The 72,089-nt window shown below is 37.6% G+C and overlaps 2 protein-coding genes and 1 pseudogene across 2 annotated transcripts; 1 reads left to right on the top strand and 2 right to left on the bottom strand.

Annotated features, from left to right (window-relative positions):
* Window positions 1-2,443: 2,443 nt before the first annotated feature.
* On the top strand, window positions 2,444-3,128 carry LOC121996699 (double-strand break repair protein mus-23-like). The gene has a single exon (XM_042550762.1). The coding sequence runs from the start codon at window positions 2,469-2,471 to the stop codon at window positions 3,126-3,128; it is 660 nt and encodes a 219-aa protein (XP_042406696.1). The 5' UTR covers window positions 2,444-2,468.
* Window positions 3,129-19,050: 15,922 nt separating this feature from the next.
* On the bottom strand, window positions 19,051-42,292 carry LOC121996694. The gene is made up of 3 exons (XM_042550749.1): window positions 42,059-42,292; window positions 19,625-20,106; window positions 19,051-19,430 (listed from the first exon to the last, which is right to left on the bottom strand). The coding sequence occupies exons 1-3, from the start codon at window positions 42,290-42,292 to the stop codon at window positions 19,301-19,303; spliced, it is 846 nt and encodes a 281-aa protein (XP_042406683.1). The 3' UTR covers window positions 19,051-19,300.
* Window positions 42,293-49,215: 6,923 nt separating this feature from the next.
* Window positions 49,216-51,527, bottom strand: LOC121996689 (annotated as a pseudogene).
* Between the last annotated feature and the right edge of the window lie 20,562 nt (window positions 51,528-72,089).

The following is a 72,089-nucleotide window of genomic DNA, read 5'->3' as shown; positions in this document are numbered from 1 at the left end:
GACGAGGCGATCACCGGCACTCTTTCACCACGGAAGTCGATCGCCGTAGTCGCCGGCGCTTGCGACATTCCCGGTGATGGAGAAAAACCCGGCGCGACTTTGCCACGAAGCTGTCGCCGGCGTCCCTCTGCCGCGACGCGGTCGCCGCACCCGGGATGCCATAGCCGGCGCCGAAACAGTCGCGGGACCGCGCTTTGCTTCAGAAAAATCGTGAATCGCGATTACCCGGTTCCTTCTTGGCTCTGACATACGAAACAAAAAACTTAGTGTGCTCTTGGAGAAGAAATAGGAGAATATCGTTGCGTTGAAGAACTTGCCGTCGACGAGAAGCAATCACGAAAATCGAACCGTCTCTCAAGTTTCACAAACCAAATCCCAAATGTCCTTCGCACACTCCTCTGATTTCCTTGGACACGAACCTTTATGAATGCAATTTTATTTAGTTTTATTTCTTTAATCAATTTTATTTATTATTTTTTTATCAAAATTTTTAATTTTTTTTATTTTATATAATTTTTAAATTACTCCCTTCCTTTAAATTACATTCTTAACTTGACACTTAAATTACCCGCATCCAACTATTAAAAAAAAAATTAATAAAAAAATAAAATTTTAAAAAATCAATTGAAAAAATATAAGTATTATGAAAAAAATAATTAATTAATTTAATTAAAAAATAAAAACTAAATAAAATTTATATAAAATTGAAAAATAAAGTATTGATAAAAAATAATAAATTAAATTAATTAAAAAATAAAATTTAATAAAATTTAAAATATAATTGTATGAGAGTTATTTTTAAATAAAATTAATTAAAAAATTAAAATTAAATGAGAATTAAATGAAATAAAAAAAAATAAAAAAACAAAAAAAAACAAAAAGGAGGTTATCTGCGTCTTTTGGCAGGGAGAGAGAGGGAGGTGTAGGGGTGTACAGTAATAGCGCATACTTAGAGGAAGAAAAAACAAGACGTCCTTTCATCTTCTTAACATGTACAATCACTACACACGTCCAACACTATCAGTGTTGTGCGGTCATCTCAGGCAAGAATTGATCCTTGTTGGACCCTAATAGCTGAAGGAGGACGAAGAGGAACAAGAGGGCTCGGTTTCTGCCTCATCTTGTGTTGCTGGAGCTAGAGTCGTCTGCCACAGAAGCTTGTCCTTGCGTGAACACTGTTTTCACTCTCATGTCGGAAGTCACCAGAGCCAGAGGCACGTTTAAAGCTTCTTCGCCTCAATCTGTTCGTGCTAAGTTTCACCTATGTTGACTTTGAAAGAATAGTAAAATTGTTCTAGGTTCTGTGATCCTGCCCCAGTTTACGTTATGGGAAGGGTACCTTTTGTTGGATGAACTCTAAAAAAATTATTTTTGTTTGTAATCACTACCAAAACTTCTATTGAAGCTGTATCATCATTGCTAAATGTTCATTTACGAGAGACTCTAACTCTAATTAATTTAAGCCAAATAGATTTCACCTCAACACTCACCCAAGATCTTCTTTTAATTTTTAAAGTATTGTGAATAATTAGAACTCAAATCCTTTGAAATTCTCTTTTGATTAATTCATTAATTTCTACGCGAAAATTCCCCTAAATACTTTAGTGCCATATTTTGCATTCGATTCTCATTCTTGATACTAGTCATCGCACACGCATTGTAGCATTGTATATGTAATGTAATACATACATGCATATAAATTAATATTAAACTTAAAATTAATGTAATTTAATTTTAAATTTCATCAAAATTAATTATTACATATTACTGATTTTTAATAAAATAGTAATATTTAACTTTCTGAACATATACCCAAAGTCAATAAATATATTACTAATTTATTAAATTTCCCCATTTATTGTTTTTTTGGCATATACTATCTCTTGTTTAAAAAATGTTTCCTAAACTATCATTTTGTATACAATTTATTCGGAATCCATATATATTATCATTTCAAAAAGAAGAACTAAACTGAAAAGCAAAAAATATATATAAATTGGTAAGAATAAACTAGATCGGAAAACAGATGGTAAGTAGTAAGTACTAAACAGTCAGTGAGAGAAAAGGAAACAGAGAAATCTCCAAGAGCAAATATCGAGATTGGCCAAAAAACCAAATAATAGCTAACTTAATAACTTACCAGAAATAATTTTATACGATCAATGCCAACGGAGAAAATTGAATGAATTCCTATTTCATAACTATAAAAAAAATATAATAAATTGAATTCAAAGTTGATTAAATTATAAAACTATGGGAATTAGTCCCCTCAAAATAATTCCCGATTCGCTGCATGCGCCTCCCACCTTGACCACAATTAAGCCCTCTGTAGCTGGCACTGCCACCGTTACCATCTCTCGATACGGGAGCCTCTCTGTTTATCGGCCCTATAAATTGGTCAGCTAAACTTGGCCAGCTCCAGCCAGGGCATAACGTACCTGGCGCAGCTCTAATTGGTGACTGTCCTCATGCTTTCTTCTTTCCTCTTTAGGACCAAGAACACAGCCACCGTTTCTCCTGCCATGCCCATCCCTGCTCCTCCTCCTCCTCCTCCGGCGCTCCGACCGCCGCTCGGCCTCAAGACCATCGCCGACGCCAGTCTCGACAGTCCCCGCAAGGCCAACTGCGTCAAGCGCTCGTTTTTCACCGCCGCCGCCCCCCGCAACGCGGAGTGCAAGGAAACAGAGGAGGAGGAAGAAGAAAAGGAGGACAGGAAGGAAGCAGATCAAGAGGAGGAGGAAGAAGAAGAAGAAGAGGATGACAGCGTGTGCTGGGCGAGGTACGGGCGGGATAGCCGGCGTTTCCCCCCTCCGATGTTGTTGTCGAGGGTGCTGAAGAGGGTCTACGAGGCCGGCGGAAGGCTCGTGATCCGGGAGGTCAGGGTGGACCACCAGCAGCACTTACGGGCGCGGCGACGGAACGGCCGGCTCACGCTCCAGCTCGTGGAGTTGGTCGGGGTTCACCGAGGCGGTGGGGAGGTAGAAAAATGTGAGAAAGTGGGATCGGGGATGTCGGCGCCGGCGACGATGTCTTGCTCAGAGTCTGTTTTTGGTAAAGAGGTAGCGTTTGAGGAGGGACGCCGGTTGCAGTTGCCTGTGAGTAGAATGAGAATGGTGGTGCAAAATTAATCAATTAGAAGAGTGAAAAAAGTTTTGCAGGCCTCCAAAGTCCATCTTTTTTTTGTTAAAAATGAAAATAATAATAATAATAATAATAATTGGATAACTTCGTCGATCTATTAGCTACTAGGAATCATTTATTATCCAAACTTCTAAACAAAATTCAAGTTAGAGCTGATTGAACCTACAGTATGAGTTGACACACTCGCATACATTTGTATCGGATCGAAATTGAGATAATTTTTATAACAAGTTCAATGACACTATAGACATAGGTTTAGTGTTTTTGAATTATAAATGCAATAGGCCACAAAGATTGTCTGGTCTGATTGAATTGCTTAGCTTGGTCATTTAGTCTAACATGACTAAACCATTTAGATCTACTCAATTGGCTAGACTCGACCACCTAACCTGACTATATATAGAAAATTTAGCAACCAAATTTTGGTCGCTAATAGTTGTTTTTCTTGTAGTTGCCAGACGGCTTGATATCCTGCTCAAATTGACTCACGAATGATCTTGATTGACCCACTCACTTGGTCAGCCCGGATTGATCATCCAGTTTTACTGGCACAGTTTGATAATAGGACTTGATCAGGACAAGTTCAATACTCCAAATTAAGGATAGATTTTGCCATGAAAAACTTTAAAAAAAAAAACCATTTTTTTATCGATCGTCCATGCACTTAGTTTAATTTTCCAGTCTCACTTAATTATAATTTTTTTTTACCCATTATGCTTAGCATATGGGCCGGCAAAGATGAATACATTTGCAAGCAGCTGCAATGCTATAGACATTAGAGCTCCCTTTGCTATATACAACTGACGAAAGCAAAGTATATAATACATCTTGCTACGGTGTCCAGATTATACAGCTAATTAAGGCGTGTTTGTTAGTTTGTCTTTATCAGTCGTCGTCTAGCAGGGTCAAGCAATTAATGCAGTCGAAATATATTAATTAACTTGCAGGAGACGTCGTAATTGGCCTCTTGTATTGCTGCGTCTCAACTACAGTCTACATGTAGAGTGGGAGAAAGCAACAGCCATCAGGTGACTAGTGATCAACTAATTGATCAACTGCAAGTCACTGTTAATTAAGAATGTAAAGTCACTATTAATTTCAAGTGTTGCTCGATGCATAGAAAATATTGATTAAGATTTATGCTACAGATGATCAAGATAAAAAAGAGAACTCTTTGAAAGAGATACTAGATCTTATCATAACTCATGATGGTGCTTGTGAGGCGGTTGGCTCTCATTAATTGTGGGCTCTCGTGCCCGTGTCTCTTGCTTCTCCACATGCAATGTTCTTTCTTTTGAGAAACGAGCTATCGTCAGTTCGGCGCCTCTGGTGCACTGGGTTCGTGTGATGTAATCTCTGAACTTTGGTTTATCTCGCTATACATATAAATTGGGTGATCTTTGATGGTCACTCGACATCCTTCAAACAAATATTGAGGATTAATTTCTTCCTTTGGATTGCACAATTTTCAGAAGTCTGCGCATCCAATAACTTTCCTACACATGGTTCGAACAGGAATGTCGCTCATGCAGTGTGGTCAGCAGTCCATGTTGTAGGCCAGATGGCAGAACATTAATTATTATCGACAGAAATTTCAAAATTTTTAAAAAGTTTCAGATAAAATGTCGATGGAGATTGCTTGCAAGGGTACCAATTCAGTTTTTGTCACTGTCAAAACTTAACCATCAAATTATTCTTCCGATAATTGTTGGATTCATATCATTCTAGCTAACACCTTGCGAGATAAAAGATTATATCCAACTCATTTATATTTATATTGTGGTAATTTAGAATGTCATAAATAAATATATTTCTGCCTGTAATTAACTTAAAAAAAATAGACATGAGAAATATAAATACGGAAGTTTTGAGCTTCAGTGGTGGGTACAAGTCATTTAGAAGAAGTAATTTTGTACTTTTGGTTACGTTGATATTAAATGTTATATGCATCAGACAAAGATAAAAAAAAAAACAAGGCATTCATTAAGCACAATCTCAATTTGGACAAAGGCCATGATGATGTGCAGGGGTAAGCACGTATTCATTGATGGTAAAAAGGTAAATATACTTACTTCTAGTGCTCCTGTCAATTCATCTCAGGTCAACACGGATGAGATAAATCACGAGCGGCTACTAGCCTTTGGAATAGTGGCTAGCGCATAAGGGAGGTATTTACCTTGACTTTGTCGAGATTCGAATCCCAGACCTCATTTATGGCAACACCTCATGTGCTAGTCACTAGACCCATCCGAGGGGACGGTAAGCACGTATTCATGCACCAAGGTTAAAAACCCAACCGTAGCAAATGATAATTTAATGTTTATCTAAGTGTCCTGATAGTCTGTCTCTAGATTATATGAAAGGAGATAAATCATGAGATCAATTTATAGCTGACCTTTAAGTAACTAGGAAGTGAGTGGAATTTTTCTCATAAGACATACATCCACTGGAAATTAGTCATTGTTTCATTATAGCAATTTGCCGCATTAGAAACATTATGATTGTTGGATTAGATTGTAGATTGTTATTGTATAACCAAGGTAAATGTCTTCCTCATGCGTCAATCACTATTCCAAAGGCTAATAGCCACTCGTGATTAATTTACCTTTTTCGTGTTGTCCCTGAAACTGGTTGGTTGGAAGGAGGGGGGGCTAAGGATGAGCGTAGTCGCCTTTACCATTATGCAGATTGTTAATTGTACTTTCAGATTTACCCTGATGACCGATGTCTGAATCACTTCCAGGAGCCTCGATCGTGCACTCAGTCACCCAAGACTATCGGCCAAGGACGAGCGTGCACGCTATCAAGTCTCTACATAGATATATGATGTTGATGCACAGTGGAGACCCACTCCTATTGTCACGTCGATCGCCCCCTCAATCATGCAATGCGTCACACACGGAGACGATGTGCAATATAACAATCCTCTATATATTTATATTGTAACATTATAGTAAAATTGATTACATTCACCTCAAATGCCCTTCACAATTCGTATCTAAATTACATGAAAAAAATAAATTATAGGATTAATTTATAACCAATCATCAAATAATTCGAAAGTGAAGAAAAAAAAAATCCACCCTAGACAGGTATATATCAATATGATAAGATACAATAAGATCAGGTCCGATATCCATAAAAAAATTATATATGTATATAATTTGCCAACTAATCAGGTCCCACTGCTAGCACTATCACCTGTTGTACCAGATTTTGTTGCTCACTGGGTGGTAGTTCCTGACTTCGCTTTTCATATCTTTTTGTTTTTCCATAGTTTTTTATTTCACCATACAATTGTTTTATAATATATACACTTTATTTTTTTCTACAAACTAGTGTTTTTTAAAAATGACTTATCTCTTGTATAGATATCTTTTTATTTTTTCATTGTTACTTCGGCTTCATTTAATATTTCTTTTTCTACAGATAATTTATTTTTTAAAAAAATAACTTAGCTCTAGGTGATTATCTTTCATATAGATATCATTGGTACGTTCTGTGGAATTGTGATGTAGGTATAATTTAATCTCATATGATAAATTACAGGTCAATAGATAATAGATTCGGTGAAATATGTCATCTCAGCAGTCACATATAATTGTCTCACATTATTAAGAAAAAGTAAGTCAGGAAATCAAAATTCATCATCATATGGAAGAATAATTCCTTGATTTTTATCAGGATTTGATCCTTAATTTTATAAATCTATCATGTAACAATTAACTTAGCTATGACTTGAAGACTGTTGTGCGTCGACATAAGGTTATGTGTAATGTAATAATGGTTAACTCTTATCTAAATAAGTTATATATATCATATTGGTTTAGCTAGTTTATGTTAAAATTTTCAAAAGAGCTAGAGGGGAGTTTGGTTACCCCTGTTTCCATTTTGATTTTTTGAAAAATGTGTATTTTTTTTAAAAAAATAGAAAATGATTTTTAGATATTCACTTTTTTTTTCAGAAAATGTTATCTTTTATTTAGAAAATAGATGTGGAAAATATAAACTACATATTATTTTTCAGAAAACGTGTATTTTTTTTTTAAAAAAAAATGAACATGAAAAATATGTAAATCAAAGACTCCCTAAACTTTTTAGTATGATGTCTTAATTGTCTCACAATGTCATCTGAGTCAAATTTTTAGAAAGCCTAATGTATCTTGAGATAAGTAAGTCATCATCAATCTTGCCTTTCATATTCGTTGGTTACCAAGGACGATAATAAAAAGAAGAAAAAAAGGAAGGGGGAAGATAACATGACCTCGTAGACTTTTCTCTTAAGTCTCCTCCTTTGTGTTTACCTTCCTTTTCGTGCCTTCTTAAGCTTGTATGATTCCTTCCTTCGCGATTCGACATGGTAGGACGCGTAAATGTTAGGCCATATTGCATAAGTTTTCCTTAGCTTGCGTACATATGTGATATGTGAATTTGCAATCAAACAAATTGCTTTTGAGGCCACAAAATTTTAATGCCAATAAGCTTTTGTGTAAATTACCTGATATGCATCATGACACTTACTTCGAAATTAATCTAAAAAATAATAGACCGCTAAATGCGCACCTAAAACATAAAAGTGAACGTGACACAGAAGTCACCTGATGAAAAATCTAATGACAGCGCATCTAATTCATCAAATAATTAACTTTTAAGATTATTCTTAATAATCTTAATTATTCATTTAAAATTATCAATAAAAATCCTATTTAATTTAGATAATCATCAATTCCCGAATAATAATTCATATATGATATATTAATAAAAGGCAATTCGGATCCTCAGTCTCCAAATTTTTCTGTCCACGTATCCCCTATCGATCGGACGGACCAGATTACATCTCAAGGTATCATGGCATCCTTAAGATGTGTGCAGTATCCTTGTGATGTGCAAGACATCTTTGAGATGTAATCTGGTCCGTTCGATCGACAAGGGGACAGAGAAATTGAAGACAGAAGATCCGAACTCAATAAAAGGGGCATACAATCTAAAATAAAAAAATCTCAAAAAAAAAAAAGATTTTTTTTATTCCGAGTTAATGAAATATTTTTATCAAAAATATCCTTAAAACGAAAAACGTAAAACAAAATAAAAAAATATAAAAAGAAAAAAGAATAATGTAAAAAAAACACATTAAAAAAGGGAAAATTTAAAAAAAAATTATAAAAAAACAAAAAAAGAGAAAAATGTAAAAATAAATAAAATTAATAATAATAATAATAATAATACATATGGTTGACTTTGTAACAACTTAGAGTAATACAGTAAAATATTAAAATAGATTATTTATTAACTTTCAAATAAATAAATTTTTATTATATTATCTAAGTTGAATCAAACAACATTAGATTATATTTTATTTCTCATAACTTTAATTATATAATTACCTAATAATCACATAACTAAGATTATCCATAATAACGGGAATCAAACACATCCTAAAATTTAGGAACCACTCAAAATATTAAAATCATTTTACTCTAAATGTGCTTTTTTTTGTTGTCTTCACATTAAAAATATAAATATATACTCTCTTCTCTATTATTAACAAAACTCATATTAGTTTTTTTTTAAACACTATCAAATCCTATATATTTATTTACTATTTTTTTTCATTTAATAGTCTTAGGGCACTTTAGAATACTACAGGGGGATATGATTAGCTCTAAATATTTCATTGATAATTTGTTATAACAGAAAACTCAAATAATATTAGCACCTTTGATTTTACCTGATATCCATCTTCTTGAGATAACTGATCCAAGGGTTCACTCTCCTCACTCACAGTATGCTATAAAAACCTTCTTCTAGAAATTGAAAAATGCTCGTATAAGTAAATATGCGAAATACAATAAGAACAAAAAAATAAATACAACAATGAATAATATTTTCTCTTGATCTCTTGTTGTTATGGATTGCTTCTTGATACTTGGAAAGTACAGCAACACTTGCCTCTAAGAAACTTCAAGAACTGGCGATGAAGAGCAGAGAAGAAAAAGTGCAATTTGAATCTCTGTTAACGCCTTTATATCCCACTAGTTAGGGCTCCCAATCGATTGGCCTTACCCCCAATCGATTGCCAGATCAGAACCAAGCAGGTCTAGCCATCTAAATCTCGCAATGACTCTTTTCTTCTTCTCCCAATCGATTACCTAATCGATTAATCAATTACATGATCGATTCAGAAGCCCATTGTTTGTTACGAATATTTCCCAATCGATTAGGCACTTTTCCAGTTGATTCAGCACTCTCACGAGGATGTTATTGTGCTTCGCGAAAAAATCTTCTTAATCGATCAATTGATCAACCAAGCATGCTCTCAATCGATTACCTAATCGATTAAGCAACCTACTGTTTCGCAAAGAAAATCTCCCAATCAATCACCTGTTCGATTGGTGTAGCCCTTGATCGATTGCCCAATTGATCCAAAGTCTTTCTATTTCACGAAGAAAGGCTCCCAATCGATCACCTGATTGATTGACTTTGGCCCAATCAATTGCATAACCATAACTTGCTTGACTCAAGTCTAGGGTTCCTTTGCCCAACCTCCAGTCAACTATGACCTGTTAGGACTTTTTCACCAAGTGTCCGGTCAACCTTGTGTTCCACTTAGACTTTCTCTTGTGTCAACTTCTCTTTGAACTTCCGATCACCAAGTGTGATCCTCCTTGATCCACTTAGATTTTCCTCTTGTCTAACCACAATTAGGATTTTTCTCTTGCCAACATGTGATCGATCCTCTTTGATCCACTTGGACTTTCTTTTGCCTAACCTCAGCTAGGCCTTTCTTTTGTCAACGTGTATTCCTCCCTGACCCACTTAGATTTTGCTTTGCTGACGTTCGGTCTTCCTTGACCAATTTAAACTTTTTTTTTTGTCTAACCACAGTTAGGACTTTTCTTTGCCAATATGTGGTCCTCCTTGACCTACTTGGACTTTTCTTTACCTAATTGCAGTTAGGACTTTACCTTGCCTAACCTTTAGTTAGGACTTTATCCTTGCCTAACCCTTGAGTTAGGACTTTGCCTTGCCTAACCTTCAATTAAGACTTTCCTAATTAAGTATGGTCCTCCATGACCAACTTGACTTTCCTCTCACACATCGTCAAGTATTCGGTCAATCTTGACCTACTTAACCTTTTCTTCATATATTGTCCAAAATTTAAACTCAAGTTCGAACCCACTCAATCTTAGTCAAATTAGTCAACCTTGACCTGAGGACGATTGTACCAATAACCACCCAACAAATATATCTATGACCCACCTACATTATTAATTTTGAGAGACGAACAATTTTGAAATTTGACTACTGTTTTTAAAATAAAATTTCAAACCTCACATTCAGTTCAAGCTTTTTTGTTCATATTTTTAATTTTACAAACCTCATGTTCAGGTCCTTATTTAGAAAACCTCAAATAAGTTGTGGTACCCTATAGCTAACGCCTTTCAGTGGGATTTGAGTCAAGCTTGCACATTGGGAGTTTTCAAATGTATGTAAATTGATAGCATGATTGGGTTTCACCTGTGATCTTATTTGAGATTATCAACCAACGAGCCATCGGTGAGTTGGCATGAACCTTGATTTTGTCGTCATTTGCCTTGACACGATCAAGACTTGTAGAGAGAGACCCGATAGAGTCTAGAGAGAGAACACTAGAAAGGAAGGTTAGAATGACGGCCGAAGGGTTTCTAACATAGTTACTCCGATATTCAAGTAAATCCCTAATAAGAGAGGACGAAGAAGAAGATGAGCAGTATGTTAGTGCGGGAAGCATCCGACGATCGAACTCAAGTTTTGATAATGCCAAAGGGATTCAAAGTTAAGTTTAATTGTTATCTAACGTTTTGAATGAGCTTAAAAAAAAGTCCTAAGTGTACTTAGGCAAAAATCTTAGCTGCGGTTAGGCAGGTGGAAAACCCTAGGGGGTGGTAAAAGTCCTAGGGGGGGTAACCCTAGGTGGAAAGTCCTGGTGTCGTGAACCAGGTGGAAGACTAGACGGGTCGGGAAGCGGAAGTCCAGCAGAAAGTCCGGAAGCTTCGAACGCTGAGCAAAAGTCCAGTCGATCTGGAGGATCACACTAGCAACAGGTAAATCTCCTTTGTGGAGTACGTGAAGACGCGTTCTCTGTAGAGGGAACAGTAAGCGTCGAGTCGACCTAAGATTTCCGGTTGGAAATCCGAAGTCAGACCCAGGCAATCAGATGACTGTCGATATCATTTATCATATTTCTGTGCTAACTTTATTTTGCAGGGTTTTGTGTTTGGGACTAACACATTTTGCAGGAACAAAGGAGCACATTTAACCTCGGATGAATAGTGTCCGAGGCGCCTCCATGGAGCTTGGAGGCGCCTCGGGTGCTAGCCGAAGCCAGCTGTCCAGAGGCGCTGGAGGCGCCTCGGAGGAAGCTGAAGGCGCTTTGGGCCAGGCGTTGGAGGCGCCTTGGAGCAGCTTGGAGGCGCATTTAATGGGATAAGGTGCGACCAGATCAGAGGTGATCCACACGTGCGACTCGGCGGCCTGGAGGGACCTCGGACAGGCTTGGAGGCGCCTCCATGACTGTTTATAAGGAGGGTTCGAGCAACACTGAATTCAATCATCTTTCAAGCGACCCTTCTGCTACGAGCTGCTAAAGCAAAGTTCCAACAAAGCTACGACTTGACGCCGACGACCCGAAACTTTACTTTCTCCAATTCTGTTGTCGGTATAACTTTAATATTTCAATTTGTAATCTATATTTGTAATCTATTTGCGCGAAATAGTGAATTGCCCACAGTAATCGCTCAACGAGCGATGACCTTGGAGTATGAGTCGCCCAAGGCTCCGAACCAAGTAAATCTTGGTATCTTTTGTGTATTGTTCTTCTTCCACTGCTACTTCTCGATTGTTTTACGATTACGAAACGAGTGAAAGCCACGAGCGCTATTCACCCCCCTCTAGCGCTTCTCGATCCAACAATTGGTATTAGAGTGGGGTTATTTTGAATTGGTACAACTACCGTTCGAGCATTTTTTTCGTCGCTTTCTCGTTCTTATAGGGTAAAAAAAATTATTCACGCCTTTCGTTTTTTCCCTCCTAAATTATTTTCAAAAAATTTATTCTCATCTCTTCACCATTTATTAGTATTTATAAAATATCGAATTTGGCAAAAATTAAAATAATATTTTTTTTAATAATATTTCATTATTATTTTATTATTTTTTTTTCGAAATTCGTGAATTCCTATTTTTATCCTTCTCTCGCACTACTAATCCAGGATTAAGTCCTGGGACAAGTTTTTTTATTTATTTGTGTGCTAGATCTTAAATGGCATTCCAAGAAGGGTTTTGCACCGTCCGCCCGCCACTCTTTTCTGGTGAGGACTTTGGATATTGGAAGAACCGGATGGAATACCATCTTAAGACTCAAGTCAAGATGTGGATCATTATCTAGACCGGTCTTGAGCTTCCACGCGACGACACCGGAGAACTCGTCTCATGCATCAACTGGGATGCTAGCATAAAGAAGAAGGTGGAAGCAGATGCCAAAGCAATTACCTACATGCTACAAGACGACCTAACCAATGAAGAACTGAACCGCATCGTCCCCTTCGCAAGTGCAAAAGAGTTGTGGCAAAAGCTGATTGAGCTACATGAGGATAACTCCAATGCGAAAGTAAGTAAGCACAATTTAATAGATGAATCATTTGAACAGACTAATACTACTCTCACCGAGGAAGGTGTTGTGTTAGTTGCAGGTACAATCAAGACTAAGGAAGCTAGAAAGAAGAAGGTGTTGCAGGCGACGTGGGATGAGTCCTCCTCCGAAGATTCCGATGAAGAGCTTGAACAAACAAGCTTCCTAGCTTTACCGATACAAGCAAATATTGTCGAAACCGAGACCGAGTCTGAATTCGAGATCGAGAGTGAGTCAAACACCGAGTCCGAGTGAAGCCACAGATCCGCATCCGTTTCCGAAGGACCAAAACCCACTGTAAGCTTTGTAATTTCTGGTATTAATATAGATAATCTAGAAAATTTACAAAACCTAGTACCTTCCTTGCTAAAGAAATTGGCTAAGTCCAATATCCGGGTCAAGTTGCTCCAAAAGGAGGTAATAGCCCTTAAGGAAGCGACTGACTCGAGTTCTTTAATTGAGCCAGTTCAAATTGGAAGTTCAACTCAAGTCCAACAACTTGAGGAAGAAAATTTCAATTTGAAAACTCAAATTAAAGAACTCAAGGACACGTTGGAACGGTTCACCTTGGGTTCCAAGAATCTGGATATGATTCTTGGAAAACAACGAGTCATTTATAACAAATCCGGACTTGGATTTAAGACCAAAACAAAGTATAAATCATATCTGTCGTTAGTAAATAGAAATAATAAAAACATAATTCAAGCATGGGTCCCCAAGTCAAACTTGGTTAATCAAGTTAGACTTGGACAATATTTGGTCCCCAAGGATAAGATCCATTACCTTGATAGACTATTTCGAGGCTATGATCGAGGGGGAGCCAATAGAAAGACCATCTTTACCAATAGATAGAACTGATTGATGCTTGTTTATTTATTTTCCTGGCAATATACATGCTTAGACTAGGATAGCTTAAGGATCTAGGCATAATTTACACTTGCTAGTTAAATCTAGGATTTTCAAAAAGAAAATTAAATATATATTTCTTTGAGCGATTCTGTCTAGAAAGGGGTGGATGATCCCATACCCAAGAAGGCCTAGAGCCTCGCCCTGGCCTGAGAATCAATCATGGAAAGACATATTTAATTGACTAATTGGAAAACCTAAGTTTAACTTAAATATAAATTAATCCTTAGAAATAACCTAAATTAAAGATAATCATTTCACAAAATTACTTAAGATTACTTGATTGATAATTTAGAATCGGGAGGGATGGATCTAGGTTCAAATAAGTTCGAATTGTTCAAAATTTGAACAAATCAACCCAATCAACCATTATCTTAAAAATTATTTTAAAAATCATTTGAAAAATCTTTTAAAAATTATTTGAAAAATCTTTTAAAAATTATTTGAAAAATCATTTTAAAAATCAATTTCAAAATTATTTGAAAAATCCTTTAAAAAATCTATTAAAAAATTATTTGACAAATTCTTTAAAAATTCTATTTCAAAATTATTTGAAAAATCTTTTAAAACTTAATTTCAAAATTATTTGAAAAATCCTTGAAAAATTATTTTACAAATCTTTTAAATATCAATTTCAAAATTATCTTTAAAATCTTTTAAAAATCAATTTCAAAAAATCTTTTAAAACTTAATTTCAAATTTATTTGAAAAATCCTTGAAAAATTATTTTAAAATCTTTGAAAATCAATTTCAAAATTATTTGAAAAATCTTTTAAAAAACATTTTAAAAATCTTTGAAAATCAATTTCAAAATTATTTGAAAAATTCTTTAAAAAATCAATTTCAAAATTATTTGAAAAATTCTTTAAAAAATCTATTTCAAAATTATTTGAAAAATCCTAGAAAATTTATTTTGAAAATCTTTTAAAAATTAATTTCAAAATAATTTTAAAAATCGATTTCAAAATTATTTAAAAATCCTTAAAAAATCAATTTCAAAATTATTTGAAAAATTCTTTAAAAACTCTATTTCAAAATTATTTGAAAAATCGTTTAAAAAATCTATTTCAAAATTATTTGAAAACCCCTTTAAAAATCTATTTCAAAATTATTTGAAAAATCCTTTAAAAAATCAATTTCAAAATTATTTGAAAAATTCTTTAAAAAATCTAATTCAAAACTATTTGAAAAATCCTTTAAAAAATCTATTTCAAAATTATTTGAAAAATCCTTGAAAAATTATTTTGAAAATCTTTTAAAAATCAATTTCAAATTTTTTTTAAAAATCTTTTAAAAATCTATTTCAAAATTATTTGAAAAATCCTTTAAAAAATCTATTTTAAAGTTATTTGAAAAATTCTTTAAAAAATTTATTTCAAAATTATTTGAAAAATCCTTTAAAAATCAATTTCAAAATTATTTGAAAAATTCTTTAAAAACTCTATTTCAAAATTATTTGAAAAATCCTTTAAAAAATCTATTTCAAAATTATTTGAAAACCCCTTTAAAAATCTATTTCAAAATTTTTTGAAAAATTCTTTAAAAAATCAATTTCAAAATTATTTGAAAAATCTTTTAAAAAATCTATTTCAAAATTATTTGAAAAATCCTTTGAAAATCAATTTCAAAATTATTTGAAAAAATCCGTTAAAAATCTATTTCAAAATTATTTGAAAAATCCTTTAAAAATCTATTTCAAAATTATTTAAAAAATCATTTAAAAATCTATTTCAAAATTATTTGAAAAATTCTTTAGAAAATCTATTTCAAAATTATTTGAAAAATTCTTTAAAAAATCTATTTCAAAATTATTTAAAAAATCTATTTCAAAATTATTTGAAAAATTCTTTAAAAAATATATTTCAAAATTAATTCAAAAATCTATTTCAAAATTATTAGAAAAATTATTTAAAAAATCTATTTCAAACTTATTTAAAAATCCCTTGAAAATTATTTCAAAAACTTATTTAAAAATCCTTTGAAAATTATTTCAAATACTTATTTAAAAATCCTTTGAAAATTATTTCAAAAACTTATTTAAAAATCTCTTGAAAATTATTTGAATAACTTATTTAAAAATCCCTTGAAAATTATTTCAAATACTTATTTAAAAATCCCTTGAAAATTATTTCAAAAACTTATTTAAAAATACTTTGAAAATTATTTCAAATACTTATTTAAAAATTCTTTGAAAATTATTTCATATACTTATTTAAAAATCCTTTGAAAATTATTTCAAAAACTCATTTAAAAATTTCACTTAAATCTTTCAAAATGCTTTGAAAAATCATTTGAAAAATATTTTAAAAGCATACTCATTTGAAAAATCCTTAAAAAAAATTGTGGTTCCATACTTATGGCGAATTTATTAACTTAGCTAAGATTTACAAGAAAACTTATTTTAAAACAGCTAAGTATTTATGTCTATACTCATTTTACTCTCTTATTTATTTTGATATATGGCAAAGGGGGAGAGTATAAAGAAATTCAAAAGAAATTAAAGAAAATTTAAAATAAAAAGAAATCATTTTAAGGGGGAGCTTCTATTAAGGGAGAGCTTTAATGTGCTTATCTTTATTGCATTTTTTTCTTAACTTTGAATTTCGGTTGCCATAATAAAAAAGGGAGAGATTGTTGGTGTGGGAAGCATCCGACGATCGAACTCAAGTTTTGATAATGGTAAAGGGATTCAAAGTTAAGTTTAATTGTTATCTAACGTTTTGAATGAGCTTATAGAAAAATCCTAAGTGTACTTAGGTAAAAGTCCTAGCTGCGGTTAGGCAGGTGGAAAACCCTAGGGGGTGGTAACCCTAAGTCATAGGGGGTGGTAACCCTATGCGGAAAGTCTTGGCGGGTCGAGAGCTTCAAGCAAAAGTCCTAGGGGGTAACCCTAGGTGGAAAGTCCTGGTGTCGCGAACCAGGTGGAAGACTGGACGGGCCGGGAAGCGGAAGTCGAGCAGAAAGTCCGGAAGCTTCGAACGCTGAGCAAAAGTCCAGTCGATCTGGAGGATCGCACTGGCAACAGGTAAATCTCTTTTGTGGAGTAGGTGAGGACGCATTCCCCGTAGAGGGAACAGTAGGCGTCGGGTCGACCTTGGGTTTCCGATTGGAAATTCGAAGTCAGACCCAGACAGTCCGATGACTGTCGATATCATTTATCATATTTCTGTGCTAACTTTGTTTTGCAGGGTTTTGTGTTTGGGACTAACATATTTTGCAGGAACAAAGGAGGACATTTAACCTCGGATGAACAATGTCTGAGGCGCCTCCATGGAGCTTGGAGGCGCCTCGGGTGCTAGCCGAAGCCAGCTGTCCAGAGGCGCTGGAGGCGCCTCGGAGGAAGCTGAAGGCGCCTTGGACCAGGCGTTGGAGGCGCCTTGGAGCAGCTTGGAGGCGCCTTCAATGGGATAAGGTGCGACCAGATCAGAGCTGATCCACGCGTGCGACTCGGTGGCCTAGAGGTGCCTCGGACAGGCTTGGAGGCGCCTCCATGACTGTTTATAAGGAGGGTTCGAGCAGCACTGAATTCAATCATCTTTCAAGCGACCCTTCTGCGAGTTGCTAACGCAAAGTTCCAACAAAGCTACGACTTGACGACGACGACCCAGAACTTTACTTTCTCCAATTCTGTTGTCGGTATAACTTTAATATTTCAGTTTGTAATCCATATTTGTAATCTATTTGTGCGAAATAGTGAATTGCCCACAGTAATCGCTCAACGAGCGAGGACCTTGAAGTAGGAGTCGCACAAGGCTCCGAACTAAGTAAATCTTGGTGTCTTTTGTGTATTGTTCTTCTTCCGCTGCTACTTCTCGATTGTTTTACGATTAGGAAACGAGTGAAAGTCACGAGCGCTATTCACCCCCCCCCCCTCTAGCGCTTCTCGATCCAACACAGTAGTTTAGGATTTTCTTTTTTTTTTAAGATGTGTGTGCGTGTACTTGTGCTTGCTAGAGCAAGCGACCTTTTATAGAGTGGCGGCTATGCCCTCATGTTCTCCATGTGTTCTAAGATTCTCGCCAGCATTTCCTATATTTCTTGAAATAAATAGCTACGTTAAACCTCTCTTCCTGACTAAATAGTCATGTTTTCCATATTTTCCGGGGGACAATGGTTATGTTATCTATATCTTATGTAAGCCACAATTTATCATCCGGAGTTGATGACGATTCGGAGTTAGGGAGGCTTGGAACTGAGATCGGGCATGGAGTCGGTGCGGCATAGAATCAGGAACAATGAGGAGTCGAGAATAAGCCGGGTAGTCATGGCCGAGGGCCGACGCAGAGTCGGGGCGGACAAGGAGCGTACCGGGGACGCCTTGGACCTTCTAGTAACTTTAACTACCACCTCAGTTATGTGACAAAAAATAGCAACTTGTATTCATTAACCTTCGATCAACTTCAACCACTCATTAACTTATTCCTTCGTCAATGGCCTACAAATCATCCATCAACGTAATATTAAATCGGTAGTGCATCTCAAGGATCTAATTTAGTAATCCAGATGCCATGATGATCTATGCAAAAGCTTTAAAAAATTTGAAACTCTAGATTTTATATAGCCACTTGCATGGTGCTTTGGAACCAACAAATACAATAAAAAGGGGATTCCCAGTCCCCTAACCCTCAGCACAAGCAATCTCAAAACAATTCACTAGTTTATTGAGAAAAATGGAACGGCTTCCTCACCCACGGCAAGCTGTGATGTGTAACGACGGGAAGAATGATCACTATGCCTGAGCTAAAAAAATTGTCAGTTGCCCAGCTTGATCACAAACAATTAGAAAAGATGATCATAACTAGACTACAGAGGCATAAGTTTCAATACAGTTTAACCTTTCACCTTACAAATCCAAATCTGTTCAGAGGATTCCAGCTAATGGCCAAATAGTTCGATCCACGGAAATATAATACATGCCACGCATGCCCCATGCCACGGAAGCTGACAATGATCCTACAATTAGATACTCATTCTTTCTAGTGATGTACATCATGGAAGATTAATAATTCCACTATGATGATGAAAGTTTAGAGCGATTAAAGTTTCCAAATTGAACTCTCCCTGATGCTGAGACATCCGAGTTTTGCCTTACAACTTGATTCTTGATTCAACCCACTTGTTTCAGGACTTGGGAATTTATATTGAAAGTTGTCATCATGTAAGCCTTCCATCACTACATATCATCACATGTAAGCCTTCCATCACTACATATCATCAATAGCACACACATTCCATAAGCCAATAAATTTGGAGAAATAACATGGCCACCTAATACCAATTATTGAGATCAAAGGCAGTTTTCATCAATATTGCAATGAAATAATGCACTCAAAGTATGAATACCATCTTATTATTCCATTCCAAAAGGGAAGCATTTTACAGGAAAGAGAGAGATCTAAAAGAAATCGTCGGAGACAATGTAATTTTCTGTTTATTCCATTCCAAGTCTTATAACTTCTTTTCTGATGGTTTTGTTGATGCTGGATAATATATAACCGCATGATATCCATTCGGTTGCTGGCCGTAGCATTTGTAGTCTTTTCCTGGGGCGCCTGAGAATTTTATAGACGACGGCGAAGATAGCTCAAGAAGCTGCCCGTGATCCACTAGCGCCACCTTTGGTAGCAGAGGAATTGGGGGAGTGCTTCTCTTTCAGTTCATCTAAGTTGATGCGCTGCTGACGGCATTCGAGGCTGCAAAACGCAATCTCACCCCTGCACAATGAAGTAAATAAAAGAATAAATGTAAGAAATATAAGATGATCAACCATAAAAGAGGAAGCTCACAAAAATGAAGTAGAATAACTAGATCTGACTATAAACCCTAAAAAGACGATCTTTGAAACAAAAATCGCGGAGAAACTTATAAAGATGGGATTCTTGAGTGCGGATGTGAAGAGAGGAAGTACCTATAAATGTAAGCATCTCGTCCTGGCCCGAGGCTTCGATTGCAGAGTCCGCAGGCCCTCAAGAAGGATGCCGCCCCAGGCAGTCCGGAGAAGTCCAAGGCGCCACCTAGTCGCCCGCGGGGCGAGGCCATGGATCCCGCATACATGGATGGCGATCTCTGCCCCACCTCCGCCGTACCCCACCGCAGATCAAAGAGTTGGCCTGAAATCGATCCATCCTGAACCAGCGGCTGGGGAGCCTCGACGTCGAAAAGGACGCCGTCAGAGAACTCCATCGAGCTAGCTGTCCGCTTCATCGGTGGACTAGAACGCTTCCCGAGCAACATCTCTATCTGTGGAAGTGAGGAAGGTGAGAAGAAGAGGCGGAGAAATGCTCGGACGTCGCCGAGGGAGACTGAGAGACAACAAGAGAAGGGAAGAACGAAGGTTTTGGAAACCCAGGAAGAGGCTAGAGAGGGTGATAACAAGAGAGGTGAATCAATCTGGACCGTTCAAAATGTTGTTACGTCCTCGAAAGAGCGTTAACATAAAAAAGCTGTCCTTATTTATATGTAAAATTTAATATCATTTAAATTTTACATGCAATTTCTATGTCCTAAAAATTTTATTTCCATTTTCTAATTAAATATAAAGGCTATTAATTTATCTAATTACTTCTTATATATTTTAAATATAAAAAAATCTAAAAATGAGTATAATTTTTTTAAAATTTAGTACATTAAATTATAAATTAATATATTTTATATCAAATTTAGTATGACTATTTTTCCATCTCAATTGAATAGAAAATATATTAAATTCTCTTTAAATAGTATTGTTCGATGAAAAATATATTAGATTCTCTTTAAATAGTACTCAATTGGATAAAAAATATTTAAATTGTGCTGAATTTATGAGGAATTATATTAAGCGGGAAAAAAATTCTTTCTCAATTTGATAGAAAACATAATGATTCTAATTTTAAATGCTGAATTTAAAAAAAATTATACATATTTTTAGACTTTTTATATTTAAAAATATGAGAGATAATTAGGTAACGATTTACATGAGGGAATTAAATAAACAAAATTTTACATACAAGAAATGGAAATAAATTTTTTTTATATGAGTACTGTATGTAAAGTTGAAGCTGGTTAGAGATTTTTCTCTATTTTTTTTATGATAAAAAATATCTCATTTAAAAAAAAACTCTAATTACAGCTATAATTAAAATTATTATACATAAAATACTATTATACAAAAAAATAAACTTAATTAAAATTATTTTAATATTGTTATAATAATTATAATCATAATTAATATAACGAAAAAAATACCTGCAACCCCTCTATTTTCTATCAAGTTACATTTTACCTCTGTATTTAAGCAAAATCAAATGTGAAAAATTTATAAAAGATAATTATGTCCTTATATTTTTGATATTTTTTATTAATATTAAAAAGAAAAAAATATATTGAATTATTATGAAAAATAATTACACTTACCTTCGGATAGGCTCTTTAATTATTAATTAGTTTGATTAATGATGTATATAGAGAGAAAAATATATATATACAAGGACAAAAAAATATAAATCTATCAAGTTACATTTTACCTCTGTATTTAATCAAAATCAAATGTGAAAAAATTTATAAAAGATAATTATGTCTTTATATTTTTGATATTTTTTATTAATACTAAGAAGAAAAAAATATATTGAATTGTTATGAAAAATAATTACACGTACCTTCGGATTGGCTCTTCAATTATTGATTAGTTTGATTAATGATATATATAGGGAGAAAAATATATATATACAAGGACAAAAAAAATATAAAAACATCCAGTGATGGTGCCCTTCATCACTTGCTTGGATCTATGTTGATGTCGGTTTGTCGGTATGTCTGTTCTCGTTGTCCTACAAAGTAAAGCTTGTTAGATAAGAGTTGACATTGTCGATGTTACCTTTTTGACGGTCAAATCAGTGATGAACTGAGATATGAGGTTCACGTGCATACATGAGAAAGCAAAAGAGTTTGAAGAAAACGAAAAAAATTTACATTCATATAAGAAAAGAAAACTATACTTTCACATATTTTCACGGAATCTTATATAATTATGAACAGAGAGGTGACATACACTTTATTAATTTTAATTAATAAATCAATAGTTATACATTTGTTGAAAATATCAATTAAGATATTGAATTATTTATAATTAATTCAGATATCAATAAAAAAAAAATGGACATAAATTATCAATGAATTTAATATAATTTTTTCCTCTTGATATTATAAAAAAATATCAAAAAGATAATGATATAATTATTTTTTATTTTTTTTCATATTTGACTTTAGTTGAGGGGATTAAATATTATTTTTAAAATATAAGAGGATAAAATGCTATTTGATAAAAAAATAGAGGAGGATTAAAAGTATAATTTATAAGCATTAGTTATAATTGTTATAAAGTAAGATAATCTGCCTAAAGTACTTGAAACGGTTAAGGTTGTTTTTTCTAAGAAAATAAAAAAGCAAAACTTACTTTAATATTACGGGCATTTGTGTTCTCGTTATGTTGGGTATAAATCGGTTTCATATACAGTAGAGAGGATAGTGACATAGAACATTTTTTTTTCAATATTACAAGTCGATTAACTTATAAATTATGTGAACCAATGAATAAGTGGGACCGACAAAGAGGTGGATCCCATTTGGAAGCCTGCATCTGTGCGGCATATAATTGGTGACATAGAAGAAGGTGATGTGGCCTATGATGTTTAGACGTCTCCATCCCGGGCTCGTTCACCGTGGTTCAGCATTTTTCGTTCATCAAAAAAACAAACATGAAGAGAGTCGACCGGCCTCCTAAATGAGACAGCCTAACATAGGATAAAACTTCACAATTTGAACCTGACATTTATTGTAATAATTCCTCATCCGAATACCAACTCGGGCTCTTTTATAAGATTCGATATTATCTAATTCAATATTTATTATCTATCCAAAAAAATATTAGAGCTACCAAACGACCTCTTAGATGAGAGGATCTAGTATAAAGTTAAACCTCACAATTTGAACCTGAAATTTGCTGTAGCAATTCTTCATCGGTACCGTGCGGCCACTAAAAGAGAGATAAATTGTCTGAAATTATAGATGCACCATTCTCGAAACTTTGGCTTTAATTAAAAATATCAGTTAGAAAAATAAAATTAAATTGTATAAAATGAAATGAGGTTATCATATTTATTTGGTTTATAATCGGAAAGGTTGCTATCTAAGACAAATGAAGTGCACTAACATAACTTCTTTTTTTTTAGCAAACTCTTAGAAGTGGAGAAGCCTCGAACAGCGATTTACAGCTCAGAATAATGAAAACAGAAAGAAATGATTCGAATACAAGTGTTGTTTTAAATTCCGAGTACTAGAGCTCCTTTTATGGGCTTACTGGTAGAAGTGACCATTTGATGACGTGGTGCGATCTAGGTGTCCCCAGATGGTCGCCTAGCTGACCGTCTCAATCTACTTCGCAATAGTAAAGAGATAAGTATTTATCCACTCTCGGGCGCATGGACCATCTCCAGACGTCTGGACCGCTGTTGGCGTGGACCCAAAGTTGATTCATTGCGAAATGATGCCTATTGGGCACCAAAGTGGTTCGAGCATCCAGATCAATAAGCTACGAGCTAACCGTCCAACGCCTTCTCCAGTCCTTTGCTTCTTTTCCGATCGTTTGAGTGATCCTCCGATTTTCTAGAGTTAGAGCTTACCGAATCCAACTCCGACCTTTTCTTCTTGAGAGGTCTTCCGCTCCGGTTTCTCATCGCTCGGAAACATCGCACGTGCCCTTCTTGCTTCATTGGTGTATTTTTCCGTAACTTCTCATTTATCGGATGCACTGAGTTCGTCGAGTTGATTCCCGTACTATCATTCTCGTCCATTACATCTTTCGCTCAATTTTTATATTCTTAAGTTCTTACCTATTTAAACACAAGGATTAAAATATTACAAAACCTAACTTAATCCGGATCGTTCATATTAAAATTTATCTGAAGTATTTATACCAATACCAACTCTGTTATGTCCGGATAGATGTTTCCTACTTTCTGTTAAAAGTCATAGACTCTAGAAGTGTCACACGGTCAACCCTACAGTCCAATAAATCAAGAATTGAAAAGACCAATGTATATAAGGATTCCACAGGAGAGATGTCCCGTAGATGACTCTCCTAAATAATGATGCTGTGAGAAGTGAAGCTGGCATGGATTGGATGGTAGCGACATAGAGGACAAAACCACCAGAAGGATTCAAGTCTGTCGACCCAACCACTTAACAAGCATCTGATCCAATAAGTGAGATGCTTTTTTTTCCCCTCTCTTTTCATGGAAAATAAATAAATGTAGACGACAATTACTGTTGCTTGATTCAACTTGAACCCGGAAATTGATTATGTTAAATTATGTTGGCTTTTATATTGCATGAAAACATTATCAGAATAAATAATTAAATTGATTTGATCAAGTTTATAAATAAATTACTAAAGATTAATTTATAGAAAACTGATAAACGATGATGCTTTGTGCCTTTGAGGAATGTGCTCCTCTTAATTTATTTTCCTCTAGCTCACAGTACATTTACAAGCTTCCTCTAGAGCCTCAAGTTTAGACTGTTCTCAACTGTGATTGTTAATATTATGCTGTGACTCTAAATTTTGTTGGAAAATTAGTTTGGTGATCATGAGGGTAAGACGGTTATTTCATGAGTAGATCATCGTAAATTAATTTTTCGAATGAATGAGAAATTAATGTTTAATAAAGGGTTGTTTCGGTATGATTGAACGAAAATTTAATTCGCACATGAGTTGGATTCATGGATGAACGCTAACTCGAGTATGTGGAACTATTGAGGGGTATGAAATTATAATTAATTTCATTAATTAATTAATTAATTAATTAATTAAAAGATTAATGATTATGATATTAATTAATTAATTAATATTTATGATAGATTAAATAAATAGTTAATCATATTAATCAATTAAATTAATCATAATGAAAATATTTAAATAAAAAGTTTTAAGGGAAAAGACACATCTCATATCCTTTCACCTCTTGAAAAAAAATCTTTCATCTCTTGAGAGTAACTCATTATCCCTATAAAACAAACCTTATTCTTTCTACTCAAATCACTCAATTCATACTCAATTCTCAAGTTGTGTATTCTCCTCTTAGGTTCTATTCTCTCTCTCCTCTCTTAAGAGTTTCAAGGCTTCGAAAGTTCGACATAGCTTGAAATTTGGAGTGCTCCTATTTCGAGACACAAGTCATTGTATCTTGGGAGACGATTGCCAATAAATCGTAAGCACTTGGATGGGGCAATATCGTCTTAAGGAAAGAAGACCTAGACTTCATCTCGACCTTAATACTATTATCCTTGGAGATAAGTTTACCCAAAAGAATTGTGTTGATATCTGAAGGGATAACTTGACGACTGACGAGATTAGGTTGGTAGCGACGATACCAAGAAAGATATGTCTTATACCTGAAGGGGTACTTCGATAACTGAAAGGGGATATTAAGAGTATAAATGGGACAAGGTACATATTGTCATACTGAGCTCCACCGATTAGAGTCATTAACTCATTGTCGAGATGACTAACAAGACCCAACTATTGGATCTCAACACCGAAAGTCATAGACCCATAATTTTTCTTCGAGGAAAAATATCCTATAATCTTAAGATGATATTGACGATTATGACGACTGTGGGTCTCACTCCTATCGGAGAAAAATTGGAGAAATTCTCCATAATTATCTTCAAGTAATGACAGTAAAGGATACTGTATTATTTAAAGAAAATGTATCTTTTAAGATTACTATCAAAAGATGTCCTAGCATATCTAAAAGTGAATCTCAAGCGATGGGAGAATTTCTCGCAAGGAAGAATAGAATTTTCCTATGTGAGAACCATGCCTTAAAAGGATGGACAATAAAATTATATCATGAGTATAATATAACAGTGATGGTCAAGGCTTTGTGGGGGGCATTTGACTAAAGTCACAAAGTTGAGGATAGTGAGTTTAAACTATCCAAAAAGAGAGCTAATGAAAGTCTTCAGATCGAAGATCAAGCCCACTTACAAAAAATCTATACTCGAGTCTAACTCAATAAGACCTAAGTTGAGGTCAAAATAGATGAGTTAGAAGGATTGCATTGCATGTGTTGCAAGTGACTAAGAATTAAGTCAAATATCTCACGAAGAATAAATGCACATAGTCAACACTCCAATCAAACGGCTACAACTATGGCTCGATAAGATTAGAAGACCAAGAGATGTATACTTCTTGAGTTGAGTATCTCTCGAAAAGTAATACAATCTTGGTCAACACTATGATTAGACGACCGCAGCTTTGGTTCGATAAGATTAGAAGACCAAGGGACGTATACTTCTTAAATCGAATATCTCTCGAAGAGTAATACAATCTTGGTCATCACTCCAATAAAAAAACCACAACTTTGGCTCGATAAGATTGGAAGACCAAGGGATATATATTATTTGAGTCGAGTGTCTCTCGAAGAGTAATACAATTTTGGTCAGCACTCTAATCAGACAACCATAGCTTTGGCTCGATAAGATTGGAAGACCAAGGGAAGTATACTTCTTGAGTCAAGTATCTCTCGAAAAGTAATACAATCCTAGCCAGCATTCCAATCAGACGACCGCAGCTTTAGCTCGATAAGATTGGAAGATAAAGGGATGTATACTTCTTGAGTCAAGTATCTCTCGAAGAATAATACAATCTTGGTCAGTACTCCAATCAGACAACTACAGCTTTGGCTCGATAAGATTGGAAGACCAAGGGATACATACTTCTTGAGTCGAGTATCTCTCAAAAAATAATACAATCTTTGTCAACACTCCAATCAGACAACCACAACGTTGACTCGATAAGATTGGAAGATAAAGGGATGTATACTTCTTGAGTAGAGTATCTCTCGAAGAGTAATACAATCTTGGTCAACACTCTAATCAAACGACCGCAGCTTTGGCTCAATGAGATTGGAAGACCAAGGGATATATACTTCTTGAGTCGAATATCTCTCGAAGAGTAATACAATCCTGGTCAGCACTCCAATCAAACGACTGCAGCTTTGGCTTGATGAGATTGGAAGACAAAGGGATGTATACTTCCTGAGTGGAGTATCTCTCTAAGAGTAATATTATCCTGGTCAACACTCCAATTAGACGATCATAGCTCTAGCTAAGGGAAACTGGAAGACCAAGTGATGCATACTTTCTAGATTGATCATTTTTTTATAACAAGTATAATCATGATCATCATCCTAATTAGACAACTGCAGTTTTAACTCGGTGAAATCAGAAAAATAAAGTTATGGTGACTTGCTTTTAATCAAGATTGAGGTCCTTGAAGTGTTTTATAAAACACTAGAAATGTGATTGAAAAAATCAACTAAGCAAGATCACCCATGGTGATTGAGGGAGAGAATGCATGATATTGCTTACAGAATGTTTCTCAAGGAAGAGCAACATTCCAATAATTGACTATATCATATTCACCTCATCTCAATTTAATAATGATGGCTTAAACATTGAGGAGATGATAAAAACTATGTTGATAAGTTTTGGGTTTATTCTAACAATTGTGGGGGGAATTGCCCTCTCAGTAAACCACAAGCCCTAGTGAAATAGAAATGAAAATTCTCTATAAGGCATTGAAATGTCACGAACTTTCTAATGTGGGGGTTAACCATTGTGCTAATATATATGATACATTATAGTATCTATGAAATTATGAGGACACTAGTATAAAATGGTAAGTTTTGAAATAATTTAATACCATTAAAGCAATAGATCTTTAGTGGTAAAATCTCCATTGAATGTGGAGAATTGTATGGATTTGCTAGGCCTACCAAGATATCAATTATACTACATGTCGAGGAGAATGCCTAAAACTCAGCATTTAAATCGAGTAGTGGTAACCCAACCATGTTGACTGGAGATCCCAAGATCATGATTCAAAAGGGACAACTAAGCTACAAGATTCGAGGCACCTAGGAGTAATTACTCCAACTCATTCTTGGAGACAAAAGGTGGAACCTGTGAAATGAGTAAAGGATGAACAAAAGTTCTTAGTGATTCCTATATTATACCGTAAAGGGTATAATAGGGTATTGCAGGATACTCTTAATAGGAGATCACCTATATAAGTGTGAAGACAGGTCACTTCAATGAAACACTTATAAATCCCAAGCTTTGTCCATAGCTAAAACGGACACGATAGAGAACTAGTAAAAGCCTAGGGGCTATTGTGTAGATATGATTGTCTTGGTTTATACCAACGGCTAAACAATTTAAGACATGGTTCATTAGGTAGCCAAGTAAATCCGATCGTATTCCATTACAGAAGATTTAAAGCTACAAGTTACCTTTCTTGATGCAATAGTCTTCTGATGAAACTCTTGTTTGATATTTGAAACTTATCCATAATTTCTATTCATGTGGGAGCTTGTTGGAAAATTGGTTCGGTGACCATTAGGGATAAGACGGCTATTTCACGAGTAGACCGTCGTAAACCAATTTTTTGAGTGAATGAGAAATTAATGTTTAATAAAGGGTTGCTCCGGTATGATCGAACGAAAATTTGATTCGCATATGAGTTGGATTCATGGATGAACGCTAACTTGAGTATGTGGAACTATTGAGGGGTATGAAATTATAATTAATTTCATTGATTAATTTATTAATTAATTAAAATATTAATCATTATGATATTAATTAATTAATTAATATTTACAATAAATTAAGTAAATAGTTAATCATATTAATCAATTAAATTAATCATAATGAAAAGATTTAAGTAAAAAAGTTTAAGGGAAAGACACATCTTATATCATTTCACCTCTTGAAAAAAACCTTTCACCTCTTGAGAGTAATCCTTCATCCCTATAAAACAAACCTCATTCCTCTACTCAAATCACTTAATTCATACTAAATTCTCAAGTTGTGTATTCTCCTCGTGTTCTATTCTCTCTCTTCTCTTAAGAGTTTCAAGGCTTCGAAAGTTCGATAGGGCTAGAAATTTAGAGTGCTCCTATTTCGAGACGCAAGTTCTTATATCTTGGGAGACGATTGCTAATAAACCGTAAGCACCTGGACAGGGCAATATCGTCTTAAGGAAAGAAGGTCTAGTCTTCACCTCGACCTTAATACTCTTATCCTTAGGGATACGCTTACCCAAAGGGGTTGTATCAATATCTGAAGGGATAACTCGACGACTGACAAAATTAGATCGGTAGCGACGATACTAAGAAAAGTATGTCTCTTACCCGAAGGGGTACTTTAATAACCGAAAGGGGATATCGAGAGTATAAATGGGACAAGGTCCATATCGCAAGGTCGACTCAAGACATAGGCAATTAAGGCCTATGCCTAGGGCCCCTATTATATTGGGGTCCACAAATTTTACATATATATACATATATAAATTAAATATGAATATTAATTTAAAAACATATGAGTATGGATATTAAATATTTAAAATTATGGTTAAAATAAATTTTAGTTGAGATTTATTTTTATCAGTAATATTAATTTTTTAATAGCTAAACTATATTAATTTTAAATTTTTTATAGATTAAACTTGGATCATTTTTATTTTTTATTCGTGTTAGATTTAATTGATAATTTTAATTTTTTACTATTAAAATTAGATTTAGTTGGTAATTTTTTATTTTTTATAAAAATTTAATTAGTAATTTTAAATTTTTTAATGATAAAAAATTAATTTATTAATCAAACTTAAATTTTGTTAATAAATTAAAAATATTTATTAGTTGCACTTAATTGATATATATATATTTTTTTGATAAAAATATTTTTGAAAGTCAAAAACATATTCAATAATGTAGGATTATTTCTTTCTTTCTTAAATTTTATTTTATTTTCATTGTTTTTAATAATTCAACATCAATATTTTCTAGCTAAATATTTTTAGATAAATAAATTTTATTAATAATTTATCAAAGCTAAAATTGATAGAAAGACAGTTTAGTTCACGAAGCTCCTGTAAATAAAGGATTCCGAGGAAGAGTCCATTATATGTAGTGACTATATCTAGTACTCGAACATATTTCCTCTAGGTCACACAATAATTTTACTGTTGTATTGAGACTTTCCTTCCTCGAAGTTAAAAATGATTGATATCTTTTTTAAAAAAAATTATAATTAAAATGTATATTAATAGTATTACAATAATTTATTATTGTTTCTAAATTAGATAACATAAAATATTTTTTATTTTTTAAACTTTACTAATAATAAAAAAGTGAGATTTGACATAAGATAAAGTTATTGTTACGTGGCCTGTGGCCTAGTTAGCCATTGCTTCTAATTGTATAAATAATCATCGGCAATATATGAAAATGTCCTTTTAAATTTTCCTAACAAAATTAAATATCGCCCCCAGGACATGGTTGAATTGACTAATACGGGATAGATACTGTTACAATGGGCAAGGTGTCGAATCTCGACAAAGTTAAGAAAAATGCTCTCCCCGTAGTGGCCAACTCCAGCTTCCGGATTTATCTCCTCACAGATGGTCGTATGGTCGGTCGTGTTGGGCTGCTAGGGTGACAAATTTCACCTTTTGCTATAACTAATAAAATTAAATGTTTATAATATTTATTTAAAAAATATTAAAAAAAATTTCCGCCTAAGGCCTCAAGAATGGTTGAGACGACCCTGCTATATCGTCATACTGAGCTCCATCGGTTAGAGTTATTGACTCATCGTCGAGATAATTAACCAGGTCCAACTATTGAATCTCAACACTGAAGGTCAATATACTCTAATTTTTCTTCAAGGAAAAGTACCCTATAAATTTTGGATCAAGTAAACAATAGAAAATATACAACATTTTCCCTAAAGTTACAAATGAAGTCAGAATCATTGTTTCTCAAAGGTTCGCCCTCGATTTGAAGATTGATGCTAGAAAATGTAATCATAAAGGCATCCTATTTGGGCATGAACTGCTTTGAGAATTTGCACACAAGCTTTGAATATTGTTGGGAATCAACATTTTGTTGAACTCAAGGCTTAAAAGTCAACAAGGAACATATATTCCGACAATTATATCATTTTCAAAATCAGCATAGATTATATCAACTTGAAGAATCAAAATCTAACTATACACATCAGTCTAGATCTTCCTTTGGGTGTGATGTAGAACATTAGATACATTAAATTTGACTGTGTCACAGGTAAGCAAATCTATTAGTTGGATAACTGTTAATAAAGCTGACTCATTTGCAGGTCCACAAGAATTGTCATATATAATACCTCCTAGTTGCATTGATTTAAATATGTTTTTATCAATGAAAGCGACATGTATGGTTAAGTATTGGCAAGGTTACTTTGTGTTAATTTTAAGTTAATATTCTTTTTTGTGTGGGTTAAAAGAATAACCCTACATTCCACTATATCAGTCTAATAGAAAATAATATAAAAGACCAAGGAATAATCCGGAGCTTAGTACTGAGGTTATTTTTAGTCCAGTCACAGTTAACTTCAAGAATGCAACAGCTGACACATTTCAGCTGGGTCGAGCCCAGCTGAGCTGAGAGCTCAGTTTTACTGTATTTAAATTTATTTGATAAGATAAATTAATCGAGATTAAAATGAATCAAATTATTAAAATAATTATTTAAAATTAATTTTTTTTTTTTATGAGCTCAAGCTTAGTTTGTTTTTGATTATGTCATGTTTGGTTTGCTCGGGTTTCTCCTTCCCAAAGCTACGATTGCCTTCTCCAAGGTCCAAATCCAGCGGCCTAAGATGTAAAAAATGTTAGAGTTGACTACCCTATCGGTCGGCCACTCCGACCCCCAAGGTAATTCCGATCCGAGATGGAAAAATCAATAAGGAAGAAAGAAGAAGAAGAAAAGGATCTTGAGGAGAAGAGTTGTCTCCACTCATGAGAAGAAACAACCAACCTTTTCACTTACCTCCTTCCACTTTTTATATATAGCATTCCAGAAGAGAATATCCACATAGCCCACCAGCTACCCGTTTGAGGGGTGGTTAGGGGATCAGATTCAACAATCGTTAAATGCTTCTCCACTTATGATATGTTATGTGTGTTGGTTCCTTTGGAGGCTGACAAGAGGGGAGTGATGAATTGTCCTGAAAGAATAAATTCGACCTTTCTCGGATTTTCAATTAAAACACTTGCATAAACAAAGTAAACAAAATAGAACAAAGAAAACGATGCTCACAATTTACTTGGTTACAACCGAAAAGGTTGTTAATCCAAGGCAGATGAAAAGCGTACTAAAAAGTCTCATCTGGGCGGAGAATCCTCTTACAACGTTGGCGCAAGAGAAATAGAAGCTTAACTCTAAAATGGAGTGTACAAGTGCTAGAATTGAATTACTTGTGATTGATGAAAAGCTTCTGGACCAAGATTATATTTATAGCCTTGGTTGGAGCGCCCCGAAGGGGTTGCGAGCGCCCTACGGGGATAAAACTTTATCCCCAATGCAACGGATCGTGCTTGACGCGATCTGGTCAAAAAGCCGACTCCGGGCGCCCGAAATGGTTCCAGGTGCCCGGACCACTAAGTCAACCCAGTTGACTTTTTGGTTCGGGCCTTATGCTCCGCTGTTGCTTGCCTCGGTCCGGGTCTTCCACTCCGGCTCCGCTAACTTGGGTGATCTCGACCATCCGGAATAGGGCTCACCCGAACCCAACTTCCAGCCTTCTCCTCGAGCAGCCTTCCTCCCCGATTTCTTGTCCCTCGAACGTCGCGTACGTTCTTCTCGTCCATCGGTGTACTCTTCCGCGGTCATCTCATCCCTCGGACGTACCGAGCCCGTCGGCTCTCTCCCTGTGTCGTCCTTCTCGCTAGTCGCATCTTCTGCTCGACTTCTTGTGTTCCTAAGCTCCTGCACACTTAGACACAAGGGTTAAACAAAACAGGACCTAACTTAATTTGTTTGATCACATCAAAACACTTTGAGATTCCAACAATCTCTCTCTTTTTGATATGAACAACCCAAGTTAAGTTAGGGTAAAACAAACATAATGTAAAAATAAATAATGTTGAAAAATAAGTGTAAGTAAGATTTTTTCAATGAAAATTTAGATACTCCTCCCCCTAGACTTACCATTATTCTCCTTCTTTGATCACATAAAAAATAGGATGCTTTTAACAAGTCTAAAAATTTCTAAGAAAAAAAAACATATTTTAAGAATTTAGTACAACGGAATAAGAAAAAAAAAATACTTATCAAAGTTTGAGACATTTCAAAATTTTCAACAGAAAAAAAAAAATTTTTAAGTGTTAAAGCTAAAATTTAAAAAACATGAATATTTTTTAAAAATATTTTCTAAGAAAAAATGTTTAAAAGACATTTTAAATCATTATTAGATTTCAACCTTAATGTTTTGTCAAAAAGTTAATTAAATATTTTATTTCAATATTTTGGCTTCTAGGTCGTGGCGAGGCACTAGACCTTCTTGGTTATTGGAGCAACAACCACTTCCTTAGACAAAGCCTTATAAAGAAATTCACTGTTTAATTTTCTCACTGAAAAGCGCTAAATTTAATTAATAGTTCAGGTTAAACACGACTTTGGAACCCAATATAGATTCCATCCTACAGGGTTAATCAGGTATTTTTTAGGTACATAAACTTTTGATATTTTTCTAATATGACTTTTATGAAATCTATAGTACCAGTTTAATACCTTATAATTTCTAAAAGAAATTTTTTTTGTACAGATAGAGTTTTTCAATTTTTCTATATCTTCTTTTAATTTTTCATTTTTAAGTTTAATTTTATCAAAATCCTCTATCTGACATGATTTTGCTAAAGTTCTTTTTATTTCTAAGTTTTTATTTTTTAATTTAGTATTTTCACTTTTTAATTTATACATAGACTTTGCCATAGCCTTAATACCAAAATAAAGCTGATCAGGAGGTAAGAGACATACCTCACTTACCATATCAGACTTGAAGCCTGACTCTCCCCCTGCTTCGCTGCATTCATCTGAGGTCGCTCCCCCTTCATCGATGCTAGGTTTCGATGTACTTTGTCCTTCATAGCTCGTCATTAGTGCTAGTCCGACATATTCTTGTACTTTGGATTCAGATGATGAAGTGTCGTCCCAAGTAGCTTTTAGGTTCTTGTGCTTTTTGAGTATCTTCACTTTGTCCTTCTTGAGTTCTGGGCAGTCCTCTTTTAAGTGCCATTCTTTTTGACACTGGTAGCAACAAACCCTTCTTCTATTTCTTGGATTCTTCTTATTTTGCATTTCTTTAAATTTATTAGATCGAAAGAATTTTTTAAAATTTCTTACCATATACGCTTCTTGATCTTCTTCTGAGTCTGACTCAGGTTCATCCTTCTTGGTTGCGTTTAGCGCCATTATCTGACTTGATTCCTTTGTTGTCCCTGCATATATGGTTTCATATAATTCAAGAGTAGAAAATAACTCCTTGAGTGTACTTACCTCCAGGTCCTTCGAAATGTAGTAAACATCGATGATTGACGTCCATTCTAGAGTTCTGGGAAAAACGTTGAGTGCGTAGCATATGGTGTCCCGGTTGGTTACCGTTTCACCGAGATTCTCGAGTCCGGTAATTAACTCTTTTACCTTTGCATGTAGATCAGTTACTTTCTCACCTCTTTCCAGACGGATATTCATCAGTTTGTTCCGAAGTATATCTCTCCTTGTGAGTTTGGCTTCGGATGTGCCTTCGTGAAGCTCCAGGAATTTTTCCCAGAGTTATTTGGCCGACGAGTAGCTTCCGATGCGATTGACTTCTTGAGGTGGCAACACGCTCAGCAAGTGATACTCCGCTCGGTTATTTGTTACAGAATCATTCTGCTCCTTCGTCCAAAGACTCTCTTCTTTTTTCCTCTCCATTTTGATTTGTCGGAGCTACAAAATCGTACTTTATTATTAAACGAATTTCGAAATCGGTTTTCAGAAATACCTCTATACGACGCTTCCAGTGTGCGAAGTCCCCCTCGAATTTTGGTGGAACGATGCTTGGCCCGGCCATTGGTTGCTTGCTTCGGTCGGCGGTTAGTCCTTCTGAAGCGTCCTTGCTCTAATACCACTTGTTGGTCCCTTTGGAGGCCGGCAAGAGGGGAGGGGTGAATTGCCCTGAAAAAATAAATTCGACCTTTCTCAAATTTTCAACTAAAACACTTGCATAAACAAAGTAAACAAAATAAAACAAAGAAAACGAGGCTCACAATTTACTTGGTTACAACCGGGGAGGTTGTTAATCCAAGGCAGATGAAAAGCGTACTAAAAAGTCTCCTCTGGGTGGAGAAGCCTCTTACAACGTTGATGCACAAGAAATAGAAGCTTAACTCTAAAATGGAGCGTGCTAGAATTGAATTACTTGTGATTGATGAAAAGCTTCTAGACCAAGGCTATATTTATAGCCTTGGCCGAGGCACCCTGGGGGGGGGGGGGGGGGGAAAACTTCATCCCCAACGCAACGAATCGCGCTTGACGTGATCTGGTCAAAAAGCCGACTCCGGGCGCCCGGAATGGTTCTGGGCGCCCGGACAATCTGAGCGCCCGGAATGGATTCGGGCACCCGGACCACTAAGTCAACCTAGTTGACATTTTGGTCCGGGCCTTTTGCTCCGGTGCTGCTCGCCTCGGTTCGGGTCTTCCGCTGCGGCTCCGCTAGCTTGGGTGATCTCGGCCATCTGGAATAGGGCTCACCCGAACCCAATTTCCGGCCTTCTCCTCGAACATCCTTCCTCCCTGGGTTCTCGTCTCTCGAATGTCGCGTACGTTCTTCTCGTCCACCGGTGTACTCTTCCGCGGTCACCTCGTCCCTCAGACGCACCGAGCCCGTCGACTCTCTCCCCGTGCTGTCCTTTTCGCTAGCCGCGTTTTCCGCTCGACTTCTTATGTTCCTAAGCTCCTGCACACTTAGACACAAGGGTTAAACAAAACATGACCTAACTTAACTTGTTTGATCACATCAAAACACTTTGGGGTTCCAACAATGTGTCCATTAACGGGCAATTAGAGAGCTAGATTCGATGCCGTTAAATGGAATCTCCAAGTAGATTGCCAGAAGTTGAAGTCGAGTATTTGATTGTGTTGATGCCTGGGAATGTCTATCTCTGAGCAAGAAACCATGATGCTTGGGAAGCAAACATCCGAGTGCAGATGCTTGAGGAGGCCTGAGCACTAAATCTAGATGCTCGGGGAAGTTGATAGCCAAGCATTAAATCCAGATGCTTGAAGGAAAGACCCTGGGGACTTGGGGTGCTTGGTAATAAATCCGGATGCTATTAGATATCCCTCTTTCAAGTTGAATTGAGAAGCAAAGTCAAATGAAGTTCAATAAAAGTACAGGTTTGAAGATGATTAGCTCGGGGATAAATTCAGATATCGTTACATCCCTCCTTCAAGTTTGACTGAAGAGCGAAGTCGAATGAAGTCCGATAAAAGTACGGGTTCGAAGATGATCAACTTGGGGATAAATCTGGATACTGTCAGGTACCCTTCCTTTAAGTTGGGCTGGGGAACGAAGCCGAATGAAGTCGGATAAAAGTACGAGTTCAAAGATGATTAGCTTGGGGATACATCCGGATACCATCAGTTTAGATGTTATCAAGCTCTCAATTCAAGAATTGTTTGAAATTTTTTACTTTTTAAGTTTGTTTGGTTGGTTATTGAGCTTGAGAATATAAACTTGTTTATTAATTTTAAAATGTTCTTTATTTAGCATGTTGATAGGAGTTTTATTGATGAATATTGTTCATGAACATTGTTCATTAACATTAACGAGTTGAACGCATGTGTTCAAGTTTATTTGTTTAGTTTAATGAGTTGTTCAAACTGTTGGATCGATTATGCACGTGAGAGGGGGGGGGGGGGGGGGGGAATCACGTAGTTTTCAAAAAGTCTCTTTTCGTCATTTTAAAATCAGAGTGCGAACGCAACGGAAAAGAAAAACATGAAAAGCAGGCATGAGAGGAACACAAGCGGTTTACTTGGTTTGGAGCCTTCGGCGACTCCTACTCCAAGATTCAGGTGCCACAGACCTATCGATGGGTAATTCACCTTCTGGTACCTTCGGGAGAGAGAATCGAAGTACAAGGAAAGTTAGAACAAGTGCAACACCCTGCACTTGTCCTTTTGCAGTATTTAATTACACAAAAAATTTACCGACACTTTGAAGATCATAGTGGGAGTGCTCGTGTTGATGTCGGATTATCCTGTGGAAGCAGCCTTCTATAGCCATCGAAGGCACCTTCTATGAACAGTACGAAGGCGCCTTCACTGCTTGAAGGTGCCTTCGGATACTGTTCATCCGAAGATAATTTTCTTCTTTTTGCCCTGCAAAATAATGTTAGTCCAAAAATACTTTGCAAAACAAGTATTAGGACAATTTAATAATAATACAGAATAGTAATTAGTTTCTGTCCTTCCAAAACCAGGAACTAGTCAAGGTCTCAGCTTAAGGATCCCAAATGGACTTAAATTGGACCGATACCTACTGTTCCTTCAATCGCGGCGTATCCTCACTTGGTTACTCTCCTCCAGTAACTTACCTTAACTTACCAGTTTGCCAGACATCCAGTCAGCTCGTCGACCTGTCTGGACTTCGTGCCAACTATCCGGTCGGTCCGTTGACCTAGCTGGACTTCGTACCAGCTATCCGGTTGACCCGTCGACTTAGCTGAATTTCGTACCAGCTATCAGATCGGCTCGTCGACCTAGCTGGATTTCGTGCCAGCTATCCGGTCGATCCGTTGACCTACCTAGATTTTCTGCACACTTAATCAAGTGGTTAGATCACAACAAAACCTAACTTAACTTACTTGTCATTCATCAAAACCCGAGTTAGACTATTAGTGCAAAATCACACCAATAATCTCCTCCTTTTTGATGCAATGACAACCTGGATTAAGTTAAGGGAAAAAATCAATCATAAATAGACACATGGTGGCAAAAGGCGAATACGCTCACCCCTAGCGCAAGCATAAATAGACACATGAATAAGGTTTAAGTTGTTCAGATTCCGATTATTTTGATTTGTTTCAACTTAACCTCTTAACTCTCCCCCTTTAGCATTTATAAAAAAAAACATGAATAGATAGAAAGAATTTTGCTAGGAAAAGTAAGAAAATATTTTTTACAATATGTCTCAGGACTACTTTGAGGGAAGAAAAAATGTATAACCATAAAATTTTTTCAAAAATGTTTGACAACATATATGTTCAAAGATAGTTTTGAAATCACTTAGCGCTTTTGAAAAAAATATAATGAAAACAACTTATTTAAAAATTGCAAAAGTAAATTTTAAAAAGAACCTTTTCAAAGTGTTTCAAGACATCTTGTAAAGCAAATTTTTTTTTAAAGATATTTTATAGAATAAATTTTTAAAACACTTGATATTAGTATTTTCACAAGAGAAATAAGGTTGAAAAGACTTTTAAATCTACTAACTTTAGAAACTTTAAAGTTTTCTAAAAAAAATTTGAAAATGCTGAGGTCTCCCCAAAAAAGCTTTTTTAAAAAAAGTTAAGGTTAAAGTTTTCCAAGACAAAAGTTACAATACTAAATGTTGCAACAGTAAAAATTATTTTTAAAGTAATTTGAAAAAATTGAGACAGTTTTCAAAATAATTTTTCAAGACATGTAATAGTTTTTTAAAAATGGATTTTTTTTGTTGACTTTTTTTTCCTCCCCTTGAACCTGAGATTACTTTAAAATAACCTAATTAGTTATAAATTGTCCTTAACTGTCTAACCGTTAGTTACTAACTAACCATAAGAAAATAGCAGTGTTCGCTTGGTTAGTCAGGTTAGGTCTTTGTATCCAGTTAGTGTTTGACTAATCTGAATTTCTTAACTTGATTGCTGTAGATTTGATATTTAATGCCCAGACTTATATTGATGCACTGATATAAGCATCGTAAGTCCAGACAAGCTGCCTATGTATCTCACCCCTTTCTAAGTTTGACAATCACAAACAAGGTAACCTTAATGTGTTGGTGAGATGCTCATGTCCTAGATCTATAAGAGCATGTTTTCTATGAGTTTGATTTAGACTAAGGCTAAAACTGATTTTTAAAAGTCTAAAAATAAGAGAATTTTAAAAAAATTATATAAAGAATTTACCCTAAAATTTGAAAATAATTTTGAAAATACTGATCATAGTCTATGAAACATATTTCTAGTTTTAAGAATCAGATTGAAAAATAACTAATTGAAAATAGTAAGTCAAGTTATATATAATGCATAATAATGTATGTAACATGATCAGGTCTGATCATCATCAGCAAGTGGTGGTAAAGGTCGCTCAGGAGCGCAGAGCTTGAAGAATTTGCTTGAATCTGGTGGTCATGTCATCTTGGAGGAAAGTAAATCCAGTGGTTATCTCCCTCCGAAGTGTGCTGAATCCATCCAAGACTGACTGTCGAAGCTGCACGGAGGACTCCTCAAGTTAAGCGAGTCAATCCTCGATGGATAGAGAAATCGAGGGCTGAGTCGAGGTTAAAGGCTGGTCCAAGGTCGGAGCATACCCAAATATCTCCTCAGCCGTAAACTCTGGCCACTCTTCTCCCTCGGTTAGAACAAGAAAGTCATCCTCAACCTCGATTGGTATGGCTGACTATGACCCACCTCTCCAGGCTAGAACCCCCTAAGTAGTGATGTCTATATGCACTAGGGCTAGCTGATGCTGGCCAAACTCGTCATATGCACTAAGGGAGCTGGATGTACCCTGGATCATATCTACTCCTATGGTCGAAAATATATATATCAGGATGTGATAATAAGGCATATGAACCTGACGTCTAATGACGAGACTGGATACATGTATGATATTATGAAACATATATAGTGCAATGCCAATATTTAGTCACTGACAAAGGGCATATAAAAAGGAGTGGGAAGGTCGCATCATCGCAACGTCGCGAGATGTGATCAGCAGAATGCATGTGGTCAGGATTCTATATAGAATATAGTCCTAGACCTTGAGAGAGAGTGACCTAAAGTCAGTCGTTGTAGGTAGTCTCACCTCCCCAAAGAAATACATATAGATAGGCTCGCCAAATGACAGATCCCTACTAGGATAACACAAAGTGGGCATGCTGACCTCCTAAATTCTAGACTATCATATAATAGGGTAGGGGAAAAGTGAAAATCCTTTCCACCAATTATGGTGGAGTAGGTCAGGTCGTCTATTTTTTCTAAGTTGTTATAGAATTGAGCACACAAATCGAGATTTACTACATGACTGCAGTAAACCAATTTATATAGCTGGTAATGCTCAATGACCTGTGTGATAGGGGTGCAATATTGGGTAAAAAATGTCCTATTCAAGTACCTAGATTTCAATGGTACATATGTAAGCTGTAGAAAGGACACCCTAAACTGCTCAGTAGGGAATCTAGCATCAGTAGATGGAGCATTGCTAGACCTAGGGGGAGCATATTGTCTTTTCCTAATTTTATACACATATAAGCATAAAGAGACAAGAAAAATGCATATAAACTAAGTATTGAAGGGATATATATTGAAGTAAGATATACCTAAGAGGCATCTTTAAGGTTTTGGGGACGAAAGAGTAGAGGAACTGTGGCTGGAAGGCATCTTATTGTTGCCGAATTTGAGAATAGAACTCGATTCTATTCGTTGAGAAAAAAATAGTCGAAGGCGCCTTCAAGCTTCATCGAAGGCGCCTTCAAGCTTCATCGAAGGCGCCTTCAAGCTTCATCGAAGGCGCCTTCAAGTGGCTGAAGACACCTTCCAGCGCTTAGGCGGGAATTTTCCCACCTCTCCTGAGGGCGCCTTCGATGGTGTTGAAGGCACCTTCAGGGTCTGCCTTCAGAATTATTATTATTATTATTATTTAAATGTAATTTAATTTTAATTTCTAAGTTTAATTTTAATTTTAATTTTTAATTTATTTTAGTTTTTTTAAGTTTAATTTTAATTTTGATTTTAAATTTTAAAATTTGATTTTAATTGTTTTAAAGTTTAATTTTGATTTTTGATTTAAAATTTTTATTTTTAATTTTAATTTTTTAATTATTAAGTTTAATTTTAATTTTTTTAAGTATAAATTTTAATTTTAATTTTAATTTTAATTTTTTAAGTTTAATTTAAAATTTTTAAGTTTAATTTTAAATTTGATATCATTTTGATTTTTAATTTTAAATTCCTTAGTCATTTTACCCGATCTATATTTTCAATCAGGAAATTCTATGATTTTATGAGATAGGGTAAAGTTTAATTTTAGGATTTGATTTAACTTTGTGTTAGATTTAAGTTTAGCTTTGAGCTCAACAAATAGACATTTTTTGGATAAACTTCTGAGCTATGGTGAGTCACTTGGACATCATTAGAGTAACTATGCCTTCGAGGGTTTTCAAATAGTCCTATCTACTGAACTTAATACAAAACCTTGGTCTAACTAGTTAGGATCCGTAAAGAGTAGCTTCAGTTAGTTCCACTAAGCCAAATGCACCAGGTCGAAGCCATATCTTCCTAGACATGCATAGACATAGTTTTCCTAACCTACTATCATCCAAAACTTCACCAGTACTTTTGTCAAGTTAAACTGTTGTCTCTATTTTAGCTAGTCCTAATTACCCTACCGCATAAGTTATTATTTTAGAAGTGCCAACTAATTTGGAGCCTCCCCTGAATTATTGAATATTTTGAGTTTTGGGTTTATGTCAATTACTTTTATAATTATAGTATACTTGATTATAATTTTTGTTTATATTGTATTTGTTTAAGTTAGGTTTGAATAACTTAAGGTTTTTATTTTGTTTTGTATTTATTTTTGAAGATTTAACTTTAGAGTTTAAGGGAGATGATTTATTATGATTTATATAATAAATTTTATCTTTAGGTATGTAATATTGATTGAGTCCTACTTGCGTGGTTAGACATACTTTCGGAATCCAAGCTTTACTTTGATTTTTATTTTGATTAACTAAAGATATAAAGAATTTGTTGGTTGAGCTAGGCTTGTATCCGAGTCCGGGCTTATTGTACATAGCTCTTTGTGATCCAAGTATCATGTCAAGATACTTGGATCTACTTGTGAATTTTTCAAGTAATTCTTTTAGTTTAACTATTTCATTTTTCAATTTGAAATTATCCTCCTAAAATTTTGCAACTTGATTTGGGATTTCAGTTTGAATTGGTTCAGTTGTTGAGTTCAATTTTAATTGTTCATTAAGTTTATCATTTTCTTTTGTCAGTTCGTTTATTTGATTTTCATAAGTGGTCAATTTCCTATTTAAGCATGCAATGATTTTAAAGAACTTTTTATTTAATTTAAAATATACCTCATCGGAATCTTCGGAAACAAGTGAAGACTCAAGAGGGTTCGGACCCGTCTTCCGATTCACTTTCCGATTCAGGTCCGTGCACCATCAGTGCGAGGTAGTTGGAGTGTTTCGGTTCTCTGCCGTCTGATTCATCTCTGGACGATTCATCCCACGTCGCTTTGAGGGCCTTCTTCTTTTTCAGATTCGGGCAGTCCATCTTGTAGTGCCCCTTCTTGTTGCATCCGAAACAAGTCACATTCTTATTGTTAGAGTTTGAGGTGGAATTGATCTTCTGCAAGTCCTTGTTGGTGAAGTTCTTCTTTCTCCCGGTGAACATTTTCTTACCGAGTTTAACAGGTGTTCTTCATCATTTGAGTCTGGGTCAGACTCGTCTTCGGGTTCTGGCTTAGATTTGGATTTGTCTTTTGATGATCCTGCAATAAGAGCAAAACTTTTCTCGAATTTGGCGTTAGTCTGTTCGTGCAGTTCTAGTTCACAGAATAATTCATCTAGTTTTAACTTTGATAAGTTCTTAGAAATCTTATAGGCATCCATGATGAATGGCCATAGCGCATTTCGAGGAAATACATTTAAGGCATACCTTATCAGGTCCCGACTTTTTAATTGGTGGCCGATTGTGTGGAGTCCATTGAGGATGTCCTTTATCTTTGCGTGCAGTTGATTGATAGTCTCACATTCCTATATTTTGATATTAAATAATTTTTTTAAAAATAAATCTCTTTTTGTTACCTTAGCATTGTTGATTCCCTCGTGCAGTTCTATGAGCTTGTCCCAAAGTTCCTTTGCGTTTTCGTGTGGGCCGACGCAGTTTAGCTCTTCTTATGTTAGCCCACACTGAGTTATGTTGAGTGCTTTGAAATCGATCTGCGTCTTTTTCTTCATTTCCGGATTCCAATGTTCTTGGTCCATTGGAATTCCGGCATTATCGACGAGAGCTTTGTATCCTCTAGTGATGTTGAACCACTGGTCGAAATCGGTCTTCAAGTACACCTCCATTCACTTTTTCCAGTAAGGAAAGTCATCACCGTTGAATAGATGAGGACGAACAGTGTTGTACCCTTCAAGTTGTGCCATTTCACAACTGTAGAAAGAAAAACTAAAATGAGGTACCAAGACTTGACCTTGGATTAGTAGTGTTTGAGATAAAAAAATATAGAAAAGTTTGAAAGGTGTTGCACCAATCTCAAATTAAAATCGAACAAAAACAATTATCTAAATATGTCAATTCAGATAGAACAAAAAAAAATAATTCTCCCGGCTTGATTGGTGGTTGCACTAAATCAGAGCAAAATCTGCTCTGATACCACTTTTTGGATCGATTATGCACATGAGAGGGGGAAGGGGATGAATTATTGGTGCGGAAAACACCACCAGATGATCGAACCTGTGTTTTGATTATGTCAAAGGGTTCAAAGTTAAGTTGTCTTGTGATCTAACAAGGTTGATTGAGTTTGAAGGAAAAGTCCTAAGTGTTCTTAGGCAAAAGTCCTAGTGGATTCTAGGCAAGTGGAAAACCCTAGGAGGTGGTAACTCTAGGTCTTAGGGGGTGGTAATAATAGGTGATGAAAAGTCCTAGCCGTGGTTAGACAGGTGGAAAATCCTAGGGGGCGGTAACCCTACGTTCTAGGGGGTGGTAACTCTAGGCGGAAAGTCTTGGCGGGTCGAGCGCTTCGGGCAAAATCCTAGAGTCGAGGACTATAGGTTGAAATCCTGATGGTCGCGGACCGGGTGGAAGTTTGGACGGGTCATGGAGTGGACGTCCAACATAAAGACCGAAAGCCTTGGGCGCTGAGCAAAAGTGCAATCGGTTTGGAGGACCGGTCTAGCAACAGATAACTTCTCCTGAGAGGAGTAGGTGAGGCCGCGCTCTCCGAAGAGGGAACAATAGGCGTCAGTTTGACCTAGGGTTTCTGGAGGCGAAATCCGAAGTCAGAACCGGACAGTCCGGAGATTGCCAAAATAACTTATTATTTCATATTTTATCGTGCTAACTCTATTTTGCAGGATATGTTTTGTATTTTGGATTAAAGCATCTTGCAGGGAGAGAAAAGGACTTAAAAGCCTCGAATGAACAGTTCCCGAGGCACCCTCCATGGAGCTTGGAGGTGCCTCGGGTGCCTTGGTCGAAAGCCTCGCGCAACAAGGCGCAAAGGTGCCTTCCAAGGAGATGGAAGACGCCTTGAATGTTGGATGGAGGGTGCCCTTCATGGATCTTGGAGGCACCTTCGGGTGGATAAGCAACGGACGCCGCGGAGCTTATCGACGCTACGAAATCGGGATAAGTATCCCCGCTGAAGGCGCCTCCTATGGAGGTTGGAGGCGCCCTCAATGGCTTACTTAAGCCTAGTTTGAGCAGAGGAAAAATATCAGAAATTTGCAAGTCTTCTTTTGTGTGCTGTTCAAAAGACATTCCGACAAAGTCATAACACTGTTCCGACAACCTAAAGCTCCAATTCTAGATTTCTTAGTTGTTGGTATATTTTTACTACACTTAATTAACTATACTTTAATTTATAATATTTTTGATTGATAGTGAATTATCCAAAGTAAACACTTAATGAGTGTGGGCCTTGGAGTAGGAGTCGTCACAGGCTCCAAACCAAGTAAAACCAACTTGTGTCATTGTTTTCTTTAATTGTTCTTATTCCACTGCAATTTACTCGATTCTTTTAAAACGAACGAATTAACCACGAGTGCTATTCACCCTGCCCCTCCTCCTCTAGCGCTTTTCGATCCTACATGAATCACGTGGTTTTTAAAAATTCTCTTTTCGTTGTTTTAAAATTAGAGTGCGAACACAGCGGAAAAGAAAAACACGAAAAGTAGTTACGAGAGGAGCACAAGCGGTTTACTTGGTTCGGAGCCTTCGGTGACTCCTACTCTAAGACCCAGGTCCCGCGGACCTATCGATGGATAATTCACTATAAACCTCTTCTGGTACCTCCGGGAGAAGGAATCAAAGTACAAGGAAAGTTAGAACAAGTGCAACACTTTGCACTTGTCCTTTTGCAATATTAAATTATAAAAAAAAATTACCAACACTTTGGAGATCGTAGTGGGAGCGCTTGTGTCGATGTTGGTCTGCTGACTGTGATCGGAAGTCCTCGGAGCAATCATCGGGCGCAGCAGCTTTACAGCAGAGTCGTAGCAGAAGCCTGGAGCAATCGAAAGTTCAATCGGATGCGCGGTAACTCGTATATGTTGTGTTTTGAAGCTTGGTTGAGTCTGCCTTATATAGGTTGTGGAAGGTGCCTTCCATAGCCATGGAAGGCGCCTTCAATGAGGCAAGTTTGATTCTGAATAGCCCGACACTTATCTGCTGTGACACTAAAATTTTATCCTATGGAAGGCGCCTTCCATATTTATGAACAGTATGAAGGCGCCTTCACTGTTTGAAGGCGCCTTCAGACACTATTCATCCGAAGGTAATTTTCTTCTTTTTGCCTTGCAAAATAATATTAGTCCAAAAATACCTTGCAAAATAAGTATTAGGACAATTTAATAATAATAAAGAGTAGTAATTAGTTCATGTCCTTCCAGGACCAGAAACTAGTAAAAGTCTCAGCTTAGAGATCCCAAATAGACTTAAACTGGGCAGATGCCTACTGTCCCTTCAACTGGGATGCGTCCTTACTTGGTCACTCTCCTCCAGCGACTTACCTTAACTTACCAGTTTGCCAGACATCCGGTCAGCTCGTCGACTTGTCTGGACTTCGTGCCAACTATCCGATCAGTCCGTTGACCTAGCTGGACTTCGTACTAGTTATTTGGTCGGCCCGTTGACCTAGCTGGATTTCGTACCAACTATCTGGTTGGCCCGTCTACCTAGCTAGATTTCGTATCAACTATCCGATCGGCCTGTTGACTTAGTTGGATTTTCTGCACACTTAATCAAGTGGTTAGATTACAACAAAGTCTAACTTAACTTACTTGTCATTCATCAAAACCCGAGTTAGACCGTTAGTGCAAAACCGCACCAACATAAACTTGTTCATTTAATTAATCTGGTATGTATTGAACAAATATAAACAAATTCTTATCAAGCCGAACACCAAACTTGTTCATGAACATTTAATTTATTTACCGCCCTAATTTCAGCCATATGGTAGCAAAAGGTGGAATTCGCCACTCAGCGGGCCCACATGGTCGGCCCCATGACCATCTATGAGGAGGTAAATCGGAAAGCTATAGTTGACCAGTGTGGAGGATAAAACTCTCCGGATAAATTTTTTATAGTGACCTGCCCCAATCCTAATTTCAGCTATAGCTACAGCAAGAAGTAGTCATGCTATAGCTATCAATTAAATTCTCTTAAATACTATACTATACAATCACATGTTCATTTTAAATGACCTTATCAATTTCCAGATCAGCTCCTATTCCTTAACAAAAGCACAACAAAGTTCATGACTAGATGTAACGGTTAATACTACTCAAATACATAGAACAGAGAGCTCATGACCAGATTGATTTCTCTTTCCCTGGAAAAGAAACTACAAAGTAATACAGCCTGTTAATTTCTACTGTTGCATCACATGCTTATGTTAAATGAGCTAATTTATTTTGAGGCACTTCCTATTTTTTCACAGAACACAAGAAAGTTTTTTTAAAAAAAAGCATCTCGTAGCTTCATGTCAGAAGCATATAAGAGATTTAACATGAGCAAATGACTAAAATATAGAACAACTCAATCAATTCCATGAACAGACGAGCCCATTACCATATTGCAACACCTGCAACTATTATCTATCAATCCACTTAGAATTAAGCTTCAGTTCTAGGACTACAAAATCTGTGTCTTGAAGTCTAAAAGCTTAAGCTTTTGGGTTTGTTGCTGTCTCCAAACTTGCTTGTTTTGAAGGGGCTGTACGTATGGATGAGGTATAAGGCATGCAGATGCAATGGAAGAAAACTGTGTCCATCATATAAATCAAAGGGCCAAACTGAGGCTTTATCTATTTGAGCTTTGGCGCCAATTATGGGAACTACATGCAGTGGATAAGCTCTTTCCACGCAGGAAATAGCATGGATTGAGGTAGGCATGTTACTGGCCCCACCCAATGGCCAGTTGGTCTACAAAAGGCATGAGGCCTCGAGTGGACTCCAACACCTAACCCAACCATACTGTGATTCCTTTAAACCATAGTTGGTGCCTCCCTCTCGGACCTAACCCAAGGATACTCTAACACCCTAAGCTTATTAAATTTGTGAAAGTCATGCTTTAGTAGTGCAAGATTCCCCTCCTCTGTTTGAGGAGGCCAAAGATCTATGATGGCCAGTGATAATAGAAGACGTGGCTATTTTTTTCCCTTTAAAAAAATAATTCAGAAATCAGATCATGTTGTAGGGCTGCTAAACAACCAGCTCATGTGTTGTAAACAATCTGCTAAAGCAGCATTGTTTGTCCTAGCAATAACGTTTTCCTTGCATCCTATAATGGATGCAATGGTTATTCTATTCGCAAGCATCTTCCTTGTGCAGTGAGTTGGAGATCTCTACGACACCAGTTGAATAATTGAAATGATAGTTTCTTTTTATCTCTTTGCTTGGAGAAGTGAATGCAATGGTGACGTAGTTGCACTGCAAGAAATGTGATTTTTTATTTGATAAATTATATTGCTGACACTGTTTCTTATACCTTCAATAATCGAATACTTCTAATAGGAAATGGCAATATCATGTGGCATGAGGTTACTGTCACTAAAATATTAGTTACCCTACCTGGAGCTGTCTCACTATCTTCCACCACCATGCATCCTAGAAATCATACACCAAGGACAGTTTCCTCTAAGAATGAGCTCAACTTTCCCAAGTAAGATTCTCTCCAATACCAGTGATCTTTAATATAACTCTCCAACTTCTTCTGCATCAAGCAAGGAGGATAAGATCAAACTTTGGTTATGAATTGGAAACCCAAGATTATTACAATACTAATTAAAGAACATAAAGACTTGCATTGTCGAGCAATAAAGCAACCTACTGGCTGTCAAATAGTATACTGTTCTGACAATGTTTTATGTGAGAAATATTGTGGTTGGTGAGTATGGATTTGAGTCATCTGGATGTCTTCTAGTTTCTAGTACTAGAAGCAGCTTATAAAGGTTGAAACCAATCAATCATGTTTGCTTATCAAAATATATTAGGTAGAGACCATGTGCAAATGTGTGGTCATTTTCTGTAGCAATGGTTAAGAAGAGTAACATATAATGCAAAAATTTTAAATGTGGAAAAGATCTATCAGTCAATTATTCATGTTGTAGTGGAAACATGTCGATCATCCATTTTTATGGCTTCTTTATGGTTGGAATCGATGTCCTAGTAAAATAAGTGCTCAGTTTCACTATATTCAGTGATGGTACAATGACAATTGCACCACTTAGAGACATCTCATTTGAATATATATTATTACGCGGAAGGGGAGTTATTAAACTCCAAACCTATGAAAACACTAAAAATTAATGGGTATGTAGAACAGAACCATTGCCTTTTGAATTTTACTGATCTAGAAAAGAATCGGGACCAGAACTTATCAAGACAGTTGAGTTTCTGAAGATCACTCATGTTCCCGTGGCTTTCGTGCTTAATATTCAAGGGTTAATCATCAGATAAATCAGTTAGGACACAAATAATTGTGGTTAGACCAGACAAAAAGATTTCTCATTCGTATACACACAAGAGTTAAAGAAGAAAAAGACATGCCAATGCTTGGGACCATGATCTACCAAAAAAAAAACTTCCGTATGAGAAACTACATCCACATAAAAGTTATAAATTGTGCTAGTCAAAATGCATGGCGTGTGTGCCATTGTTATACCTGGAGACAGCAGTATCGTGCACTTATCGATAAGTTATTAATAGATTTACAACCATAGAAGAGACAGGTTATTTATATTGCATGCAAAGAACCTGTTCAGTTCCAGTATGTGATTGCGAAATATATATAATCATTTGGAATTCTTTACAATCAAAAAAGAGCGTTCAGTATAATCACTACCAAGATATAATCTCCAGTTTCTGTGGAAATAAAACAATTCTTATTTCATAATTTTCAATTTTACATGATCTACTTACAAGATTGCAGCTGCTTGTAAGGGAATAACGCTCGAAATGCAGTGGTTTCAGACGCAAGGAAGTGCAATGAGGAAAACAGAAAACCCCTCTTTAGGAGGTGCACTTATCCTAGTACAAAGGGATAATGAAATTCCAATTTCATTCAGCCTCATCATGCATCTGAAAATTTCATAGGTGGTGGGGCAGCGTGAATCCAATCTACACTTTCGACCGAACCTTCACTGGTAGACGCTTCCACTCTACTAGCTGGATCAAGAAGTCCTTCACCTGGATAACAGACCAAGAATCATGTTAGTAATTTGGCACTCTCCACATATAACTTGAACTTGATAGGGAGTTATATCTGTGTGACCACCAAGTGGTCCTTAAGTTTTAGTGGGCACAGATAATATTGGCAAGCAAAAAAAAAAAAAAAAGGCTCATCAGTCTTGACACTTGCCTCAGATGGCTCTTGAAGGTAATACGTAGCGTTTGTTTCCTTCGGAAACTTTGAAACAAGGATGCCAATGCCTTGTCCCCTATCTCTAAGAACCTGACATAGTAAGAGTTGAGACACTTCTTAATAAACCCATATCAATGCAGTATCATATTTGTATCTGTTTTTAGTTATAATAAGACCTACTTTGAATGCATCTTCATCAGTGCGATCATCTCCGATATAGATTGGCATTACATCCTTGCAGTTAGCAAATCCTGTGAAGGTGAGAAACTATTGACTGAGCATCTCAAATCTTGATGGTTTAGCAAAAATGTTGGCTAGCCAGCCAAACTGCTGGAAATAATGTGATGTAACATATATTGGACTGTTGCCAGCTTACCAAGAGACTCTAATAGGAACTCCAATGCCTTCCCCTTATCCCATTTGATAGTTGGACGAATCTCCAACACCTACATATCCAGCCAACAAATAGCACAGGTCACAATCAAGCTCTAATCAAACAGCAAGATGTTTTTAGTCAAACGAAATCAAAGCAAGGTTTCACCTTTCTTCCTTGAGTGAGCCTCAATCTGGGGTATTCCTTCAACACAGATCTCACTTGGTCGATCAATGAGCCCCAATTCTGCACGAATTGACATGGAATAAATTGAGCTTTGTTATCTTTGCAACATTGCTATCCGTTTCTGGCATAAATAAGGACGCTGGTGGCCGATGTGAAGTGATAACGAACCTTTTCATCCACGCACCTGAAGTGCACAGATGCACAAAACTTGTTATTCTCCACTTTGACGCCAGGAGTGAACTTGGTTCTGTCCAACAATGTTTTGTAGACCTGAAGAAAATAAAAGGGGAAAATGAGAGGAAATTAGATATCAAAGAGGCTTTAGGATTGGGTAAGAAAAGGAGAAGGAGACGAACTAATAAAGAAGAGGAACCAACCGTATCGATCATGGGCAGAAACTCGCTTGCTGGTTGAAAAAGAACTTTGGCAGCCTGAACCACACAAACCGAGAGATCAAGATAAGAATCCAAAAGGTGCAAAGTAAGCAAGAAAAGGGTATGGAAGTTTGATTCTGATCGACAATGTTTTTAATTTTTAATTTTTTGAAGAAGAAAAAGTGGAGAGGAGAGCAACTCTGACCTTGGCGTGCCGGGACTTTTCTGGGCCTTTGATGTCCATGCCGTGGCTACCAGCATAGTATAACTCGGCCAACTTCACGAAGTCAACAACCTGTCCACCAACAGAATCACCGAGTTAAGAAACAGGAGATGCAAGTCGTGGCGTCTTCTTGCAATCAAAATGTACCTTGTCGAGGCATCGCCCACTCACGATGGCGGTGGGGAAGTCTCTCGCCACTTCCCTCACTGCCTTCCTCATCTGGCGTCACAAAAATAAAAGATAAAAAATCTCATGTTGAAGCAGGGAACAAAGCGTAAGTGGGAAGGGAATGGCAAGATAGAGCGGAACAGCTCACCGCATTACTCATGAAGGCCGAGTCGGGGTCTTCGACGATGGGGGAAAGGGTTCCGTCGTAGTCCAGAAACATCACGATCTGTTTCCCCTTGGAGGCTCTCACAATTTGATCGAACTGGCTCAAAGCCGACGGATGCCACATCTGCCGGGGAAGAAAAAGGGGGACGGGAAACAAAATTATTAAAACCCCAAAGGCACGTACTTTGAAAGAGCAGAAGGTCAGAAATGCTCGGAGAGGCACTCACCGTCCAACCTGACCTCATTTTGAAGACAGAGTCGACGATAGGGACGGAAGCGGCCAAGGCGGCGGCGACCTTGGGGTGGGTGGGCGAGGAGGCCTTCATGGACTCCAACCAAGAGCTAGTCCTGCCGCTTACGAGATCGAACTGGGAAACGTACTTATTGGGGATGGATATGGGCGGAGGATAAGGGAATATGGGTGAGGATCCCGCCGCCGCCACTGTGACGGTCGCGACGGCCTCCGCCGGCACAACATTCTGCTTCGTCATAGTTGCTTCGCCGACTGTGGGTGGCTGATAGGAAAGCGGGGATTTTGAGGGCCGCTGGCGCCGGAGAAAGCGGGCAGTGAAGGTGGCGTGGGGAAAGCGGATTTTATAGGTCGGAAGAGACGGAGTTGTGGACTCATCGCCGATTCCACACGTGCGGTCTAATGAACCCCAGCGACACGTGTATCCACTTCGCTGTCTAAAAGAGACAACCGGTTCATTTATTCGGTGGGGCGCGGCGCAGTTAAAGTCTTAAGGAACATATTAACTTTTTTGCTAAAAGGAAAAAATTATTATGATATTCTTTACATTTATTTATTTATCAGTATTTTATAAATCACTATAATCCGAAAGTATTCATAAGAAGTCACAAATTAAAAAATAATAATAATAAAATAAAACCCCTCAGAATGTCCTTTCCCCATTTAGACGGAGGCTGACTCAGTTGATAGGAAACTTCTTGTATTGGGGGAAGTGTATATTCCATCAATAAGGACATGCAAGGGACTGAAATCTAATAATAATAATTATTATTATTATTATTATTATTATTACTACGAAAAGTTGCATCAAGTTGTAGATTTTGCTTTCCCAAACATGAAACCAACGAGCAAATTAGCTCAGCGATGACTCATCGACTAGTTTAATTAGGCGTCGTGCGATTAAAATGATATATCATAGATATTTTAACGTATGTCGGCAGTGGTATGTAAGCGCCCGAAGAGTGAACATGTGCATTTAACAAGTGAAATGTAATAAACTGATTTATTTTTATAATTTCATGTTAAATGTTGAGTTAGTTGTGTTTATTAGATTAATCATGCCGAACACACCAGTAAACAAGAAAAATTATACTCACCAAACTCATTAAATACATCTACGTATTCATAATTCGATCACCAACTACGATATATTTATAGAATTTTTTTTTTCAAATAAAATACGCAACCACAGGATATTGAACTTCTATGCCGCCCACCGTGAGTGCTCACGATTTACCTTGATAGTCGGAGAAAAACTTTCATGGGTCAGATTTATCACCCTAGGTTCGGTGTTACCTGACTCAACATATAATCTATCATCTTACCACATGATTTACCACCCTTTATATAATCCGGAAATGAGTGTGAGGGGCACCTAGAGTGCTACAATATAATGTACCATCCTAGACCCCCATGAGCTGGTGTTGTTAATTCATACAAGGGTGTTACTATTAATAGGTTTGTGGTCAATTTTCAACGAGTATAGAATAGCCTACTAGTTGCCTTAATTCTTCCTTACATGTGTCGTTGTTGCTAAGTGAAGCACTCCATAATTTACCTTTCTTCCAGACAGTGGGAGACCATCCTAGAGGAGCAGTTAAGGTGACAGTTTTACCTTTTCCTGTCTATAATATATCATCCTAGTCCCCATGAAATAGCGCAGTTGGTATATGCATGGGTGCTTGCTCCAATAGGTCTTGAGTGTGAGGACACTTTAGGAGCTAGAGAAAGAATGATTAGCTCAAATCGCTTTGTTAATGATTTGTTGCAACAAAAACTTGAAGTAATCGCTAACACATTCATTTTACTTGATATCCAACTCCTTAAGGTGACTAATCCAAGAGTCCACTCTTAGATAAGTTGAGAGATTGTTGGTGTAATTATCCTCAAATCAAGATTGACTAATTTGACTAAGCTCGAGTGAGTTCAAGCTTGAGTTTCAATATGTGGACAATATGCTTGGAAAATATCTGAAAAAGAGGTCAAGTAAATCGATGTTGACTCGATACTTGATGATATGTGAGAAGAAAGTCAAGTAGGTCATAGAAGATCGAATACTTGACTGGTAAAGTCTTATTGGAGGTTAGGCAAGGTAAAGTTCTAGCTTGAGGGTTAGGCAAGGTTAAAGTTCTAACTAGAGCTTAGGTAAAACAAAGTCCTAACTTGAGGGTAAGACAAGAGTAAAGTCCTAACCGAAGGTTAAACAATGTAAAGTCCTAACTTGAGGGTTATGTAAGGATAAAGTCCTAACTAGAAGTTAGGTAAGATAAAATCCAAGTAGGTTAAGGAGGACTACACATTGACAAATGTGCTGCAACATCAGCATGATGATTTACCAACAGCTTATGATATAATGAACAATCTCAAGGATCTCTTTGGTCACCAGGATCGGGCCGCTAGGCAAGAAGCTATGAGAAAGTTAATGACAGCCACCATGACAGAGGAGACTCCCGTAAGGGATCATATCCTAAAGATGATGACTTATTTGAATGAAATACAAATCATTGGAGGAGAAATCAATGGGGAACCCCAGATCGATATTATTCTCCAAACACTACCCAGAAGTTTTGAGCATTTCCGCCTGAACTATAATATGAATAAAAGGATGTATTCATTGGCGGAACTGCTGACAGAACTTCAGGCAGCAGAAGGGCTATTTCGTCATAATTCTCATATTCACTATGCTGAAAATGATTCTACTTCTAAGTCGAAAAGCAAGAAGAAGATGAAACAGGCTGTTTCAGCAAAGAAGGTGAATAAACCTTAAGGTACAGGACAAAAGGCTAGAATGAAGAAGCCGAAGGGCAAATGCTTAATTTGCAAGCAGTCAGGACATTAGAAGACAGACTGTCCTCATAGGAAAGAGAACAATAAAGGTATATCTCATTCTCTAGTAGTTGAAACATGTTTAGCGGTGTTATCTACCAGCACCTGGTGTGTAGATACGGGAGCCACTAATCATGTCTGCAACTCTTTGCAGGGGTTCCAGGAAATCCGACAACTATTTGAAGGAGAGATAACTGTCTACATGGACAATGCTACTAAGGTGGCTGTTGTTGCAGTAGGAGATGTTTACTTATCTTTTGATAGGAATAGAAGCTTGGTTTTAAGAAATTGTCTTTATGTACCCAGTTTCAGAAAGAATTTAATTTCAGTTTTTAAACTGTATTTGGATGGATATTCTGTTTCTTTTAATAGCAATGTGGTTATAAAGAGAAATAGGGTTATTATCTGTTTTGGTACATTGGTTGACAATTTATATACTTTAAATCCAATTTCTTCCATAAAGCAACAGATGAAAATTAGTAACACGTCTTCTAATTCTAATAAGAGAAAGGAACCTTCGGAGATGAACCAAACGGAAGTCTTGAAGAAAACATCCATATGAAGCAACCAGAGGGGTTCATTGAAAAAGGCAAAGAGCATCTAGTGTGCAAGCTCAATCGGTCTATTTATGGACTGAAACAAGCTTCAAGATCTTGGAACATCCGGTTTAATGAAGTAATCCAGTCATATAGATTTATTCAATGTCCGGATGAGTCTTGTGTATACAAGAAGTGTAACGGAAACGTAGTGATATTTCTTATACTATACGTAGATGACATTTTGTTAATTGGCAACAATGTCAAAATGTTATCAGACGTAAGGGTATGGTTGTCCAAACAATTTGATATGAAGGACTTAGGAGAATGTGTACACATTCTTGGGATCAAAGTTATAAGGGATCGCAAGTAAAGGATGTTGTGTCTATCTCAAGCTTCATATATAGATACAATCCTTGCTCGTTTTAGCATGCAAAACTCCAATAAAGGTTTCTTACCTTTTAGGCATGGAGTAGCTTTATCTAAAGAGATGTCTCCGAAGACATCAAAGGAGATAGAGGACATGAAGGCAGTTCCTTATGTTTCGGTTGTGAGAAGCCTAATTTATGCAATGCTGTGTACGAGACCGGATATCTGTTTTGTCGTGGGCATGGTTAGCAGATATCAAAGTGAACCTGGACAAGGATATAACGACCACCCTTCTTACTACTACTTTCTAAGGGCGACCGTTACTTATCTATTACTCTACTTACTAGTGTCACTTATGCTATTATTAGCAACACTTAGATTTATCACGACCCCAGAGGAATTCCTACCGAAAAATTTCGGCAGAGTCTCCCCTGTACCGGTGACAAAATAAACAATACATGCAAAATAATACCATCAGCCACATGCGGCTGGTATATACGTATCTCACAACCACGCAGTAATAAGACACCATAACTAAAAATAAAACTATTCTAGCAATAGCAACGAATAAAGCTCCAAGAATAGAAAACAACCAAACTAACAATGCGGAATACTCTCAACTAGCAACATAAGAAAAGGAAATGACTCTTTAACAATCTCAACTTCTTAATAATAGTAAAGGACTCTAAACAACTTCTTAGCCAGGTCCCGAGGCTTCCATAGTTCAACATCACACACCATTCATCATGCATCCTCCTTGTCACCTTCCTCTTTATACTTTAGCTTTTCCTTTATCTGCAGTAGGAGGAAAAATAAATCTATAAGCGAAACGCTTAATAAGCGCTATCTAACTCACAAAAACTCGATAAGCATGTATATAACAAAAAGAAACATGCTAAAACTGAATGCTTAAGAAGAAAACTACTCATGCTCATCTATTAGCAATAAATCAAATTAACTAAAATGCTAACATGTAAAGCTACTCATGCTATACAAGAATAAAGATGGAATCATCTAGAAATAAGACTAATCATGCTCAATAAACTTATAAGGAAAGCAAATGAAAACTAATACTGTATGCTTAGCATTATAAGAGCTAAACTTTAGTGGTTCTAAACATAGGTGATACTTGTTTCATTTACTTATAGTCTTATACTTGAAATTAATACTTAACTTTCTTCTTCTTTTTCTTACTTGGGCCCAGGCTTAGTACCATCTTATGCGCGCTCTCTAATAGAGACTGAGGTAGCGAGCCTCCAGTCCTATGAGGATAAAGACATTGGTCTTACCAGGGCCAAGACCTCAGAATTGATCACCTGGATTTGTTTAACGACAACCTCGGAAGTCGGGTACTAGCCTCTTACTTTAATTTACTTGTTATCTTTTCTTCTCTAGACTTTGGTCCTTTCTTGCTTATAGACACTCATAATCCTCAAAAGGTTTAATGGATCACATAAAATTCTGCCAAAATTCAAGGCTACTCCTACTCATCTAATAGCAAGTAAAAATACGAGCCGCATGCTTAATTAACAAAGGTTGTTCATGTTTAGAAACATGGAAATCGAAGGCTAAAATACCAACTTAAAACTAATCAGGTGCATGGTATTAGCAAGGAAAACTAAGCTACAATGTAAAATGGATCTGCCTCTACTTAAGGGAACTAAACTGGAGTTACTCGTGCTCAAACTAATAGTAGAGTGAAGAAAAACTAAACAGCAAAGGAATAAGGAAATTGTTCATGCTTGTAAACAGTAAAGGAAAAGAAACCAGAATCAATAGTAAATGGAAACTAAAAGATCTGCCCATGTATATCCATATAAACTAAATTTGCAATGTTATTAAACAGGGCTAAACATGTTTATTATATAGCAAGAAAGCTAACACTATGTACTTGGATTGAGGGCTGCTCGTGCCCAACTAATAACCAGTGAAATTTAGGAAACCTGCATGCATATCTAATAGCAAATGGAAGCTACTGGTGTTCAGCTAACAGAAACCGAAGGCTGCACATGCTCAACTGGTAGCAATGAAAAAAAAACTAAAGCTGCTCTGAAATGCTCATTAAATCTGCCCTAAAATTAAATCTGGTTAAGGGCACAAGCAACTTAAAAACATAGAACTGTCTCATATGAAAACTAAAAACAATAATTCTTCTTCATGTTCAATGCCACGGCAAGGAAACAAAGAACCAACAACGCTACACATAGCCTTTCAAAACTAAAATCTGTTTAAACTTGAAACCTATACAAAACTTATTCGAAAAAATCTGCTAGCTTCTATACAAACCCAACGTGCTCATCAAGTCACATGCTAACTGAACCTAGGGTTCACGGTGAGGAAACTATTCTAGGGTTCATGTGTGCTTCGGAACAAGGAGAAGAACTAGAGATTCGGAGCTATCCTACTGCAGGCGAGAAGCAACTTACCGCGGTTTGCTTGGACTTACAACCGAAGGAGGAAGGAGGCTTCTAGGGTTTCGGGTGGAGCTTGAAACCTCGACGTTTCCTTTGTGTCCGCGTCTCTTCTTGACGAGAGGAGCTCGATGGTGTGATGACCTCTCGGAGAAGAGTGCTCTCCGGCCACCGGAATGCCCTAGCCTTGCTGCGTTTCCGTCCGAACCCAGAAGCGCCGACGCACGCGTGAGGAGAAGGAAAGGGCAGGTAGGTTTTCGGCGAGAAAGGGAAAACTTAATCCCTTTATAACTAGGTCTAATTCGGTTCCAATTATAACTTAAATACTATTTGGTTCGGGTTTTACTAAGAAACCCGCGGCTGGTCTGTTGGTTAAGCGAACCTCTGCTTAACCCGAGGTTTCCGGTTCAAACCTCGGCTTGGTCATTTTTTGTCAAAACTTCTTTCGTTTCGTAAAAATATCAAACGACTTCCAAAAATTGCGTAAAAATACTCTAAAGATTTTTAAAAATCTCTAGAATATTTTAAAAGTATTTCTAAATATTTTTAAGGACTTTTAGAACTCGAAATAGGGAAAGTTGAGTCATTACAATCCCCCATACCTTATAAAAAGTTCATCCTCGAACTTAGAATAACTCTGGACATTTCTGTCTCATGCTGTCCTCACGCTCCCAAGTGACTTCCTCGTGCTTCTGGTTCTGTCAGATGACCTTCACTAGTGGTACTTCTTTATTTCTTAGTTTCTTGACTGCTCTGTCCACTATTTGGGTAGGTCTGCTCTCGTAGCTACGATCCTCTTGAATCTGCACTGACTGAGGCTCAATCACCTGGCTAGGGTCGTGAATACACTTCTTTAGCATAGAGACATGAAATACATTATGTATTGCTGACATGTCTTGTGGTAAGTCCAACTTGTACGCTACCTTCCCAATCCTCTCTATGATCATGTAAGGTCCTACATAGCGAGGACTTAATTTACCCTTCTTGCCAAATCTCATCACTCCCTTCATAGGAGCAACCTTGAGAAAAACTGAATCCCCTACTTGGAATTCAAGTGGCCTACGACGTGTGTCAGCATAACTCTTCTGTCTACTCTGGGCAGTCTCAATTCTCTGTCTGATTTTCTGGATAGCTTGAGTAGTCTCATCTATCAGCTCTGTCTGAATGCCCAGCTCTACTTCCATTTCTTTTCTCTCACCTACTTCTTGCCAGCAAATGAGTGATCTGCACTTCCTGCCATACAACACCTCATAAGGTGCTATCTTGATGGTGGCCTGATAGCTATTGTTGTAGGCAAACTCAGCTAAGCATAGATGCTTGCACCAACTTCCCTTGAAATCTAGCGCATAAGCTCTGAGCATATCTTCTAAAATCTGATTTACTCACTCTGTCTGTCCATCAGTCTGAGGATGGAAGGTTGTGTTGAACTTGAGTTTAGTGCCTAGTGCAGTCTGAACACACTCCCAAAAGTGTGAGGTGATGCGCCCATCTCTATCAGAAACGATAGATTTAGGAACTCCATGAAGTCTAATCACTTTCTTAACGTATAGTTGTACCAACTGCTCTATGGAGTGGGACACCTTGATGGCTAGAAAATGAGTTGACTTAGTCAATCTGTCTACTACTACCCATATTGCGTCATATCCGTTTGTAGTTCTTGGAAGACCTATTATGAAGTCCATGGATATGTCTTCCCACTTCCACTCTAGTATTGGGAGAGGTTGTAACATTCCTCCTGGTCTCTGGTGTTCTGCTTTGACTCTCTGGCATATCAGGCAGGTACTGACATATTTAGCAACGTCTCTTTTGAGTCCAGACCACCAGAACCTTTGTTTCAAGTCTTGGTACATCTTAGTGGAACTAGGATGCATGGAGTAAGGAGTACTATGGGCTTCTTCTAAAATCTTCTTTCTCAACTCTTCGTCATTGGGGACACAAAGGCGGTTCCCCTGGTAGAGGATTCCACTATCTGATACTCGAAACTCTGAATTTCCCTTTTCTTGTATTCCTTGCTTGATCTTTTGGACATCTGGATCTTCACTTTGCTTTCTCTGTATATCCTTAAGCAGGGTTGACTCTGAGGTCAATGCAGAGAGTTTCCCATAAATAACTTCAACTCTGAAATCTGACAACTCCTTCTGCAGTGGCAGGGCTAATGATGACAAAGACATCAGGGATGCACTGGATTTTCTGCTTAGTGCATCTGCCACTTTGTTAGCTTTACCTGGGTGGTAGAGGATTTCACAGTCATAATCCTTGACCAACTTAGCCACCTACGCTGTCTCATGTTTAAGTACTTCTGGGTGAAGAAGTACTTAAGACTCTGATGCTCTGTGAAGATTCTGCACTGAACTCCATACAAATAATGTCGCCAGAGTTTTAGTGCAAAAACCACAGCTGCCAGCTCAAGATCGTGAGTGGGGTAGTTCTTTTCATAATCTTTGAGTTGTCTGGAAGCATAAGCTATAACTTTTCCTTCTTGCATGAGAACATCTCCTAGGCCCATCTTGGAAGCATCACTGTAGATGTCAAAACTCTTGTCACTTTCTAGAACTGTCAGGATGAGAGCACTGGTCAGTCTCTTCTTTAGCTCTTGGAAACTCTGCTCACATTTGTCTGACCACTCAAACTTCTTGTTCTTCCTAGTTAAGGCCGTTAGTGGAGAAGCTATCCTGGAAAAGTCCTCCACGAATTTCCTGTAGTACTCAGCTAAACCAAGGAAACTCCTGATCTCCCTAGCATTCTTGGGTCTCTTCCAGTTGTTGACCGCTTCTACTTTGGCTGGATCTACTTGAATACCTTATTTAGAAATTATGTGACTTAGAAACGCCACCTAATCTAACCAGAACTTGCACTTTGAGAATTTAACGTACAGCTGCTTCTGTTGTAGGGTCTGCAGTACTATTCTCAAGTGCGTGTCATGCTCCTCTGGGGTCCTTGAATAGACTAGAATGTCGTCGATGAATACGATGACAAATTTGTCAAGGTATTCTCTGAACACTCTGTTCATTAAGTCCATGAAGACCGCTGGTGCATTAGTCACACCAAAAGGCATGACTACAAACTCGTAGTGTCCGTATCTAGTCCTGAAAGCTGTTCTGGGTATATCCCTTTCTTTCACTTTCAGCTGATGGTACCCAGAGCGTAGGTCTATCTTTGATAACACTGTCGCCCCTCTCAACTGATCAAATATGTCGTCGATCCTGGGAAGGGGTTACTTGTTCTTGATGGTCACTTGATTCAGAGCCCTATAATCTAGGCACATCCGCATAGATCTATCCTTCTTCTTGACAAATAACACAGGAGCTCCCCAAGGTGAGTGACTAGGGCGAATGAAGCCTTTGTCAAGCAGCTCCTGAAATTGTTCTTGTAACTCTTTCAGCTCTGCTGGAGACATGCGGTATGGAGCTTTTGAAATTGGACCGGTACCAGGTACCAACTCAATTTCAAACTCCACTTCTCTGTCGGGAGGCAGTCCGAGTAGCTCTTCTGGAAATACTTCTGGATACTCGCATACTACCCGAACATCCTCCTGCTTGAGTCCTTTCTGTTCTTCTGCATTTACTATGTATGCAAGAAAACCAGCACACCCTTTAGCTAACATCTGGTGAGCTGCTAGAGAAGAGAGAAGTTTCTGGGTCTTCTTCCTTGGCACTCCCGTGAATTCAAAAGGTGGTTCACCCTCTGGACTGAAGATTATTTTCCTTCTGCGGCAGTCTACTGAAGCACTATACTTGCTGAGGAAATCCATGTTGGTGCAATATCCCTCAGGTCAAGGTTGACCTGGGTAACCAAGCTGAGTCTTGGTTTGGGTTTAGATGTTTGACAATAAGATATTGATTGAAGAAGAGTCAAGTAGGTCAAGGTTGACTGGATACTTGACTGGGAAGTCCTAACTGGGATGTTAGGCAAAATGAAAGTCCTGGTGAGTGAAGCCAGGCAGAAGGAAGTCCTAGTGAGTGAAGCTAGGCAGATGGAAATCCTGGTGAGTGAAGCCAGGTGAAAGTCCTAGTGAGTGAAGCTAGGCAGATGGAAATCCTGGTGAGTGAAGCCAGGTGAAAGTCCTAGTGAGTGAAGCTAGGCAGAGTGAAAACCCTAGTGAGTGAAGCTAGGTGAAAGTCCTAGTGAGTGAAGCTAGGCAGATGGAAAACCCTAGTGAGTGAAGCTAGGTGAAAGCCCTGGTGAGTGAAGCAAGGCAAGGGAAAATCCAGATGGATCAAGGATGATCGGACATCTGGTGCTGGGAAGTCCAAGTAGGTCAAAGGATTGACTGGATACTTGGCATGAAAGAAAAGTCCAAGTAGGTCAAAGGGAGTGACCGGATACTTGGCACAGAGAAAAGTCCAAGTGGGTCAAAGGGATTGACCGGACACTTGGTAAGGGAGTCCTAGCAGATCAAGGGAGTGACTAGATGCTAGGCATGACATACCAACAGTCAAGGTTGACCGGATGTTGGTTTGGGAGGTTTAGGACTTGGTTTTGGACAAAACCAGGCCTGATCGATCGATGATCGATTCAGGCTCTGGATCGATCGCTGGATCGATCCGACAGCCCGAACATAGAGCTTCCGGATCGATCCGTGGATCGATCAGAGGTCCAATCGATCGTGGATCGATTGGCCGCTTCGCGCGATAAGCGCCGGATCGATCCGTGGATCGATCCAGCGCTTTCGCATGAGCCACGGATCGATCCGTGGATCGATCCAAAGCCTCCCCGATCGATTGGGAACATTCGAATCGATCGGGATCCGACTGTTGACATCGTTTATAGCTGCAGGCATTCGATGGCTGCAGTAGAATTTCACCGATTCACTCCAGAGCTCTCGCCAACTCCTCCACAGCGCTCACAAAGCTCATATCGCCAGTTCTTGAAGAATCTTGGAAGCTCTCCAAGTCAAGAGGCGGATCAAAGCCAAGAAGAGAAGCTAGGGTTAGGGTTTTGTACTCATTGTAAGCTTGTAAGCTTGTATTTCTTGTATCCTTTCCCTCTCTTCTTGTATTGAGTATTGTAGGGCTTCTCCGCCCTTGGTAGTTACCACAAAGGAGAGTTTTATTTAGTGGAGGGTGTGTGTGTTGGTGTGGATCCTTGGATTAGTCACCTCTTGTGAGGTGGATACCAAGTAAAACCAACCGTGTTAGCGTTGTGTGTTTGTTTCTGTATTTTCCGCTGCACATCTTTGAAGGAACAAGCAACGCCGAGCAAGAGCGAACGCGACGAGCTATTCACCCCCCCCCCCCCTCTAGCTACTTTTGGTCCTAACAAGTGGTATCAGAGCGAGGCCGCTCTTCACCGGAATCATCGCCGGAAGGGTCAAGCATAACAAGAAAAGCTAGAGGGTGAAGAAGTTGGAGCAAATTCTTCAAGTTCAAGATTTTATCAAGCTCAACTTCAAGATGCAATTCCAAGATGGACTTGGATTTGACACAAGGGTGGCTCCACCATACACATCGGCAAGCTTCGATTCTTGGAGATCAAGAATTGAAAATTTCTTGATGATGGAGATAGAGCAATGGTTTGCTCTAATGGAAGGTTTCAAGGCTCCAAGAAATTCAAAGGGCAAAGTTCTAAAGAAAAGCAAATGGAGCCCGGAGCAAGTCCAAAGGTGCGAGGCAAATGACAATGTGACCAAGCTTTTAGTCAATTTATTGCCAAGCACCATTCTTTGCAAAATTGGAGAATTTGAAGATGCAAAGGAACTTTGGAGCAAATTGGCTAAGCTTCATGAAGAGATCCCCTCCTACAAGATAATGAAGAATCCAGAGAGGGTGACTCTTTGGAGCAAGACCAAGAGGAGGACTCCGAGGTTGAGAGATACTCAACCTCCGAAGAAGAGGAAATCCAAGAAGCTTCATCCTCAAGGGAATGCACCGAAGGGAACAAGGAGGGAGCATACTCCTTGTTTCACATTCAAGATGATGAAGCCTCCACCTCTAGGATTGAGGGGGAGCAATCCTTGGTGACACCGGAGCAAGAAGAAGAAGAAGCTTCTACATCCGGGTCAAGAGAAGAAGAGGAGGAAGAAGCTTCTACCTCCAAAAGTCAAGAAAAATCAAATGGAGGAGAATCAAGGTCCGATCAAGAGGAAGCTTCTACCTCCGGATCCAAAGAAAAAGATGCCACCCCTGCAAGCAGAGGTATAAATATTTCAATTAATAATAAAAATCATATAATATGTTTTGAGTGTAGGGAACATGGGCACTATAAGAGCAAGTGTCCTAAATTGGCCAAGAAGAAGGGCCAAGTGGCACAAAAGGGCAAGGCGAAGCCCAAGGAGATCATTCCCAACACAAAGAAGAGCAAGGAGCATATTATATGCTTCTCTTGCAATCAAAAGGGGCATTACCGAAGTCAATGCCCCAAGGGGAAGAAGGTGGTCAAGGCTCAAGGAGGCACTAGGCAAGGGGGAGCCTCCAAGGTAAAGAAGAAGGTAATATTTATTGAGCCTACCCCTTTACATTATGGTAAAAAGCATGATGGTTCTAACTTTTATCATTTTAATGCGATTTACCATAAGAATAGGAAGCATGAGGGCTTTAAGGAAAAGCATGTGGCCCTACATGCCAAAACTACTATCCCTAAGGCTAGGAATGTAGGTAAAAACCTAGGCGATAACTCTAAGGATGTAAGATACAAGCCTAGAAACAAAAATGCTCATGAACTTAATGGAAAACCAAAAACTAAGGACTTAGTGATGGAAAATCAAGTCTTGAGGTCAAGACTTGATAAAATGGAAAAGACCCTAAAAAGGATGGAAAATATCCTATTAGGGCAAAATGAGCATAACCTAGGTTTAGGGGTACAAAAGTCATCCAATGGCCATAGAGGTTTGGGATACAAACCAAAGGCTAAGAAGGATGTGCCCTCTTACCATAGAGTTCCATATAGTTATGGAACAAACCCTAGGTCTAGTGGTCAAGCCAAGAATACTAGGGAAGTCATCCCTAAGAGTATTTTTGCAATAAATGTGACTAAGACTTCTAAGAAGTCTAAGAAAGTCACAAACAAGGTCACAAGGGAGGTTATCCCTAGAGTTGACCTAGAAAATGTGACCAAGGCTTCTAAGAGGCCCAACAAGGTCACTAGGAAGGTATCTAGGAAGTTATCCCTAGTGAGTACCTAGAGCATCCAAGGAGCACCAATAGGTGTTGGGTTCCTAGGAGCATCTTCTCCCCATAGATGGGTTAGAGAGTGTCAACTCCGATTAGAAGGGTAGTTAACCCAACTTTGAGGAAATTGACACTCAAGGAGCATTTTCAAGGTTTTAGTTAACCTTTGAAAATGAAATGGAATTAATGATTACTCCTTGAAAGAGTAAATGTGCCAAATTGGAGAAGTATTGATTTTATCTTAAATGGCACATATTGGAAAATTAATAAGAACTATCAAGTTGGGTTTGTGGTATGTTCTTAGGCAATTTAAGGCAATCCGGGCCTTAAATTTAAAAGTGCTACTCTTGAGGAAAAATGGAATATGCCAACATTTGAGGACATGTTTATTTTAATTGGCATAAATTAATCAAGGGAATAAGAAATGCAAACTTAGGCTTTGGCATTTTCTTGAAGCACTTTAGGGCAATCTAGGGTTTAAGTTTTAGGATTAGCTAAGATTAATGATACTTAGATAGGTAATCTAGATATATTTTATTTATGCTAAACCATGCCATGATTGTTTGCTCATAATATGCCATGACATCATATTTTATCTTATTTGGATTTTGCATTCATGACTTATCATGAAAATTACAAAAATACCATGTCATGCCATACATACATCATGTAGTTATAGAAATCTTTCTTTTGAAAGCTATTTTATTTTGATGTATGCCATAACATAATCATGCATTAAGTTTAATTCCTTGTAATTAAGGACGAATGACATTTAACGACACTTATTGACAAGTGACATCCTAGGTGGATGTCTAACATTTCTAAAATGCCTAGATAGATATGCATGATCCCTAGAATAGGGCAAAACCAAAATCTACATCTCACAAAGACTATAAGGTGACTTATATGTGTTTTAGTGCACATTAGATACAAGTGAGATATTAGGATGATGAACAAAACTCAAGATGTTGATTTAGTGCATTCTTTTGAGTTTTAGGTTCATCAAAACACATAGTTATGTGTTTTCCCATCATTGGGAAAGCTAATGTACAAGTCATGTGCATTATGCCCAAGGAACATGATGGGATATTGGTTTTGAAAATGTTTTTAAAATGTTTTTGGAAAACCTTGGTGAAGGCTATCTTTTGATAGTAATCACCATTGAATAGTTAGACACAAACTTGAAGAAAAACACTAAAGTTTTTGCAAGTTTTCAAGTTTGTGTCAATCTTTGAAAATATGATGTATTTTCATAGAAAGCTATTTTTCCATGATTAAGTATGCCCTAAATAATGTCTACACGAAATTTCATAATTTTTGAATTTTTGTAGAATTTTCTAGGGGTTTCGAAGTTGACTGAAAAGGAAAGAGCTCCGATCGATCCATGGATCGATTGGAGTTCCTGAATCGATCCATGGATCGATTCAAACGGCAATTCCCGCGAGCAGAAGCTCGCTGGATCGATCAGCCGATTGATCCAGGAAGTCTGAATCGATCCGTGGATCGATTCAGAAAGGTTCAATCGATTGGAACCCAACTCCAATCGATCCAAGTTGCTGATTTTGGCTGGGAAGGCCTGATTTCAGCATCTTTGAACCTCTTTGAGTCTAGGTAACCATTCCAAACCCCTTAAATACATTTGTATACATACAAAGGGTGTTTTCATGTTGAAAACAAGGATGGATTGGTTAACGAAGACTAAGTAGAAGTTTAGGTTGAGGTTGTTTCAAATTTTGAATATTTGAACCTCAAAACTTCCAAATTTGGGTTTCCTAATGTTTTAGGGATTCCAAGTCATTGTTGGTGCAATGACAGAAGTTACCACCATGTCTTTAGGGGGAGGGACTCTTTAAAGACATGAAAATTATTTTTCATGAACCTTGGAAGGTGGTTAACCTTCTGTTGTAAACTTGCTCAAGGTTGAGCATTTACACTTGAAATGGGGAGTGGATATCCTCATTATTTCAAGTGGACACTCAAGTAGTAGATAATGCTCAAGGGTGGGTAGTTGTCTACATTGAGGGAGAAGTTAAGGATAAATGAAGGGTATGGGACCTTCATTATCGTGTTGATCACAACGAGTGATGTTGTGAACAACAATGAGCAACTCTTCAGGGGGAGAGTCTTCAACAAATGGATTTGTTGAAGTGTGCCCAGAATTGGAGCATAGGTTGATGTGTGTCCAACGATGGGTTGATGTGTGCCAATAGGGGGAGAATGTATGGTTAAGCTTAGTCATTCATTACCTATGGGAAGGTCATAGGGGGAGAATGAAAGGACTCATGAAAGGGAGTAAGTTAGGCTTTCATTACCTAGAGGGAGTTTGCCCTCTTAGGGGGAGAATGAAGAGCTTAATTTATGCTTTCATTACCTAGTGGCATGAAGAAGGAGGCTATGGGATTAGCCTAACTTACATATGGGATTGTAAGTGTTATTGTGGTATTGTCAAACATCAAAAAGGGGGAGATTGTTGGTGCAATATCCCTCAGGTCAAGGTTGACCTGGGTAACCAAGCTGAGTCTTGGTTTGGGTTTAGATGTTTGACAATAAGATATTGATTGAAGAAGAGTCAAGTAGGTCAAGGTTGACTGGATACTTGACTGGGAAGTCCTAACTGGGATGTTAGGCAAAATGAAAGTCCTGGTGAGTGAAGCCAGGCAGAAGGAAGTCCTAGTGAGTGAAGCTAGGCAGATGGAAATCCTGGTGAGTGAAGCCAGGTGAAAGTCCTAGTGAGTGAAGCTAGGCAGATGGAAATCCTGGTGAGTGAAGCCAGGTGAAAGTCCTAGTGAGTGAAGCTAGGCAGAGTGAAAACCCTAGTGAGTGAAGCTAGGTGAAAGTCCTAGTGAGTGAAGCTAGGCAGATGGAAAACCCTAGTGAGTGAAGCTAGGTGAAAGCCCTGGTGAGTGAAGCCAGGCAAGGGAAAATCCAGATGGATCAAGGATGATCGGACATCTGGTGCTGGGAAGTCCAAGTAGGTCAAAGGATTGACTGGATACTTGGCATGAAAGAAAAGTCCAAGTAGGTCAAAGGAAGTGACCGGATACTTGGCACAGAGAAAAGTCCAAGTGGGTCAAAGGGATTGACCGGACACTTGGTAAGGGAGTCCTAGCAGGTCAAGGGAGTGACTAGATGCTAGGCATGACATACCAACAGGTCAAGGTTGACCGGATGTTGGTTTGGGAGGTTTAGGACTTGGTTTTGGACAAAAACCAAGTGCTGGATCGATCGATGGATCTTTGGATCGATCGCTGATCGATCCGGACCTGTCCGAAATCAGAGCTCGGATCGATCCGTGGATCGATTCAGAGGTCCCAATCGATCGATGGATCGATTGGGACGCGGCCGCTTCAAGCGCCGGATCGATCCGTGGATCGATCCAGCGCTTATCGTGAGCGCCCGGATCGATCCGTGGATCGATCCAAAGCCTCCCCGATCGATTGGGAACATTCGAATCGATCGGGATCCGACCGTTGACATTGTTTATAGCTGCAGGCGTTCGATGGCTGCGGTAGAATTTCACCGATTCACTCCAGAGCTCTCGCCAACTCCTCCACAGCGCTCACAAAGCTCATATCGCCAGTTCTTGAAGAATCTTGGAAGCTCTCCAAGTCAAGAGGCGGATCAAAGCCAAGAAGAGAAGCTAGGGTTAGGGTTTTGTACTCATTGTAAGCTTGTAAGCTTGTATTTCTTGTATCCTTTCCCTCTCTTCTTGTATTGAGTATTGTAGGGCTTCTCCGCCCTTGGTAGTTACCACAAAGGAGAGTTTTATTTAGTGGAGGGTGTGTGTGTTGGTGTGGATCCTTGGATTAGTCACCTCTTGTGAGGTGGATACCAAGTAAAACCAACCGTGTTAGCGTTGTGTGTTTGTTTCTGTATTTTCCGCTGCACATCTTTGAAGGAACAAGCAATGCCGAGCAAGAGCGAACGCGACGAGCTATTCACCCCCCCCCTCTAGCTACTTTTGGTCCTAACAATCCATACCAAAAAATGATATCGAAATCCTGCATGATGAGGACTACCAGATCAACATATAGTTCTCGGTCTGCAATCCTGACCGGTACAGCTCGAAGCCACTGATTGGACTCCATGACTTCCCCAGAAGGTAGGGTCGTCAGGAACTTGGAGTTCATGATTTCTGTAGGCACCTGTAATTTACTGGCAAAGGGTACTAATACAAAAGAATGGGTCACCCCAGTATCAAATAGTACAGTAGCTAAATGCTAAAAACAACTACTTGACCTGTTACGACCGTGGAGGCACCAGCAACTTCCTCTTTAGTGAGGGAGAACACTCTGGCGCTGTCAAAGGCTGGAACTGGTGGAGCTTCCAACCTTCCCTGACTGATATAGGGTCCTTCTAATGCTGCTTCCATGTGATATAACTGTGCAGGCTGGCCTCCATATTGCACTGGCAGTGGCAGTGGCTGAGGTGCTTTGAGCTTATTAGGACAGTCTTTAGCCATGTGTCCTTCCTGACCACAAGAATAACATCCAGTCTTACCCAAAAGATAGACTCCTGGATGCATTCTCCCACATTTGGGACATGGAGGGAACTTGGTCTGCTTGTTGGCTGGTCCTCCCTTCTGGTTACCTCCTGAGTTCCACTGCTTTCTTTTACTAGCCTTGCCCTTCCAGTTCTGTTTACTTGACTGCGATTTCTGGCTCCCCACTGACTTGTCCTCTATCTTCACTGGCTTGTGCTGTGCTCGTTGTGCTTTGATGTCGTTCAGGTAGTGCTCAGCAATTAATGCTCTACTGATCAGCTCTTCACTAGTCTGGGGCCGATGAGCTCCACTGCTCACGTTCAGTGCTATCTGTGGTCTCAGCATTCTGAGCATCAATCTGACTCGCTCCTTCTCTGTACTTACTAACTCTGGGCAGAGACGAGCTAGTCTGTTGAACTTCTTGGCTGCTTCTTCCACTGACAGGTCACTTTGTTTGAACTCTATAAATTCCTCATAGTGCTTGTTGGTGATCTGTAGGTGAAAAAACTCTTCATAAAACTCTGACTGAAAATCAGCCCAGCTCATCTGATTGGCTGCCCTCTTGGTGTTTATCCTCTCCCACCACATACGAGCATCTCCTGACAGGCAGAAAGAGACGCACTTGACCTTCTCGACTTCTGGCCAGTCAAGAAGCTCCATGGTGCTCTCCAGTGTTTTGAACCAAGCCTGGGCATCCCAGGGCTCAGTCGTGCCTGAGAAGCTCTCCGGTTTCAATTTCAGCCACTGTATGAGGTAAGCTTCTTGTCTCTGAGGTACTGTGACGACTCCTTGGGCAGTTGGTGGAACCTCAGTTACCCCTGGAGTCTCCGCAGTGACTGCTGGGGGAGGAGGAGGAACTGATTGCTGATTTGCCATCAGATTGACAATTACTTGCTGCTGGTCTGCTACTTGTTTCTGGAGTTGAGCAACAACTTCAGAGAGATTGGGCTCAATTGAGCCTGGGCCTTCGTTCTCATGAACCTGGTCCTCAGCACGAACGGTACGGGGACGTTCTCTTCTTGCCATCTAATTATGCAAAGGAAAGGCTTGATATTTTCTCTAACCTTTCTAAACATACATATTTGTATATGAATAAAGAAAACAGCAAAAACTCTTATCTGACTTAAGCGCTTATAAACAATTACTCTATACTGCAAATAATAATAAAGGAAAGCAATAAAGAAAGAACTTAAATACTTTCTTACTTGAAGGCGGCAAGGTTGATGCTGATGTGTGTGTGATGCTGGAGAATGGGAACTGCTCTGATACCAACTGTAACGACCACCCTTCTTACTACTACTCTCTAAGGGCGACTGTTACTTATCTATTACTATACTTACTAATGTCACTTATGCTATTATTAGCAACACTTAGATTTATCACGGCCCCAGAGGAATTCCTACCGAAAAATTTCGGCAAAGTCTCCCCTGTACCGGTGACAAAATCAATAATACATGCAAAATAATACCATCAGCCACATGCGGCTGGTATATATGTATCTCACAACCACGCAGTAATAAGACACCACAACTAAAAATAAAACTATTCTAGCAATAGCAACGAATAAAGCTCCAAGAATAGAAAACAACCAAACTAACAATGCGGAATACTCTCAACTAGCAACATAAGAAAAGGAAATGACTCTTTAACAATCTCAACTTCTTAATAATAGTAAAGGACTCTAAACAACTTCTTAGCCAGGTCCCAAGGCTTCCATAATTCAACATCACACACCATTCATCATGCATCCTCCTTATCGCCTTCCTCTTTATACTTTAGCTTTTCCTTTATCTGCAGTAGGAGGAAAAATAAATCTATAAGCAAAACGCTTAGTAAGCGCTATCTAACTCACAAAAACTCGAGAAGCATGTATATAACAAAAAGAAACATGCTAAAACTGAATGCTTAAGAAGAAAACTACTCATGCTCATCTATTAGCAATAAATCAAATTAACTGAAATGATAACATGTAAAGCTACTCATGCTATACAAGAATAAAGATGGAATCATCTAGAAATAAGACTAATCATGCTCAATAAACTCATAAGGAAAGCAAATGAAAACTAATACTGTATGCTTAGCATTATAAGAGCTAAACTTTACTGGTTCTAAACATAGGTGATACTTGTTTCATTTACTTATAGCCTTATACTTGAAATTAATACTTAACTTTCTTCTTCTTTTTCTTACTTGGGCCCAGGCTTAGTACCATCTCATGCGCGCTCTCTAATAGAGACTGAGGTAGCGAGCCTCCAGTCCTATAAGGATAAAGACATTGGTCTTACTAGGGCCAAGACCTCGGAATTGGTCAACTGGATTTGTTTAACGACAACCTCGGAAGTCAGGTACTAGCCTCTTACTTTAATTTACTTGTTATCTTTTCTTCTCTAGACCTTGGTCCTTTCTTGCTTATAGACACTCATAATCCTCAAAAGGTTTAATGGATCACATAAAATTCTGCCAAAATTCAAGGCTACTCCTACTCATCTAATAGCAAGTAAAAATACGAGCCGCATGCTTAATTAACAAAGGTTGTTCATGTTTAGAAACATGGAAATCGAAGGCTAAAATACCAACTTAAAACTAATCAGGTGCATGGTATTAGCAAGGAAAACTAAGCTACAATGTAAAATGGATCTGCCTCTACTTAAGGGAACTAAACTAGAGTTACTCGTGCTCAAACTAATAGTAGAGTGAAGAAAAACTACACAGCAAAGGAATAAGGAAATTGTTCATGCTTGTAAACAGTAAAGGAAAAGAAACCAGAATCAATAGTAAATGGAAACTAAAAGATCTGCCCATGTATATCCATATAAACTAAATTTGCAATGTTATTAAACAGGGCTAAACATGTTTATTATATAGCAAGAAAGCTAACACTATGTACTTGGATTGAGGGCTGCTCGTGCCCAACTAATAACCAGTGAAATTTAGGAAACCTGCATGCATATCTAATAGCAAATGGAAGCTACTGGTGTTCAGCTAACAGAAACTGAAGGCTGCACATGCTCAACTGGTAGAAATGAAAAAAAAACTAAAGCTGCTCTGAAATGCTCATTAAATCTGCCCTAAAATTAAATCTGGTTAAGGGCACAAGCAACTTAGAAACATAGAACTGTCTCATATGAAA

The sequence above is a fragment of the Zingiber officinale genome, chromosome 1A (assembly GCF_018446385.1).
Source record: "Zingiber officinale cultivar Zhangliang chromosome 1A, Zo_v1.1, whole genome shotgun sequence".
NCBI classification, from domain to species: domain Eukaryota; kingdom Viridiplantae; phylum Streptophyta; class Magnoliopsida; order Zingiberales; family Zingiberaceae; genus Zingiber; species Zingiber officinale.
This window is presented reverse-complemented; position numbering and strand designations above follow the sequence as displayed.

What these genes read in the sequence shown, in the direction of transcription:
- LOC121996699 (XM_042550762.1), top strand. Translation starts at nt 2,469, where the DNA reads ATGCTTTCTTCTTTCCTCTTTAGGACCAAGAACACAGCCACCGTTTCT.
- LOC121996694 (XM_042550749.1), bottom strand. Translation starts at nt 42,292, where the DNA reads ATGTTCACCGGGAGAAAGAAGAACTTCACCAACAAGGACTTGCAGAAG. An exon ending in CCAACTACCTCGCACTGATG is followed by an intron (nt 20,107 to 42,058) that starts GTGCACGGACCT and finishes TGAACGGTCCAG; the next exon opens with ATTGATTCACCTCTCTTGTT. An exon ending in CGAGATGCTTACATTTATAG is followed by an intron (nt 19,431 to 19,624) that starts GTACTTCCTCTC and finishes TTCATTGTGCAG; the next exon opens with GGGTGAGATTGCGTTTTGCA.